Source organism: Adiantum capillus-veneris, chromosome 16 (assembly GCF_014529385.1).
Source record: "Adiantum capillus-veneris isolate H3 chromosome 16, ASM1452938v2, whole genome shotgun sequence".
NCBI lineage: Eukaryota > Viridiplantae > Streptophyta > Polypodiopsida > Polypodiales > Pteridaceae > Adiantum > Adiantum capillus-veneris.
Genome location: NC_140946.1, coordinates 134573356 through 134645444, shown reverse-complemented (window position 1 = coordinate 134645444; position 72089 = coordinate 134573356). Strand labels below are relative to the sequence as shown.

Sequence of the window (72089 nt, the reverse complement as noted above, 5' to 3'; positions counted from 1 at the left end):
GGAGAGATAAAGAAGTCTTCTTTGTTGACATAGCTATGGACATGAAGCCTCGACTTCCCAATCAAGGGAGTAACAGAGGCTTGATGTCCCTTGAAAGTGACATCAGCAGTTACAGCATCTTCCATCTCAAAAGCTTGAATACCCAACTTGGTGGCCAACTCCATTGATATGAAGTTGTGAGTAGAGCCAGGGTCAAACAAGATGAAGGCATCATGCTCCCTTACCTTTCCCCAAGCATAGGAGAGAGGTGATCCTTTGCAATGAACATCCTCTTTTGGAGCTTCGATAGTGAAAGCTTTAAGAGTCTCATTGCGAGCATTTCTCTTGGGACAAGAACAATAACCATGTCCTTGCTCCCCACACTTAAAACTGTTGGGGTAAAGCCCCATGTGGCCGGTTAGGCCAGGTGCCTGTCCACTATACTTATTCATTATGTACATAATAGAATAAGGGGGCTCACATATAGAGAGTGAGTTTCAGCCCCTGCAAACACAAGGTCTCCTCCTCTCCTCTCTTCTCCATCGTTGAACACACTCTCACACGCTCCCACTCGTGCACTTCAACTGGTATCAGAGCTCAGGGATTGGGAGCACCATTGGAGCTCAGCACGGAAGCAGGCAAAGAAACAGCAAAAACTGCAGCACGTTTTTGCAGATCTGTTTTGGCCTACCAAAACGTTTTCATTCAAGCCGACTCCCGCTATCCCCGATCGGTTTTTTGTCCTCTTCAACTTTGCAGAAGAACGTTTTCTCAAAATCTTCACCAATTTTGAGATACGTCACTCAGACTGTCTGCACGTGTAGGATACACAGGTGCAGATTTTTACAGATTTGTTTTGACCTGTATAAATAGCACATTTCGGGTCCATTCTTGCAAGGCCCAACCGTTTTCACGTGGTCTAAAACTTTGCAAAAGGAAGTTTCTGCAAATTCTGAGCGGTTTGGAAGATATGGGTTGACAGACTGCAAGGTATTCGAAAAGTTGAAGATTATGTATGCACATTGTGGTGATTTGCTACATTGAGAGAGCTCGGATTGAGCTTTTGTCATTCTCTTGTTTTGCGCATTGATGCTTTTCTCTCAGTGAAGAGAGTGTGGGTTGATATTTTCAATACATTTATGCGCACACATTGAGAACAGTTCGTGGATGTATGCATTCTTGTGGACTCTCAGGTTCAAGAGTGGTTTCATCACAGGTTATGTGCATTGACTTATGCGATTGAGCAGATTTTGGAAGTGTGGTGCATAGATTTGCAGAGAGTTTTGCAAGCATTTCTGGCATGATTGTGAGCTAAATTTTCAGCTCATTTGGATGCTCTTTGATACACATTTGGTACATGCTTGATGCTCGTTTATATTGCCATGTGGATGCACATGATGTGCGCTTTTTGGCGGATGGTATTCTTCGCCTTGCAATGGCATATGTGGGCTGATTTTCAGCTGTTTTGAGCATCAATTTGTGTCACATTTTGGTTGGTTTGCATCCAAGTTTATGCTAGTATATGCTTCGCTTGTAGAGTGCGGTTGATGCACTTTGTGTTTCGGATTACAGGATTGTTTTTCAAGTTTACGGAGTTGAGACTTTGGGGTAGCTCATGTATACTTGAGTGCTGATTTTGCGCATGATTTGCTCATGGTTTTGAGCATGTTTATGGCAAGTATGGTTATTATGGTTAGATAGCCAAATACTGCCAAAACTCTGTCGGACTTTTCTTGCGAGTTTATTTGTTTGTGCGCATGGTTTGCAATCGTGTTTTGATTGCATTTGGCACTCAGTGGTTGCTTTGCCATAGTGTTTTGGCATCGCATTGTGAGAGTGTTTGCTCACCGGATTATGTCATTTGACATACATGTGGTAATCTCTTCAGGAGAGAGATTGTTGATGATAGTTTCATCGATTACCACATAGTGCTCTTGGGATTAGAGTGGGTGTTTTGGCATCATTTGAGCGGTTTTGCTCACTTTGTTTTGTTACATTGATCGCCATATTTGCTGATACTTCTCTTAGACAGCTTATGTTGTATTTTGACAGTACTTGGTGTATGAGTTAGCCAAGCTTTGGCTATTGTCAGTTGATCGATTTGTGCTTGGTCTTGTCACAGGTTATCGCCATGGATTTGGCATGTACATCATTGTCAGGGTTTGTGCTTTTCCATACAAAGTTTGATGGTTCAAACTTTGAGCATTGGAAAGCAGGTATGCATGATGCATTGACTCAGTTGGGCCAAGTGTTGCCACTACAGGGCATGGATGCTAGGCTAGAGTCAATGACTGACAATGAGTGGGAGGACTTGGATGAGCTTGCACGTTCGACGATCATGTTACACCTTGGTGAGTCTGTCTATTGCATTGGGTTGGATGCATGTACAACTAGAGAGTTATGGCAAAGATTGTGCAATGCTTTTGGCACAAATGAGTCTAGAGAGATGTCTATAGTAAAAGGACAATCTTGCAAACATAGAGATGTTGTGTGTTGGCATTGTGGTCATACAGGGCATGTACGTAGGCGTTGTTTTCGGCAGATGAGACAGCGTAGGAGACAACACAGGAGGGATGCTATCACTTTGGATGATGTGGGAGCAGATGTAGCGTATGTGGCTACGCATGACGGAGATGTCGACTTTGCTTCCATGTTTACTCTTGACTTTCTTATGTCGGTTTTTGACGACACATTACCTTCGCATTGGATACTAGATGTGAGTGCTAGTTTTCACGTCACGCCGAGTCGTGAGTGGTTTAGCACATATGCTGGTGGTATGCTTGGACGTGTGTGTCTAGCTGATGGTTCAGTGCATGACATAGTTGGTGCAGGAGATGTCAGACTATCATTGCCAAGTGGTGCATCATATGTGTTGCGAGATGTACGCCCCGTGCCAGGTTTGACGCAGAGCTTGATCTCTGTGAGTCACTTACGAGACAGCGGATGCCAAGTAGTGTTGGATAAGCACAGTTTCAGATTGCATCGTGGACAGCTAGTCATAGCTAGAGGTGCTAGTGTTGGCAAGATTCATGAGATGCGAGTACGTCATGTGCAAGACGGCACAGTTTTCGTGAGTATGCAACCATGCAAAGAAATGAGGCATGTCTCCTTTGCGGATAGGTTGCATGATGCTCCACTTTGTGAGCATGTTGAGCCAGTTGTGCAGATAGTTGTGCAATAGGGCATGTCATTTGTGGATACGATGACGGATATGGATGGCTTGAGTGCTGAGGATTCAGTCGTGATTTAGTCATTCATGGATATGCTTAGGCCAGAGACTGATGTATGTGAGTTAGAGCTAGGCATTGCTCTTACCACACAGGGTTCAGGACAGACAGATGCTCTTGGTACGCATGTGACATGCGATGGAAACGAGGATGGATTCCAGGGATCGGAGTTCGGGTGTCAGGGTGATTTCCATGAGTGGAGTTCTGAGCTAGATTTGACTAAGATGGTTAGATTGGCAGATATTGCTAGGATTGCATCAGCATTCGGGAGTCTCATGTACGAGATACTCATCTCGAGACCCAAGATTGCATTTGCGGTAGATGCATTTGCAGTGGGAGCAGTTAGTTGTGCAATGACTGACGTTTGCCTTGAGCATAGGGGTACTTTGCAGCGTATGGTGAGATACCTGTAGGATGTGTGCGACTTTGGTGAGGAGTATGGTGTCGATCGCTCTATACTTCCTCTGCGATTAGAGCTAGATGCACACAGATTGAGTGGCCAGTGGGCGTTGTCTGAGTTCATACTTGTGATGGCCTTGTACAGGTTTTGTACGGTTTTCTTTTCTCTCTCACGGCCACATTGGCCTTTACGTGGGAGGTTGTTGGGGTAAAGCCCCATGTGGCCGGTTAGGCCAGGTGCCCGCCCACTATACTTATTCATTATGTACATAATAGAATAAGGGGGCTCACATGTAGAGAGTGAGTTTCAGCCCCTGCAAACACAAGGTCTCCTCCTCTCCTCTCTTCTCCATCGCTGCACACACTCTCACACGCTCGCACTCACGCACTTCAAAAACATTTGTGGTCCAGGCTCTTTAGTCTCCTTGGACCGATTTTTGTTGTTGTTGTTGTTGTTGGAATGGCTTTGGGAAAAATTTTGGGCATTGGTTTTCCCCTTGGCATCACTTTTTTCTTTATTTTCCATGGGCTTGACATTCCGTCTATCCCCTTGTTGGAAATTGATGCGCGAAGCAACTATGGTGTGGTGGATTACTTCGGTGATAGAACTAGGCCGTTGGGAGTTGACATACTCGGCCATTTCTTCGGGTAATCCTGCACAAAACTGTTGCTTTTTCTTGGAAAATTCTATCTTTTGGAAGATAGGAGCCTTGAGATGTAAGTCCCAAAACATGCCTATGTATTTGTGGATACTCATGAGAGAGAAGCTTCAAACCGCGCCATTCGGTGAGCACTTTGCCCTTTGCATCGCTTGCAAAGAATTGATTCATGATGGAAACTCATAGAGTTTTCCATGTTTTTGGAGCTTTGCCGTTGCCACAAAGGTAGACCACCATTGATGAGTTGATTTTTGGAAGTGCATAGCTACATGGTGTAGCTTGGAGGACTATGTGAAGCCCTCGTCTCCAAAGGCCACATCAAATTGTTGGATGCAGGCCATTATTTTTTCGGTAGCACCAAAGGTGCCATCATAGGTGAGAAAAGAGATACTCTTTCCTCCTTCTTTGAACTTCTTAAGCTTTTGGGACCTTCGCCATGCAAGGTAATATTTGCAATGTCCTCCCCTCTTGAATTCTCTAGGAGAATAGCCATAGCTTTTGTCGAAAGAGGAGGAAGATGAAGAAGAAGGAGAAGAGACTGACCTCTTTCTTGCCCTTTTCTTCCTTTGTTTCCTCTCTTTCCTTCCGGAGTGATGAGGAGAAGGACTATGGGTTAACCATTTCCTCTTAGGAGGAGTTGGCAATCATTTAGTCCGTCGTCTTCGTGGAGCCACATCTTCGGAGGAACTTAGGGATTCATTACTTTCATGTTCTTTGGATTCCTCCTCTCCTATGGGAGAGAGTCTTCTTTTGGGGGTCTCATCAAGAGGCTTCCTAAGGCTTCCTAAGCTCTCTCTCCTCTTGGAGAGGAAGGGTAATCCCAAAAGCACAAATTTGTTGAGTAAGTTTGAATTGCAAAGCAGGGTTGCTCATCGCTTGTTGCAACCTAGTAACAAGATAATTAACAAACATGGGGGCATCATCATTAGCACCTTCATGTGCAAAACCAAAGTTATTAATGTTCATTCTACTCTCTTGGTTATTGTCAGCCATGTTAACAAAATTTGTGTGTTTACTTAGTGTATTCTTTGGCAAGTCAAAACCTTAGTTGCTACTCCTCTTTCAAAGGCACTTAAGTATCTACACCCACGGCTCGAAGTGGGTAATTACAGAGAGTAGTGGAGTGGGTCTAACATAGCAGAGTTGCCAAGGGATAGCTCCTTTCGGACTTCTTATGGTTCAATAATGGTAAAGCCGTAGGCATCTAAAAAAACTCCATTAATAAGACCAAAGCTGTCGAAGTGTGCACCATATCCCACATAGTGGGCTCAACAAAACCCATAATAGATCCCAATCCCACTTACCCTGATATAATTAACAAAATCAACCATTAATAAGCTACTTAAAAACCTCTCTTCCTAAGCAAGAAAAGAGAAACCAAATGCTCTGATACCAATGTAATGGAAATGGCTTGTGAACTTTGAGAGTAGCAAAATTAGGGAATTAGATAAAGCACTTTTGTGAGCATGCGGGTGAACTTAATTGAAGATAGCAACATAAACATGGTACTTCGTTAACTTGGCATGAACAATACTTTTGCAAGAGAGAGAGTTTAGAGAACATGATAACAGTTGAGGACCGGATTCATACGGAGCCGGTCCCCCCTCCAACAGGCATTTTTATTATAGTTTCTCCCATCAAGAGAGACTTGGTACAATACAATCTTTGTGCTCCTTGTGACCTAGGTGATGCAATGAAGATGGAAAGCTTCGTGCATCACAAACATAATATAAACTTTGTAGAAAGCATAAACTATCCCAAGGCCTCAAACACCTTTGAAGGTGGAGAGAGCTAGCAAGGAATGAGGGTAGGGAAGAGGAAGAAGAAACATTCCATAGGAGAAAGGAATAGTCCCTCACTTATCATCGCTCTTCTTGCTAGCATACATAATAGCATAGTAATGAAGATGGAAAGCTTAAGCATTGAAGTATGGCTCCTGGTTGGATTTGCATTCCATAGCACAGAGTGTTGGTGTAGGCTCTCACTTGTCACAAGCTTGGAGAAGGAGGTGGAGTTCCTCTACTTTCACCAAGTGAGAATGTCTGAAAAAAATGAGTGTCTACGAGGTGTATACCCCCCCAGCAGACCCCTTGCTTGCTTTGGGCGAGTTCTCCTTTTTGCTCATTCCTCAAGCTCATTGGACCCCTCTCCTCCTAGCCAATCATATGCACCATGCATTTCAAGTACATGGGTAGTCTTTGGACAAGTGTCCTTCTTACCCCTTTGAGAGAGAGAGAGCCTGAAAATATCTAAATATTTTGTGAATGGAACTAGAAGCTCATTGGACCCCTCTTTAGCCCAACCAATAGCATTCAAGCACACCATGTGAACATAGGGAGAGTCTGACATGTGTCCATGTTCCCCTTGAGAAAAGGGGGGTGCCCTTTGGGTGAGTGGGAGGTTAAGTCAAAGATTTCCCTAACTTTGGGGCTTTTCCCCTCCTTTGTAGGGTCTCTTTTTTACTCAAGCACCTTACCCCCATGCATGGGAAGCTTCTCAAGCACCTTAGTCATTAAGCACAACAAGCACCTCAAGCACCTTAGTCATCAAGCATGACAAGCACCTCAAGCTTAGGTCGGATTCCCACCTCAAGCTCAACCCTAGCTTGCCTAAGGTCAAAGGACTTTTAACACTAACCATTGGAGGTCTTTAATGAAGCTAACCCTAAGGCCTTTTAAGCTCCATTATCTAACCTTGCTCTTTGATAGACCATCTCTCATTTGGACCCCTTTACCATTGGCCCCGTGTTGAGATAGATCCGTAAGCACATGTCTATATTCTAACCCTTGTTCCCGTTTATTATCCCATATTAAATGATCAGTTTAATACGAGAAAATTGTTTGGATTGGTTAGATATTAGATTTTATGACATGATTATACCTTAACAATTGTCTATTTTTGTAAAAATACACGCATGGAAAGAGAACAGTAAGAAGCATACAACATTGACGAATCAACCATAAGTAAACTATTATCAACATTTGATAAAAAATAACATAAAGAGTAGCACAATAAGAGTTTTTCTATTTCATCATTAGAAGAGATGTAATGGGAATGGCCTATGAACTTTGACAATAGCGGAATTAAGAGAATTACAGTGAGCATTTTTGTGAGATTACTTTGAGAACATAGAGGGTGAACTTAATTGATGGTAGCAACATGAACATAGTACTTAATTAACTTGGCATGAACAATACTAGAGGGAGTATTAGAGAACATGACAATAGTTGAGGATCGGATTTACTTGGAGCCGGTCCCCCCTCCAAAATGCATTTGTATTATAGATTCTCCTATCAAGAGAGACTTTGTTACAATACAATCTTTGTGTTCCTTGTGACCTTGGTGATGCTATGAAGATGGAAAGTTTCATGCATCACGAGCTTAACAGTAAACTTTGAAAAAAGCATTAACTATCCCAAGCCTCAGTCCCAAGGCCTCAAACACCTTCAAAGGTGGAGAGAGCTAGCGTGGAATGAGGGTAGGGAAGAAGAAGAAGAAACATTCCATAGGAGAAAGAAATAGTTCCTCACTTATCATCGCTCTTCTTGCTTAGCATAGCATAATAGCATAGTAATGAAGATGAAGAAGATGGCAAGCTTAAGCATTGAAGCATGGCTCTTGGTTGGATTTGCATTCCATAGACAAGAGTGTTGGTGTAGGCTCTCCACTTCTCAACAAGCTTGGAGAAGGAGATTGAGCTCTTGCATTTTGCACTCCACACAATGAGAGAATATGTGTGTGTGTGGGGGGGAGAGTATACCCCCCTCTCATGCTTGGTCCACACCTCTCTCTCTCTCTCGTATTATTTTATTATTTCATTTGTACATGTGTCCTCTTTTTTCTCTTTGAGAAAAAGAACTTAATTATTTATTTTTATATATTTAAATTATCACTGGACCCCTTTAAAACCTATCCAATAGCATTCAAGCACATCATTAGGGCCACATGTGGAGGATCATTTGAACATGTGTCTTTTATGCTTATTAAGTCATTTGATTTAATTGAATACCTCAAGGACTTAGTCAATGAAGCAAACATGTGTCTTTTATGCTTCTTAAGTCATTTGTTTTGAATTGAATACTTCAAGCCTTAGTCAATCAAGCATGGAAGTTCATGCCTCTTGAGAATTTATCTTTGAATTTAACATTTCAAAAACCTTAGTCATTTAAGCATAAAAATCACCTCAAGCTTTGGGCAAGGTTCCCACAATCACTTTAAGCGTCTTAGCACCTCATGTTTGGGTACGATTTCCACCTCGAGGTTAGCCCTAGATTGCGTAAGGTCAAATGACTTTTTAACACTAACTTTTGGAGGTCTTTAATGAAGCTAACCCTAAGGTCTTTTAAGCTCCATTAACACGCTGCTCTTTAATAGACTACTTCCGTTTGGACCCCTTTTGAGATGTAACCATCTCACCTCTTGGTCCTTTGCTGAGGTAAATCTAGAAGCACTTATTGCACATTGCTCTTTGGTAGACCGTTTTCTTTTGGACCCCTATTGAAATGCAACCATTTCTCCTTTCGGTCCCCTTTTGAGATAGGTCTAAAAGCACACATATATATACTAACTCTTGTTCCTCTTTTATCTTCCCATATTAAGTGATCAGTTTAATATGAGAAAATCATTTGGTAAAGTTAGTTTTATGACAAGAGAGCTTCATAAATAAGTGGTAAGGAAGACACGTCCTTTCCCCCCACCAACAACATGTGTACACCATTGGATTTGAACATTAGACTATTATGCTCATAGGTAAGACATAATGATGATCCTAACCCATGCAACCACTCCCAACTTAACACCAAATGTGCACTATCCATATTTATTACTTGAAAACCCAGGACTATGTTATACTCTTGAATCTCAAATGTACCCCTTGAACTTATGCATTACACATTCCATCATCATGGATATTTATCATAGCTACCTTGTAGCGGTGAGAACTAGGGGTCTAGGCAGATTGAGATGTTTCACTAACTTATACTTAATGAAATTGTGAGACACTCAATCATCTACCACGATTCTCACCTTGTGACCTTGGATAAACCTATACATTCTCACAAGTTCATGTGGTCCAAAAGTTTCTTGCCACGTAGAGGCCATAATACAACACTCATGAACGGTTTCGAAATGTTTTACTTCCACACTGGAATCGCGAGAAGAGGATTCCAGGGGAAGCAGTTGCACCATGTGCATGACTTTCTCTTACCCTTGGCATTACATTTCCCCTTGGGACATTGCTTTTTGCCATGCCCACTTCCCAAGCAATCAAATCATAATTTATCTTCTTTACTTTTTCAAATTTCTCACTTGATAGATTGCCTCTAGGTCCCTTGGGCATTTTGGACGCATCAGATAAGGCTACCATAAATTTTCTCTTATTATGACTATGAGATGCACGTGCCTTTGAAGTCTCAGACATGCACATGCATTGCAATGGTTTTTCATTTGGATCATTATGAATATAAGCCTGCACTATAGCTTCCTCAAACGTCTTGGGATCCTGGGTTTTAACATAACCCACAAATGAACCCACATACCTATTGGAAGGCGTCTAGACCCTACCTCTTTTTGAGTGAGAATTGGCAGCAAGTCCGGAGTGGAGTCTTGATAAGATATTCTAGGGGTTGGATTTTTAGGCATAACGCCTGAAAAAACCCGAGGTGGTTCACTTGTAGAGTCCTTGCCCTGCTGATGCATATATAATTTGCATATATTGTACTATACTATATTATATTTAATAGTTTCCATATATTGTACTATGCTAGTTGCCATGCGGGCACCGTCCATGAGAGTAGCCAATTGTGGTACAACAACAGGCCCAACAAGAGCAGGGTTCTCAAAGTCGAAAGCATGATGCATATCTATCTCTATACCCATGGTGTAATGCGGTGTTAAATGGATACCTTGGAAAACAACTGCCTTGCAAAGCTTTTCCGAAGCATCAACCAATAACCGGAGGGAAAATAGATGGCTTGCAGTCAAATTTTGACGATGCCAATATGAAGTCTTTGCTTTATGGTAATCGCATGTACCTTGCCGTCTTTAAAATTTCGACACCTTACCTTGCATAACACCAAATGCTTGAACTTGAAAGCTTTAATGAAATCCATTTCTGAACGATAGTGAACACCAAGCCTTGCTTTGATGTAAACACTTCATAAATTCTATGCATTCTTTGAAATTTCTACACTTCAACTACTCAAAATTTTTGCATTTTAAGTACTCGATGGAATCTCTTTGACCTCGAGGGAGTTGCTTTGCCATGCCCGACCCTTGCTGCGGTAACCACGACCCTTGTTGCACTACTCGTGCAGGGGAAGGACCCCTTGGCAAAGGCAAAGCCCCATAAAATTTAGGCTTTGACCTTGCTGATGTTAAAACCACCCCAAAGCAAAGTAACGATGGTGTGGTGCCGCCTTCGTAGAGGAGAACGAAGGTGATGGTGAGCAATAGGAAGCTCCTCTTGTGGCGCCACATAAACGCAGAACGCGCCTCAGGCCCGCATGCACCCCCAGAGAGAGAGAGAGAGAGAGAGAGAGAGAGAGAGAGAGAGAGAGAGAGAGAGAGAGAGAGAGAGAGAGAGAGAGAGAGAGAGAGAGAGAGAGAGAGAGAGAGAGAGAGAGAGAGAGAGAGAGAGAGAGATTTGCTGCAGGTTGGATTTGCATGCGTGTGTGTGTGTTGAGGATGCTACACTTCTTTTTCTCAACAGTGCATGCCTGCAAAAGACCTCCCAATTGTTAAGTGAAGCTATGATACCAATGAGAGACCTAAAGTCAAGGAACTATATGCTCCTCCCAACCATCCTTGTCTATTCTTATATAGACATGCCCATGCTAGTTCCCCATCGGGCTGTGCCCAACCCTTAGGCTCACAAACTTGCAGGCATTTCACTAGCGAGACTTGCCAAAATGTTGCAAAACAGAGATCCCAAAATAGGCCACAAATATAGGTCATCCAGTTCCCCCTCTACTAATTATGTCTTAAAACACAACCTGGCCCACTCTTTTAATGGCGTCTCAAAATGCAAGTCCTTTAGGCCCCCCCCATCGAGCGCATCTCAAAATGCTAGCTTGGTGCCTCCTCACGCCTCCCTTGCTCATAACGTTTCAAAAAACCTTAAAAAAATGCAATAGAGGTTGTTGATGGAGCTGTTCTTACCGATCTCCGAGCGTTTCAAAACTCCACCAAAAATGATGCCATCACTCTTCTATTCCTCTTCACCGTGCACAATTCTCCCATTGATCAAAGAGCCAAATGCTTTGATACCATGTCGAAGTCGACAATGGGAAATTGTAAAGTTAGAGAGAGAGAGAGAGAGAGAGAGAGAGAGAGAGAGAGAGAGAGAGAGAGAGAGAGAGAGAGAGAGAGAGAGAAACAGAGAGAGAGAGTGTTGAACCAACCAACTTGGCAAAGAATTAATGATTGTACAATGGAAGCAGAGGTGTCTCTTAGGGTGGGTTCACATCGAGGAGGCGGAAGAAACGCTCGAAAAAGTGACTTTCCGGGTGGAAGAGTTACAGAATACACACTTCCGCCACCCATTTGTTCACATAGAGGGTGGAAGAAAAAGTGACTCTATTTTCTTCTGTCGTCTGGTATGAATAGTGGGCGGCGACGGAACAAAGAGTGAGGAAGAAGTATTTACCAATTGCATCAATAAACCATAGCATAAAGTCTTATTAAATTGAGGCAAGTATATTTAAAAATTAAAAAGCAATTCATCTATAATTTTTTTATTTTTGAAAATATTTAATCTCACGACTAGAGGTGTTTTGAGAATTGTGAAAAATTTGAAGGGTATTTTGGGAATTTATGAGAAAATATTGAGGGTATTTTCAATTTTTTTGGAAATATTTAATCTCACAACTAGAGGTGTTTTGGGAAATTTTAAAAATTTAAGGCATTTTGGAAATTTATGAGAAAATATTGAGGGTATTTTGGGAGGGGTTATATGCTTTTTTTATTTTTTTCAACGTTAGGGACTAAGGCTTAGTGGTGAAATGCCAACGTGGAGGGTGGAAGTGGTATTGCGGGGGAGGGGGGGCGGCGGAAGCAGTGCATCGTTTTTCTTCCATGCGCTGGCAGCTTGCAGGCTTCTATTCCGTCGCGCACTATGAACGGGTCATCTGACGCGCGCTTCTGTGATTGGGCTGCCAGCAAGGTCCCATTTGCTGTCGCCGCCCACTGTGAACCCAACCTTAGTATATAACTTGGGGGCCTTATGTACCCCCCTTAACAAATATCCCTACCTAGATTATAATCTTGTCAAATATGTAAAATACATACCTAAAAGACACAATAAATACTAGGGCCACATGGGACATTTGTTTTGAGATGCATAAACTTTAATAGAAGAAAGGGCAAGAAATTGTTGATGCAAAGTAGACAAGAACTGGGATAAAGTGTGCACAATTGTTTCAAATTTAATTGAAAAATTAGGCCAAATAGGATTGTGCCTCAAAGATGCATATGCTTTAGAACCATTCGAAGCCATTTGAGTAGGCTTTCATCTTGCCTTGCCCTCTAAGAGGCAAAATTGGATGCGAGGTTCGGCCAGCAGTGGGAATCCCTCCTAGGACTGTGTCCCAGAGCATGTTTTAAGGTGCGTAATTATTATTATTACCAAGAGCAAAAGTAGACAAACTTCTTTATCCGACGTGGCAATCCGAAGAATGTGTAGATGAGTAGTGCCAAGCTATTTACGACACACGAGGCTTGCAATAAATGCCCGCGATCCTATAGGATGCTGCCAGGTGGAGAAAGAGCATCACACGTGGCACAATGACTTGCCTTTGAGAAAGTCAACAGATCGCATTTCTTTTATTTGGGACTTTTACAGCTTTCATGAAAAAGTTTTAACCGCATCAAAACAGAACAGAACAGCCTGCGAGAAATATGGGGTAGAGATTGAGGCGATGAGAGAGAATATGTAGTGCGATTTTTGGGAGGGGAGAGAGAGAGAGAGAGAGAGAGAGAGAGCAGGCCGCAGGGCCCAGAGGCGGGCCGACAGACCGGAGAGAGAGAGAGCGCCCCATTTCTGCTCTTTGCCATGACATAACAGTTTTTAGGTTAGGTAGGCGAAGTTCTGCACCCCGCTCCTTTTGGCCGTGGTGTATGTGGGCGCGCTTCTCTCTCACATTATGTGGGGCTCTTGTGTATGTGCCATTGTGCTGCATTGCGTATGTGTGTTTTGACCGTGGGTGCATGCACGCATGTGTGCGCAAGTGGATGTCTTTGAAAGCGCTCAGCTTGTCAAAACGTGGGCGTCGATGAGTGAGAGTGCGCGCGCGCCCCCCCGACGCCCCGTATGTCTCTGTATGCATGTATGTGCATATGGTCGCTTGGAGTAATGTCCATGCTTCATGCGCAGATGGGTGGCCTGGAATGTTTTTCTGTGTGCATGCGTGTGTGTAGGTAAATGTAGTAGTCTGTGACTCTGTGTGTGCATAGTGGCCGAAGCCCTTTTCCTGTGTGTATTGTGTTAATTCATCTCTCTCTGGTTTAGAAGCACTTTTTCTGAGCTTGCTCACACACAGACACACGCACACAATTCACATGAGAATGTTGATGATGATGATGATGGGCCCTGGGAGCCCCCACCCACTAGCAGCCCCCAAACTTGGAAGGCAATAATTGTACATTTATATGTAGTGATGTTTCTTTACAAGCGCCTCTTCATTGAGTCAGCACAAACACAATTTTCTGCTTGTTCAAAAAGCCATCATCTGCTATAGCAGAGACCATAGTGTAGATTTTGCAACTACTATAAAGGCCTCAAAGACCCAACCATTTATAAAGCTTGCGTACAGGGAAGTATCTTGGGTGGGTGCTGCCATTATCCGGCTCATTAATTGCAGAGGCATCAGATGTCCCATAAAAGCAGCAGCTTACCAGAGGGACCACTAATCCTAGCTCAGGTGAGAGAATCCCACCCTGATTCCTTGAATCCTCGTACATCTTTCTGTCTTCTTAACTACAGGACAGACTTGTTTCTTGAGCCATGGCTGCTTGTCACCCATGGTTAATCATCTCACACCATACATGCATGGTGGGCATGGCAGCCCGTAAGCTTGGAGGCAGGGCAGCTTAATGAGGCGAGTGCAGAGAGTGCCAAGATGCTGAGGAATGTGCGCGATCAGTTCGATGAGCTGGAGAGCAAGTCCGTTAGTAGTGATAACCAGGACGGTGCCTCTGCTGACGAGCAAGATGGACATCGCAGGGGTAAGAAGCGGTACCACCGTCATACACAGCGTCAAATTCATGAAATGGAGAGGTTAGTACTCTCTCTCTCTCTCTCTCTGTGTGTGTGTGTCTTGTTTGTTGATTGATGCATTGTTCTGCAGCATTTAGCCTGTTGGAGTGATCTCAGTCTTATCTAGCCTCTACTATTATTGATAGGGCTGGGCTGCATATTGAAGACATCTTATGCATTGCAAAACCTGTTTATACAAAATGATCATTGGTGCTGCATTGTGTAGATTTTTGCTCAAAGGTGAGTGATAGTATTTTCAGACGGGTGTAAGGCTTTGTATGCGCTTTATCCAGAATTTGAACTCATGGTTGCAGTTTTTCGGTTGGGCCTTTGAACTTCTATGTTGTGTCATCAGCTGAAATCAGTTTCAGCCCCTTATTTAATTTCGAGAACTGATGACGCAATATCTGGAATATGGATCAAAATTTGTGCATAATATCCTGGATCACGTTTTCACCTAATTCTGATGTGTAACTTGCTCTCAAGCCTTTATCATAACGTGTATTGTCTGGCCTTCTATGGTGAGAATTTGTGTTTAATTGCTGAGCCTCGAGGCCAAACTTATTTGTGCAAACACATGCAATTGTCATGCATGCTGACCTTCATGTTTGTTCTTTGGGGCTGCAGGTTGTTTAAGGAGTGCCCCCACCCAGATGAAAAGGCCAGACTTGAGCTCAGCAGAGAGCTTAATCTTGACCCGAGACAGGTTAAATTCTGGTTTCAGAACAAGCGCACACAGATGAAGGTCCGGTAAACTCCTGCTCCCTTCCTTTGTGTATTTTAATTAGGCATGGCTCTACATGGGGTGACATCCAACAATATATTCTATTTAGGAGTGGTTACAGTCTTTAGTCATTGGGTCTCATTAGATTATTTGAATCTAATATTATTACTGAAAATTTTCTACTTATTCGGACCTAGTTTTGTCCATCACGTGGGCATAGGTCTGCTGCTGTTTGCTCCTTTGAATGAAATGGAACCAAGCTAGCTCGGAAGCGAGTTCCATCACATTGTAAGATAGCTCATTCACAGTTGAGGGCTGTAACTTGCTCTAGTATATGTCAAACAAACATGGGAATAGATCACCAGATTTTTACTGCCGTTTGTTTCCTTGCCCTCACTGGTATGACGAGATTGGTTTCTTCTATCTGGGTCCAGCTTTTTGCACCTTACCAAGCTGTTTTATTCTTCAGGCTCAGCAAGAGCGACACGATAACTCTTATTTGAGGAATGAAAATGACAAACTGAAGGCAGAGAATGCAGCTTTGCGAGAGGCAGTGAGAAGTGTTGTCTGCTCCAAATGCGGGGGACCTGCTGCAAACATGCAGGAGACAACACAGGATGATCAGCAGATACGACTGGAGAATGCAAAACTGAAAGAGGAGGTCAGTGAAAGGGCATGTACATGCTCTGAAGTTAGGATTCTTTTTGTGTCATTGTTTGCACAGTTGAGCTATTTTAAGCTGGAATTATGGCCGTCTCATTCAGTTGTGGGTTTTGTAGAATGTGATAGAGAAATTTCAAAATCCTAGCCAGAGACCTAAAGGTTGATTTTCACAATCGTCCTTGAATGTGGGGCCCATCTTCAATACACAGAGCAATATCATATTCTCATTAGTTGCAGTCCTGCTCACGGTTCACCACGTCAAGTTGTTCACCTTTCCAAGAGTTAGTGTCCTTCCTGAGTCGTTGTACGCACTTTTGAACCGTCTCAAGTTGGCAATGAGGCCTGCAGTTTTACGTTGTCTATTACGTTGTTTGCATTAAGTTGACATAGGTTTGACTCATGGCGTTTGTTCGTTGCTTTAACCTTTGCTCATGGACTGCAGGTGAGCAGGTTAACGATTCTTGCTGCAAACAGGACCTGTGCACCTCCAGTTGCAGCAGGTGGAGTATCAGCTCCTGTGGCTGCACCTCCTCCAGCAGCTGCAGCTTCACCCCCAGTGTCTTCAACGGAGCTGGGGCTGAATAATATACAGGCCCCTATTGCATTGTCAGAGCTTGCGGCTGCAGGTCCATCTGTTGCAGAAATTGCAACAAGACCACTTTGCCTTACTGACTCTGAGAAGCGCATGGTGGTTGAATTAGCTGTGTCAGCCATGGAAGAGCTTGCCCAAGTTGCTCAAGCAGGGGAGCCATTATGGGTTCCAGCTCCATCCGTTACTACTTGTGAGATATTGGATGATCAAAAATACCTCCAGCGTTTTCCACGTGTCATTGGCCCAACTCCACTTGGTCTTAAAGTTGAAGCAACCAGGGAGACTGATCTCGTTTACATTGATGGCTCCTCTCTCGTAGAAACTTTAATGGATGTGGTATGTGAAATATTTTCTTTTGCCACTCTTGGGCATCTGAGTCTTTGGCTTGTGTATGGAAGAGTGCTGTATATTCTATTGATATAATTTGTCCCATGAATGGATGGATTTTGTTGATTAGGTTCGATGGGCAGATATGTTTCCTGCCATTATTTGTAAAGCTCAAACGGTGGAGGTACTATCGACAGGAGTTGCTGATCCCTACGATGGGGCTATGCAAGTGGTATGTGGTTCTGAACAGCAAGAGTACTTTAGTAAGGGTCTGCCCAGTTTTATTATCGAGGCTCCTTTAAGTTTTGAAAGTCTGTTCGACCAGTATTCGTACCTGGAAAGTCCAATTGCTTAGGGACACAAAAGGTTCAGGCTCGTACATGGTTTTCAGTCAAAGTTCTAGCAGTACTCCAAACTGACAATTGCAATGGACTAAGAATGTAGTAAGGGGAAATTACAATGACTAGGTATCTTGCCTATGTAATATGTATCACCAACACCCTTTGTAGGTGTTTTCGAATGAGTGTCAAGATGGCATAGTTGGTGAAGATTCTGCATAAATCATTACAGTGCAATAGTCTGGTAGCAATATTACTTCTCTATGATGGGGCCCCTTCATCAAACCACTGCCAATCAAAGCTTGTCAACCTTTTTTATGGAGTTCTATCTCTCACGGGTTGGATGGGAGTTCGTAAGACCGTGCTTAGGATTACCTTTGTATCACATTGAGACATTGAGAAGTTTTTAATGTAGACTCTCTATTGGCCAAAGCTACAATCTAGGTCAAGTATGACTTTCCTTTTGTTTGTTGATGGTTAGGTTGGATGCAGGTAGTTGGCATGCCTTTAATTGATTGTTTTGAACCAATATGATGCGCGTAGGACTATTGCTTCTTTATCATGGGTGGTCTTTTCATGGTCCCACTGGCAATCAAAGCCAGTCATCTGATTTCGTCTAGTTCTTTTGCTAATAAACGGTTCCTCTAACCTAGAACTATATGTACGTCACGCCAGATGTCCACCGTAGTGTAACAAATTTTGTCAAAACTCTTGTACAATCCATTTATGCAAGAGGGTTCCAAAACTAGAAAACCTAATATAATGGACTTGTCTGGATATGCAGGTTGTGACAAAATGATGACGTGGCATGTCCACCCGAAAACTGACAGAGTTCAAAGATTATAAGTCGTTCCAACTTATAGGGTACCTGTTTGATGGGGCCCTAGGGGACACGTACAGAGAATAAAAAAAGAGATCGCAAAGATGTTGACGTGGCAAGGGCTGTACAGACGCTTCCGAGATTTACGAAAATCGGTTGTAACAGGCTTGGACACTCCAAGCGAGAAATCAATAGCAACACACGAACAAAAACTTAAAAATCACTGAACTTTGAGAGAGAGAGAGAGAGAGAGAGAGAGAGAGAGAGAGAGAGAGAGAGAGAGAGAGAGAGAGAGAGAGAAGCTTCAAGTCCAAAAAGCATCTGGCCTAAAGGCTAGCGGTAGCATTCGTGATTTGCGAAAATCCGACAGCAATCAATGGTAAATCCGGAAGCGTCCGTACAGCCCTTGCCAAGTCAGCATCTTCCCGATCTCTTTTTTTATTATTATCTCTGTGTCCCCTAGGGCCCCATCGGACGGTACCCTATAAGTTGGAACAACTTATAATCTTTTAACTCTTATCAGTTTTCGGGTAGACATACCATGTCATCATTTTGGACACAGGTCCTGCGAACATGCTCACAAAATTGCCGGTACTAGGGTTCTAGACATCCCTATCTAGGGATAAGTAGAAAATTGGCTTTGAAAGTCGATGAAGCATGCCCACGTGGCACACAGAGCCATGTGCATGTGACATCCTCTCCTACTTAAGGTGAGGTACTGGTATCGAGCTACATGGCCTCCTTGTATGAGGCTAAGAAATTTGGATAGTTGATGAAAAATTCCTTGTCCACTCAAGAAACTTCATGTGTCCCTCGATCCTTGAACTTCAGGAAGTATTGCCTTCTTGCTTCTTTGTTTCGTGCTTGAATAGATGCAAAAGGATTTGTTTCGACTCCATAACTTTGGCTAGAGAGAGAGAGAGAGAGAGAGAGAGAGAGAGAGAGAGAGAGAGAGAGAGAGAGAGAGAGAGAGAGAGAGTATTGGAGATCAGAAGATGGGTTGGTCCCCCTCGTAAGAGTATCTTTATTACTGGGGAGAAGTCTTTATACAAGCACTTGAACCAAGTGTATTTGGCACGTGCGTTCTAGATCGAGCTCGATGGTACTTGGAAACCTCGGATTCCTATTCTCATGGTAAAACCCTACTCCTAGGAACCTCTGTTTCTTACTCAAAATCCTCGAGAATCAAGGTTCTCACCTTATAGACTCAGGACATGGTATCCCTTTTTACTTGTATTACAACTCTATTCCTAGAGTCTTGTTCGGTAGAAATCTTGGCATCAACTCTGTTATCTTGGACACAGTCACTTCTCAGGAATCTCTACTCCTTGATCCCAACTCGAGAGTCTACCACTCCCAAACTCAGATGCGAAACCCTTGGGCTGATTTGGCTTTGTTTTCACAAAACGCTCATCTCTTGCAGAGGCTCATGCCTTCCTCTGCTCCTACTTCCTCTTGCAGAGGAAGTGTACCTGCAAACAAACACTCATAGATCAAAACATGAAAAGCATCACCTGGGACTTTCATCTCAAGAGCTTCATCAAACTCTTCTTGAGAATAAAGCTTCTGCTTTCCTGCAATTGGCTTGGCCTCCATCTTCATTACTGACTTGATCAAAGTGTTGACAGCCTTCTACCATCTCTTGTAAACATAAGGGATCATATCACTCTTCAGATACTTCACATAGTTCGGATTCTTGGAGTATTCAACAAGGTGCCTTGCACAAGTGTCCACTTGAAGCTGCTGCTTGTATTCTTCTCTCTCAAGATCCCCTGTCGAAGGCTTGCCATGATCCTCTCCCGACTCATCAAAAGAAGGCTTGCCCTTGCTAGAATCTCCATTGGTTCTCTCTGTATCCCCACTAGGATTTGAGTGCTCTTCATCCTCCGATGAGACTGTAGTAGGTCAGAATCCAGACGTGTTCCTCTTTGTCGGATTCATTGTTGGAATCCATGTGGTGGTGCAAAAAAGGGAGAAGTATTGTTTGCGGTCTGATGCCACTATTACAGGCTTGTACACCCAAGCGAGAAATCTACACCACACGAATAAAAAACCGCAACAACCTGTAATTGGGGGGTGGGGAGGGGGCAGAGAGAGAGAGAGAGAGAGAGAGAGAGAGAGAGAGAGAGAGAGAGAGAGAGAGAGAGAGAGAGAGAGAGAGAGAGAGAGAGAGAGAGAAATGATATATTAACGTCTTCAAAAGGCCAAAATGACCTATGAGACCATCAGATACAAAGTGGTGAATCTAATACAATGTCTGAAGTACAAGTATAAAAAGTACTGAAAGTAAAAATGAAAACTGAAATGAAGTGTGAAATGTGAGATGTGAAAATGTAGAATAGGCCCTCAATGACAATCTGGGTGTCGTGCTAGAATGCCTCTGATCCTCTGCTGGAGTCTTCGTCGATGTAGTGTGCTCCTGTGCCTCGGTCGTGGTCGTCTCGATCTCCCGAGCTCAATCGCCCTGTCAATGAGGGTGCCTCTGGTATGAATGCGGGTACAACCGTGTGCTGGTGGTTGGTCTCTTGGCTCCCTCGATCCGAAGAAATCTGTGATCTGTCTCTGCGACTGTCGTACTCCATGTCTCCCCAACAGACTGTCTCTATGTCGGTGTAGCTCAAGTAGATATAAGCCAAGGCATCTCTGGTCGTGATACCTCATGACTCTATCTAGGGGTCCAAAACCCTCCCTGAATAAGCAATGGAAGCACCCTCGTATCTCATAATACACAGTGTAGTGGCATATGTAGTGTAGCTCTGTCTCTGGCTCTCTACCGCATAGTTGACATATCCTAGCCTCTGGTGGTATTCATCTGAATCTACCCGTCTCAATCTCCAGCTGGTGTGAGGATGTGCGAATCTGACCAATAGCACATCGCAGACCATGAGATAAATGAGTGTCCATCTAGTTAGGACGAGTCACAAACCCATCCCCTGAAAGTTGGAGAAGGTGCTCTTTGTAGAAAGCCATCTTCGTGCCCAACTCCTGTATCGGCTCTACCCATGTCCTCCTGGTGTCCAACTGTATAAGATCCTGACGAATGAGTAGTGATCTCCGTCCGTGTGACTGGCAGGGAGGGTGCATCCGGGGAATACTGAAAGGGAGGCAATCTATCCATGCTGAGACCATGCCTCTGAAACCATGAGGTCATCTGTGCATACCAACATGATGCATCTCCCTGCATCGCTAACTGTCTAGAGGACTCAAGAGCCAGTCTAGTATATCTGCCTCTATGTGTATCCCATAGACTGTGCATAAAGGACACTTATCTGGTAAGAGCCTCAATCTCTATAGGAGGGGCGGCTACCTCCGCTCGAATAATCGCATGTGGTACCGAGGCCTTGGCTCTAATCATCCGGGATATCATAAATACCAAGGGTCTCTCCATGTTCCTCCAAATGTCATGATTCACAGATGGTCCCGAAACTTGGACCCCATAAAGCATAGCTGAAGCAACCAAAGTATCAAAGAGCCATAGTTTTGTTCGTGGTTCTTGAAACTGAACCTGCGAACACATCCTCTCTAGCCCTCCTAATGCCGCATAGGCTCTGGATAGTCTAGTCTCTGCTGCTCTCCCTCAGGGTAAACCTCGGTTCCGTGAATACCACCCCCAGATATGTATATTCATCTGTGTACTCCACAGTGTCCTGGCCATATACGAGTGTAGGTGCCGATCTCTTGACCCACTGTGGTGTGGTGTTAAACACCATAACCTTGGTTTTACCAAGGTTCACAGACAGTCCACTATCCTCTGCAAAGTTGTGCAATGCATCCAAATGTCTTTGCATGCCCTCTGGCGACTCTGACATTAACACAATATCATCAGCATATAATAATAAAGGGATCCATGTCCCTGCCAGCTGAGCGCCTCTGTCACCCTCTCTATCAATGTAGTGAGAGACCTCATCTACATACATACCAAAAAGTGTAGGGGACAAAGGACACCCCTGTTTCACTCCAATAGTGGAACGAACAATGTCAGAAATCCCCTCAGGAGTGCGTACCTGGCCAGTCACTGAGCCGTATAAAGCCATGATCCCCCATATGATCTCTGTGGGTACTCCCAACTTTAGTAGCGTGTGCATTAATCTGGCCCTCGGCACTGTGTCAAATGCCTTGTGGAAGTCCACAAAGCAACAGTACATCCGTCTCCCATGTGCCCGACCCTCCTCAATAATGGCTCTGAGTGTAAGAATATGGTCCAAAGTGGAGAAACCCCTCCTGAATCTAGCCTGTCCTGCAGCTCGTATGCCCTCATTTTCTGCCCATTTACTCAGTTGCTGTTCAAGAATGGATGCATACAACCGTGCCAATGTGTGCCCTATCATAATAGTACGGTAGTTCCCTGGTACCGTGGGGTCCCCTGCCTTGAAAAGAGGTACAATAGTAGATAATCTCCAAGACTCGGGTAGTCCCTCACACATGACACGGTTAAACAACCGCGCAAGAACCTCTGATAGTAAATCTCTAGCATGTATCAAGTGCTCTGCCACCAAACCATCATGATCATATGCTCTCCTAGTCCTCATCCTGTCAATGGCGTTCTTCACCATCTCAATGGTAAAGAAGGTACTAGTGGCTGGACATGGCTCTAGAGGGTCTGGTAATGGTGGTTGCCCAGGTACTGTATATAATGATGCTGCATATTGACCCCAAATCTCGGGAGAGGTAATCACTGGAGGAGGTGAGTGCTCATGGAAGAGACGCAGGCCTCACCTGAATCTCGGCTCAAAAAGAGCTGATACAAATCACGTTCCATCTGGGCTAAAAAGGCCCGCTTCTTCCGTCGCACTAAACGCCAAAGGGCAATCCGAGACTGTCTATATGTAATGACTCCAAGTATAAGCTCGCTTTGAATCTGAACTCTCAACTCTCTGCACTCCTCATCATACCAACTATTCTGAGGCATGTTCCCAGAACGTCTTCTCTGATCTGGTTGAGTGTGTGGGTATGCCTCTGTTGCTGCCCCATGCAAGATCTCCGTCAATAAAGTGGTGATCTCCTCCACTGTATATACAAGCTCGGCTGCCCCCATCCGTCTGTAAATCTCTTCCACATAGACTGAATCCGTCTCTGGTGTAAAAGTATACCCCGTGTGTGCAATCCTACGTGGTGTTTGAGAGACACTATACTGGAAAGAGACTGAAAAAGTCAGGAGAGCATGGTCCACTGCTACTCCAACAGGCCTAGGGCCCACACTGAGATCTTGAATATGAGAGATGAAGCTCGAAGTCATGACATAGTCCACTGTACTGGCCCCATTTCTGTGTGGAAAGCATGTGAATCCCCCAGACGAAGGAAAAATCTCTAGACCATTAAGTATGGCTAGACCATGCGTAGTTGTCATCTCCACCATCTCCGATATATCCATCTCTCTAAGCATCTCCTCCGAGGTATCATAAAATACCGTTTGGGAGTTGGCCGTCCTGGCATTAAAGTCTCCCAAGAGAATGATATCTCTATCTCTAGAGAACTCCCATATGTCAGCATCAAGTATAGAGAAAGGGGATTGCCCTCTAGGTGAGGTATAGACTGATGTGCTAGGGGGAAAGTAACATATAGCAATGTATAAGAATCTGCGTGTCTCAGCTCTCAGTCTCACCCACATGTATCTCGCCTGGTCATCTCTCCGGACAATCTATAATAGCGGCTGCAACTCTTCCTTGAATAAGACTGCTACCCCTCCTGAACCTCGACTTCCATGGTGGGATCTAGCGTCTGGTTGACAAGCTGTCTCCCATAAATAGCCAGTCACACTTGGCATCAACTGTCCAGATTTTTGATGTGTCTCCGAATAAAAGACAATGTCTCTATTTCTGAAGCTATCTTCAAAGGCACCCACATCCAGCCTATATGATCCATTACAATTCCATGCCCCAATCCGGAGTGTGGTCCCATATGTCTCGCACCGTCATGTTGTGCGTTTTTCCAAAACCACTACTTTCCCTCCTCTGTAAAAGGCAATTTTTCCCTTCTCCCTTGCTGCCTTGATCTCTGGCATCAACTCTTGCATATGTGCTATTTGTGCTAAAGTAAGGTCATCCCCCATAAATATTCCAGTTTTCTTAAGTGCTTGTCTCTTCTTCAGGAATTCCTTCCTTGTTTCCAAAGTCGGGAAACGCATAATAAGTGCTTTCTCTTTGACGTTTCCCTTCTCATCCACTCCCTTCTTTCCTACTCTCCAAGCACCTGTGTGCATAGGTTCCGAGATGCCCATGCGTTGCAAGAGTTCCTTCACTTCGTCTTCTACATTTTCAGTGTCTTTGATACCAGTAATACGCACATGGAGGGCTCTAGTTCTCCTCTTCTGTTCCTCCTCAATGGTCATATTGATGATGGTAGAAGTCTGTGCGGCTTCTGGCATCCGGGCCTTTCCTTTCTTTGCACCTTCAATCCATTTTTCTACTTCGTCAACTTTATCCTGTGTTTTAGAAAGGCGCTCTGCCCATGAGGAAGCCTCTTTCGAGTTTAGTTCTTCCCCTTCGCGCAGAGTTTTCACCTGCTCCTTAATATCTTCGAGCTCCTTTAACATCGAGGGCTGATTTCCCCCTTCCATTTTGGGCATAATTTTGCACGCTGCAAGTTCCCCTTTAAGCTCTTCAATCACTGCATCTTTTTCCTTCATGCACTTTTCCACCTTGGTTTTCCAAGATTCAAAGCTTGCAATTGCCTCATCCAACTTTTTCTGCATAATACATTCCATTACATTCACTTCTGCCCGCATTAGAGCCTGCATCTCCGCTTTCACAGATAGATACATCTCATCATGCTTACCAAGCATCGCTTTATCGAATTCTTTCCTTATATCTGCATACATAGAATTCTTATAACTCTCTGCATTTGCGTACATCTCTTTCTTGATGTCATCTCTCATAAAGCTGAGCTCAGATTTAATCATCACTTGAACCCTCTCCATCATTAAATCATCTTGGATTCTGACTGTTTTCCCTGCCCGCAATGAGCTTGGCGAGAGTATGCTATCTCTGTTCCTCCGCTTGAATGTCGCTTTCATTTTTTGTGGCGTGGTGAAGCCACTTGCATCACCATCCTCGACTGGTTGGTCCATCCGAGAGAGAAGAACAAAGCGAGCACTGAGTCAAGGCCCTCACCAGCTGAGGTCTGGCCTCCGCCCTGGTTGGCCTTGCCCTCGTCACCAAGTCCTTGCCCTCGTCCTGGCTGACTTGACTGCTCTCGTCCTCGCCCTGGCACTGGTCTCGTCTGGTCGCCCTTGGCTCTTCTAGCCCTCTCCCTTGGTAGGCAGCTAGCTCTCGCCCTTGGCACAACTTGCCCTCGTCCTTCAGAGGTTAGGACCCTCGTCCTCGCCCTTGGCAAGCTGCTCGCCCTCTTGACACAGGACCAGCAGCTCGACCAGGTCCACCTGCTCGCCCTCGACCAGGTCCAGCAGCTCGCCTCGCCTTCGACCAGCAGCTCGCCCTCGTCCCTCGTCCTTCGTCCAGCAAGTTGGCAGCGCGAGAGGGTCCTTCGCCTCAGTCTCCTCCCCTCAAGCCTGCTCGTCCTCGTCAACTTGCTCGCCACATAATGCTCGCCCTCCTCAGGCTGCTCGCCCTCGTCAGACTGCTCGCCCCAGGCTGCTCGCCCTCGTCCAGCTACTCGCCTCAGGCTGCTCGCCCTCGCCTCAGGTTGCTCGCCCTCGCCCAGCAGGTGCAACTCGTCCAGCTGCTCGCCCTCAGGCTAGCGGCGAGAGAGAGAGAGAGAGAGAGAGAGAGAGAGAGAGAGAGAGAGAGAGAGAGAGAGAGAGAGAGAGAGAGAGAGAGAGAGAGGAGTCGACATGAAGCGGCGGAGTTCCGTTTCCGAATGCACTGGCCCCAAAGTCTGACGCCCTTTCGGCACTTCTTTCTTCGTTGATAATCACAGAGCACAACTACAAGGATGAGCTCTGCAATCTGCAATCGTGCATGATCCACAGTAGCTAAAATACGCGTATTTTATTTAGAATACACGACGTCCCGTATTGAAGCATAAATACGTCTCATATCGTTTTCTATTCTTACGTTTTTTTTGCTCAAAACGTATGTCTTTTTCTAATTGATCAATTGTGTTTTAGAACTTCATGGTGCTTGTTTATGTATGCTATGGCTAAATATTGAAGAGTCATTGAGGAGGTCCATGAACTGCTTCATTTGTTCTTATTAAAGTATCATATCTAAAAAGTTGACGTATTTTATTTTTGATTCTCAAAAATACGTCTAGTACGCGCATTGTACACCGCGTATTAAACGTCCCGTCCCGTACTGTAGCTGCTATGGCATGATCTGCCAGACTCACCACCTGGGCTTTCTTTTATAAGTACAAGGGGCCCCTAAACTTGGGGCCCCAAAAAGCAAATACCTAAAAACAGACGCCCCAAAAATCTGGCCACAAAGCATACTTAGTGTTGCTGTAGAGTTGCCACGTCAATAGCCTAGAAATCATAGTGCGATTTGGGGCACAATTTAAGGACAACCAGCCACGTGTCCCTTTCGGTGAAAATCTGCCACATCGTCATTTAGGACTTGCATGGATTATTTTAGGCCTTCCATTGTCCCGGTTGCTACATCATCACATTTGTGACACCTCCACACCACTACCCATGTGGCACTTGCTTTAGATTGTATAAATGGAATGTACACAATTGCAATACCTCAATGCAAGATTCTAGTGGACTCACTAGATGATGGTATTGTTGCTTACTCTTCGAAATGAAGCGCCTTTGGGGCTGATTTGACTTGCCAATGAGTTCCAGCTCGATGTGGGTTGCAGATGGCCACCGTTGTATATTGTGGGGCTGATTTGCATATTAGATGTGAGAGGAATCAACGGCTGAATGCTGGCTGCAAAAACACAGATCTGACATGTAATAACGCAGCAGATCACGCACTCAACGCAACACTCAAATGATGTGGTGATGATGGGGCAGGAGATGCTCGGTTCCAAGAGGCAATGGGGGCACAAAATGGAGGCTGAGATTGGCTGCCGAGATCACCAAGATGAGGGTGTATTATAGGCTGAAGTGCTAGGCCTGGGAGTGGGCTGCGACCTTGCAAAAATGCTCAAGATGGGTTACGCAACAAATGGCAATTGTGTACCCAAAATTATACGGGTTGTAACTCACCAACCGGTTGCAAGTGATGTGTTTGACAAAGGACTTGAACCACTGCATTCCCCTAGACCAAATGTACATGCTAGTGTTGTCGGACACCCACTAAAGTGTAGTAACATTTGTCAAACACGTATACAACCTTTTGTAGACAAATCGTGGCACAGAAGACATAGTAGTAGCATGTCCACGTGGCACATAGAGTCATGTGCTCATGACTTGTGTGCACCCCCAACAATTGTAATCGGAAATGTCACAAAATGGTGACGTGACATGACCACCCGTGGGCAGATGTGCTGATGTGGCAGAAATTGTACGGGCAACAATACGGATCTTTGCATATCGCAATGACATGTTGACATGGCTATTGTACGGATTTTTGCAAATTGCATTGATGCTTTTTGGGGGCAGATTTTTGACCAAATGCTTTTGGGACTACTTGCTTTTGAGTTCACTGCATTTAGGGCACTGCGTTTGTCATTCCTTGTAAGAATAAAAAGGACCCAAGGGGCCTCACTCTTCAGAGCATCTGGACGCAGAGTCTAAGAGCAGAGGATCCCTTAGGTGTTGTACTTTGCTCAAGCATTAATATAAAAATAAATATTGAAATGGACGCCAGATTTTGGGGCCAATATCTCTGGGTATGAAACCACGCTGGGCCATGTCGACTCAAATTTTAAAGTTGTGAAGTATTTTAATCGATTCTCTCGTGTGTCGTGCCAGATTCTCGGCTTGGGGTGCCCAAGCTTGTGACAATGGTATCAGAGTATGAGGCGTGTGCTTTTCTCAAAGCATACCGGCCCTACCAAAGAGGAGACATGATACTAGGGGCACTGTGGAAATTGTTATTAAAGAATTTCGCGTCCCGACCTTTGACTTATTAGTCACTCTCACCACCCTTACTTCATCGTGCTTCGGGGCGCTCCCGTCTTCATCGCTCTGTCTTACAGGGCATAAGCCATAAAGAAATCCCAAATTACACATGGGTTCTTGTGGAGAATCTGACAGAGATAACACCTCTCAGAGGAGATATTACAGTGCGGGGAGATACTCGCTCCAGAACAGATTTTGGAAAGGAAAGTGAAACGGATACTGATACCTTGTTGTCTGCGTGCAGATAACTAGTAGAAGCGATAAACATGCATATGGAAAGCATTTGGAAACATGGAACTGGACCCCGACTCCTTTACAACTAGGTGAACCATTTGCTTAAAATTTTACCTGTTTTGCAGGTAAAATAGAGAATAAGATGACGACGACTTGGGAGCGACGACAGTTCCGAAATGAACCCGATCACGATTCGAGATAAGAATCATGAACTTGAATGATGATGAATGATTCTAGTACATCAAGATTCCATATGAATGAGCTGGCTGGATATTGTGGTGAGCGCATCAAGAGCTCCTTCGGGATGAGATGGCTACACAGGGATATAGGTGCATCAAGACTTCAAGACAGATGTGATGACTAGATGATTGAAACACTGTGTTCAGTATCAACTAAGTGTGTGAATGAAAAGTTTTGAAATAGAGATTTTGAAAGATAAATTTGATTTATATATGAAAATAATGTTTTTTGGAAGAATTTGCTATTTGCGTGCAGATAACAGGATCGAGAATGAGATGATGATGAATTCGAATGAACGTGATAACGAATCATGAATTTTGAAATAGAGATTTTGAAAGATAAATTTGATTTATATATGAAATTAATGTTTTTTTTGAAGAACTTGCTATTTGTGTGCAGATAACAGGATCGAGAATGAGATGATGACAGCTTTCAAATGAACGCGATAGCGAATCATGAATTTTGAATCACGAATGATTCAATGGAACTGTCGTGAGCGCATCAAGAGTTCTTCCGGGATGAGATGGCCACATAGCTAGAATTGAATGATTGAACCACTCTGTTCAAGTATGAACTCAGTGTGTGATTGATGGATTGGGATCCCCGGAAATGATTACTCGTACATGACAGTGCTTGAGTGCAGATGGAATGATCAACCAAATGGCTGCAGCATTTCGGTTTCGAAAATCTATTGACATGATCGCAATATGGGATGAGACAATCCGACATCAATGAGATCTGGGATAGATCTAGATGCAATTGCTAAATATGAACGGAATCCATGGATGTGATCGCGATATGGGATTAATTAAATCAACATCAATGAGGTACGGTGCAGATCTAGGTGCGATTGCTAAATACGTCGTCAGGAATTACGGTCCTAGATTCTATGTGATGTGATCTGACTGTGATCTGAATGTGATTGTTGTCTTTGTACAAGTGTTGGATTTGGGTCGTCCAGTGCGTTGGTACTTAGAGTCAGTGTCTATTGAAAAGGTTTATGGCTTATGTTTGATTTTGCAGGCGTAATCGAGGGTGGTTACAATTCTTTCAAGGGGGGGGTATGTCACAAAATGGTGACGTGGCATGACCACCCACCAACATATGGTGCTGATGTGGTAGAAATTGTATGGACATGTGATGACGTGGCAAAAATTGTACATACAGCACTACGGATCTCCGCATATCGCGCTGACATGCTAACGTGGCTACTGTACCGATTTCCGCCAATTGCGTTGATGCTTTTTGGGGACAGATTCTTGACCAATTGCTTTTGGGACTACTTGCTTTTGAATTTACTTCTTTTGGCACCCCTTGTAAGAATAAAAAGAAAGAGTGGCCTTGGGTTTCAATTTAAAGGCGCGTTAGGGCTTCTCAAAAAGCAGTTAATGAAAAGCTTCAAACTCAAAAGCTCTAGGCCAAAAAGTTGTCAGCGGAAATGCGGAAATCCGTACGTTGCCACGTCAGAATAGTCAATGCGTTTTGTAGAGGTTTCGTACAGCTTGGCCATAGCAGTCATCGTGTTTTACGGTGTCCATACAGCTGGGCAATCCTCACACTTTTTATTTCTTGTGTTCCTTGGGCCCTCTCAATAGGTGCCCATAAGTTGGGACAACGTATGCCACGTCATAATTTGTGACATACCCCCTTCTTGAAAGAATTGTAATTGTCCTCCGTTACGCCTTCAATAACAAACATAAGCCATAAACTAGTTCAGTAGACACTGACTCTAAGTACCGACGCACTAGACGACACAAATCTAGCACTCGCACAAAGATGACAATCACTGTAACAGAAAGCCATTTTGCTTAAGATCGTGCCAATCTTCTTTTAACCGATGCAGGTACTGCGTTGGCATAAAGCGAGCCTTGAGATTGTCTTGGAAGTCGACCCAACTGAAAGAGAGAGGTACGCCATCTGCGATATGCTCAAGATGCTCAACCAATTGTGCCTCCTACCAAGCTTGATATCAATTAATGGCATCATCCGCTAGATACATGGCAACAATCAAAACCTTACTGTTGCTAGCTTTCGTGTTAGTCGCAAAGTAAGCATTAAATTGATGCAGCCAAGAATGAATTACAAAAGCATCCATCTTAGCATCATACTTATTGAACGTCAACTTCTCAGTGACTGGATTGTTGTAGTTGTCGTCTCTATCTGTGCTTACGTGATGACTCGCCGGCCTCCCTGAGTGGCTCGCTCTTCGGGGAGAGTACCTGTAGGGTCAACTCTTTCATGCATTGGTCGTGCTGCGCCTCTCCCTCTAGCTCCATAGTTGCTCGCTTTTCTTCGGCCGCTATGCGTTGAGCTTCGTGTGCTTGCTCACGCTATAGCTCTATAGCTGCCCTCTTTTCTTCGACCGCTATGCGTTGAAGTTCGCGTGCTTGCTCACGCTCAAGCTCCATAGCTGCCCTTCGTTCTTCATGTTCTCTGTCCATGGCAACGCGTTGAGCCTCATGTTGTAGCATCTTCTCCATCATAGACTTGACCAAAGTCTCCTTAGGGTTTGGTGTATTCCGTGGCGTAGATGGGGATTGGGGAGGATCGGGAAATCGTCCTCTTGGTGTAGGGACTTCTTCTCCAATTCCACTCTCATCACCTTCACGCAAAGTATCCATTCGGCATTTGGTGGTGACCATGCTCCGAGTACTTAGGTACTTGGGGTACGTGGTTTCTTGGGTACTTGGGGCTCTTGGTACTTGAAATTGCTTGCAATCTACGTTTAAGAAGGCTTTTCTCTTACCCAAGCTCAACTCCTTCCTACTGGTGCACCCCTTGGCAGCCTTGCGCGCACACCTACTTTTTCCCACCTCGCGTTGATTGGCTTGCCGCTAAGTGCAAGGTGCACTCTCAATGAGTGGAAAAGAGGAACGAGGGGAGGATGGACAAGCCCTTCTTTTTTGGGTTACCTGCCACTCTTCAAAAACATAAATTAGGGATCGACACGCCTCGGGTTCCGTGCGATCATAACAAGAAAAAAATTTATGTGGTTCTTTATGATTCTTTCCTTGAGTAACGATACTGGACACTGCCAAAGAGCTCACATACCAATGTAATGTGCAACGGAAGTGAATGATGGTGAATGCCCAGTTTGTGCCCAAGGTTCCTTTTACTGAAGGGGAGAGAGAGTCCCCTTTTACTTCATGAGAGTTGTGCAAAGACCAAAACAAGAGAGAATGAAAACTGTGAGAGAAAGTAGAGAGAGAGAAATGAAATGAAATGGAATGTTATATTAACGTCTTCAAAGGGCCAAAATGACCTATGAGACCAGAGCGTTACAATGTGGTGAATCTGATACAAAGTCAGAGTAACAAAATGAAATGACAAAACGATAAACTGATAAAATAAAAGTACTATGGGATCCTAAACTGGTAGGCGTGAACTAAGCAGCTAGCTGGGGGTAGCTAAATCACAAGTCACAGGAGATCCAACATCGGTTGTTGGCGGATCTCATCAATCTCCTCCATGGACAGCAGTCTGACCGAGCGTTGTGCATGTCGGGCCAAAGTTGTCCGAATCCTCTGATGTAGCCTCCGTCGATGCTCTGTAGTCCTCCGCAATCGTGGGCGTCTCGATCTCCCTAGCTCAGTCGCTCGATCAATTAGTGTACCTCTGGTGTGAGGCGACAAGATCTGCTGTGGTAGTAGCTTCTCTGGGTGTCCAGTATCTGCTCTAAAGAAGTCTGTGATGTGTCTCTGAGACTGGCTAGCCTCTCCTCTCATCAGGCTCTCTGTGTGTCTGTGCAGCTCGAGCAGAAACAAACCCAGGCATCTCCGATCCTCGTACCTCATGACTCTGGAGAGTGGTCCAAAGCCCTCTTTGAACAAGCAGTGGAAGCGGTCTCGTATCTCGTAGTAGACGGGGTAGTGGCATGTATAGTGTAACTTTGTCTCAGACTCCATGTCACACAAGGTGCATGTCCTGTCCTCTATCGGTACTCCGTTGTATCTCCCAGTCTCGATCCGCAGTTGGTGTGAAGATGTGCATATCTGGCCAATAGCACTCCGTATCCCATGAGACAAGTGGGTGTCCATGTATTTGGGCCTCGTCACAAAACCGTTCGTCGTAAGCTGAGAAGATGCTCTCTGTAGAAAGCCATCTTCGTGCCTAGCTCATGTGCTGGTTGTACCCATGTCCTCGTGGTGTCTAGCTGAATAAGGTCCTGGCGGATGAGCGTGGTGGTCTCGGACTGTGTAAGAGTCAGAGAGGGTGCATCCAGTGAGTACTGGAAGGGGGCAATCTGTCTATAGTGAATCCATGTGCCTGGAACCATGACGTCATCTCCCCATACCAAGGGTCTCCTTGCATGGCTAACTGTCGTGAGGACTCAAGTGCAAGGTGGGCGTATCTGTCTCTGGGAAGTTCCCACAAGCGGTGTAGGAAGGAAACAGATCTGGTGAGTGCCTCAACTCTAGTGGGGGGGCAGCTAGCTCTGCTCGGATAATGGCATGTCGAACTGAAGCCTTGGCTCTAATGAGTCGCGAGATCATGGAGACCAGAGGCTTCTCCATGTCCCCCCATCCATCAGTACGACGTGTTCTCCCGTGATGATCCAATGAAGGCCCCCATATCTCAGCTCCATAGAGCAATACAAAAGCCACCAAAGTGTCAAAGAGCCAGAGCTTCATTCGAGGCTCCTGAAACTGAACCTGTGAACACATCCTCTCCAGTCTCCCCAATGTCGACAAGGCTCTGGTCAATCTAGTCTCTGCTGCTCTCCTCAAAGAAAATGTTGGTCCACTAAAAACCACTCCAAGGTAAGTGTAAGCATTTGTATATTCCATTGTCTCCTGGCCATATGTGAATGCGGGCGTTGACCTTCTGATCCATTGTGGGGTGGTATTAAATACCATGACCTTGGTTTTACCAAGGTTGACAGACAAGCCACTCTCATGGGTAAACCTATGCAAAGCATCCAAGTGACGTTGCATCCCCTCCGGAGAGTCGGAGATCAACACAATATCATCAGCATATAACAATAGCAGAATCCATTTCCCTGCCAGCGGTGCACCTCTATCACCATCTCTCTCAATGTAGTCAGAAACCTCATCCACATACATACCAAATAGAGTAGGAGAGAGCAGGCATCCCTGCTTACCCTAGTAGTGGAGTGAACGAGTGTAGATAGACCCTCTTTGGTGCGTACATGCCCTACTACTGATCTGTACAGTGCCATGACCCCCAAATGAGCTTTGTGGGTACTCCCATCTCCTGTAATTTGCGCATCAATCTAGCTCTGGGTACTTTGTTAAATTTTTTGCGGAGTCCACAAAGCTACAATAGATCCGTCTCCCACGGGATCTGCCTTCCTCGATGATGGCCCTGAGTGTCAAAATATGGTCAGAGTAGAAAAACCTCTCCTGAACCCCGCCTGCCCAATAGCACGCATTCCCTCCCTCTTTGCCCATCTACTCAGTTGCTGCTCAAGAATGGATGCGTACAACCGTGCCAATGTGTGCCCAATCGTGATCGTGCGATAATTTCCAGGCTCCATAGGGTCTCCCGACTTGAAGATAGGTACGATCGTAGACATGCTCCAAGTATCAAGCAAGCCCTCACACTTGGCATGGTTAAACATAACTGCTAGAAGCTCTGCTAGTGATCTCTGGCATGCATGAAATGCTCAGCCACTAAGCCATCATGATCATAGGCTCTCCTAGTCCTCATCTTGTCAATGGCCTTCTTCACCATCTCAGCGGTGAAAAAAGCACATGTGTGTGGGCATGGATCGGGGGGGTCGGGAAGGGGCTGCTGTCCAGAAACTGTGTACAAAGATGATGCGTACTGACCCCATGTCTCTGTAGAGGTAATGGCAGGGGGGGAGATTGCTCATGAAAGAGCCTCCATGCCTCACGCGAGTCGTGACTCAAGAATAGCTGGTATAGATCCTGCTCTAGTCGAGCCAAAAATGCCCTCTTCTTCCGCCGCAATAGGCGTCAGAGAGAGAGAGAGAGAGAGAGAGAGAGAGAGAGAGAGAGAGAGAGAGAGAGAGAGAGGACCGACACCAGATGGGGTCCAAACCCCCTCCAAGGACCCCCCTCTCTATTGCTAGAGAGGTATTTTCTTTAGATTGCATAAAGTTTGGTACAATGGTTCTAGATGTTGTGATGATGCTTGCGGTATGGTGCGGGTACTACGAGGCTAAGGCTGAAAACTGAGGTACTGATGAGGCTATGGCTCAAATCTGGAAACGCTGAGATGCTTGGGCTGAATTCTGAAAACGCTGAGTTATGAAGGGCTGAAATCTGAATCTGCAACAAGGCTGCTGAAAACGCTGGTTTGCTGGTGCCACAACGCTGATTTGATGGTACTAAAACGCTGAGTGTGCTGATGGCAAAAACGCTGGTACTGCTGAGAGGAAACGCTGGAACTGCTGCTTGTGCTGCGGGTACTGCGGGAATGGGTCCCTCCTCTACTTCCTCTGCCCTTCTGTAGGGCCCAAAGGGCTGCCTTTATAGGTAATTTCAGCAGTGTCGAGCAGGTTAGAATTCAGCCCAGGATCTTCAGTTAATTTTCTAGTCACTTATAATTTAAGTGACCCATAAGAGGTGGTTCACACGTGGTCAAGTGGAGGTTCACATGCGGTAAATGGCAAATGCTTGGTGCTGGCTACTGATGTTAGGTGCTAATGGCTTGTGCAATCAGAGGGGTGGTTCACGCGTGGTCAAGTGGAGGTTCACATGCGGTAAATGGAAAATGCTTGGTGCTTGCTACTGATGCTAGGTGCTGAAGGCTTGTGCAATCAGAGGGTATGCAGCTACTCTAAGTACTTGGACATGCACGTCCTGCGTACAGGCTCACAAGGGTGCCAGAACACTTCCTAGGCTGACAGAAGTAGGAGTTACAACTTGCCCACATGCACGAGGGTTAGATGTGCATGTGACAATTGGTTTGTCATCGTTCCATATTTTTCCCATATGTTTTGGGTCGTGGGTTTTTAGGGGAGGTCAAGCAACTAGGTTGTGTCCCTATATAAGGAGGGGACGTACCTCCCTTGTAATGTTTTGTATTATTAGTTTTTTGCTTTTGCAGTGTGAGCCAGCATTTTGGGTCTCTCTCTCTCTAGAGTTTCTCTCTTGTAGCATTTTCTCTCTCTAGCGTTTTTCTTGTCTTTTTTTCTCTCTAGGGTTTTGCTAGATCGCCCTCGCTCTCTCTGTGCATTTGTTTTTTTGTAGGTCCTCCCATCGTAGGAGAAAATTGGATATATGATGATTATGTTATTTTCTGGTCTCATCAATCCTTCAAGCCTTTTGTAGATGTACATAAACATTTCATCTCTCTCTCTCTCTCTCTCTCTCTCGCAGGTGCAACTTTCCAGGTGTTTTGTATTAGCTTTCCACTATAATAAAACTCTCTCTCTCTCTCTCTCTCTCTCTCTCTCTCTCTCTCTCTCTCTCTCTCTCTCTCTCTCTCTCTCTCTCTCGCAGGTGCAACTGCAGGAGAACGCGCAGGCGCAGCAGAGGGGGAGCCTGGAGCAGCAGCAGGTGCAACTGCAGGGGAACGCGCAGGCATAGCAGCAGGGACCAGCGTGTAGGTGGCTGATGTCGTCGTCCTCCTAGCAGCGCACACTGGTGTAGAGTCACAGCAGGCAGCGCGCGCGGTTTGGGGAGGGAGCAGTAGAGCAGGACGTCCACGCAGGCAGCCCCATGGCGAGGAGCTGTTGCGGCCCCATCGCGAGGACTCTCTCTCTCTCTCTCTCTCTCTCTCTCTCTCTCTCTCTCTCAGTGAGGCAGTGAGGCAGCGGGCTCACGCAGGAGACGCGGTACTCCGTGATTCCCTACGCGTAGAATGTCCTCGGCACCTCTCCTTTACCTACGCGTAGAAGGTCCTCGGCAGCCCTCCTTTACCTACGCGTAGAAGGTCTTACATTTTCTACGTTAAAGTTTAAAGGTTTTCTAAGCCTTGAAATAAACTCTTAAAGTTCAAAGGCTTTTAAGCTTTAAAATAAACTATTAAAGTTTGCCTTATTCTCGGTCCCTTACCTTAGTACCCTATCCCACATTTGCGGGGCGGGTTCGATGGATCCACTTACCGAAGAGGAAGGGCCGAGTGTAGATAGCTACACCACCCCAAAAAAAACAACAGCCACATTTAAGCGGAGAAACAAAGATACTGTACTATCACCAAGATCATTACGAGTGGGGAAAACGTCCAAGGTACGTGATGAACTAATGATGGAGAAGGTCCAGATGATGCTCAAATCAGAGCTAAACTACATGAGAGATGACATCAGGAAGGAAATGCACGCGAGCGCGGAGAGCTACAGGAACTCCATGTATGGAGACATGATGAGAGAACTAAGGGGAGAGGCCCAGGGGATACAAAATGAGGAGATTCAGATCTTGAAAACAGAATTACGAAACCTAATCAAGGCCGAAGTAAATGTAACAGAATGCGTTATGCAAAAGAAACTCGATGAGGCAGTAGCAAGTTTCGAAGCATGGAGAACAAATATGGAAAGCACATGAGGGAAAAAGATGCATTAATCGAGGAGCTAAAAGGAGAACTTGCGGCCTGCAAATCTACAACTAAGGAGAAGGGAGACGACCAACCTTCGGTGCTCAAGGAGCTTGAGGACATGAAGGATCAAATGAAAGCTCTACGGGAAGGAGATGAACAGAAATCGAAAACGGCATCTTCATGGGCGGAACGTCTCTTTAAGACACAAGAAAAGGTTGATGAAGCAGAGAAATGGATTGAGGATGCGAAGAAAGGGAAGACCCAGATGCCCGAGACCACACCTACCTCCACCATTATTAATATGACAATTGAGGAAGTGCAGAAAAGGAAGACTTGGGCTATGCATGTGTGGGTAACAGGAGTCAAAGACAAAGAGAATGTAGATGAAGAAGTGAAGGAAATGCTACAACGCATGGGCATCACAGAGCCCACTCACACGAGTGCATGGAGAGTGGGCAAGAAAGGAATCGATGAGAAGGGAAACGTAATTGATAGGGCACTTATTCTCCGCTTCCCGAATATAGAAATAAGGAAAGAATTTCTAAAGAAGAGGCCGACTCTTAAGAAAACCGGTATTTTCCTGGGAGACGACCTTACATTGGCACAAGTGGCACACATGCAAGAGTTGATGCCAGAGATCAATGCTGCACGAGAAAAGGGGAAAATCGCCTTTTATAGAGGAGGGAAAGTAGTGATTTTGGAAAAGCGCTCAGCATGACGGTGCGAGACCTATGGGACGACGCTACAGATAGCGGCGTGGAATTGTAATGGATCATATAGGCTAGATGTAGGTGCCTTTGAAGATAGCTTTAGGGACAGAGACATGGTTTTTTACTCAGAGACACACCAGATACCGGGACAACGTATGCCACATGTGAAGGGTTATTTATGGGAAACAACTGGTCGACCAGACAAGAGATCTCTACAGGGTAGCCGGGGTTCAGGAGGAGTAGTAGTCTTATTTAAAGAGGAGCTGAAACCACTACTACAGATTATCAGGAAAGATGAGCAAGCAAGGTATATGTGGGTGAGAATGAGAGCCGAGACAGGTAGATTTCTATACATCGCTATATGCTACTTCCCTCCGAATACCTCAGTCTACTCCTCACCTAAAGGACAATCCCCTTTCTCCATATTGAATAATGACATATGGGAGTTCTCTAGAGATGGAGACATCGTTCTCTTAGGAGACTTTAATGCCAGAACGGCCAACTCTCAAGCAGTATTCTATGATACTTCTGAGGAAATGCTTGCAGAAGTGGATTTATCACAGAGGGGGCTTACTAGAAACTCACAGGATAAAGAACACACTGAATATGGGAGACATCTCATGGAGATGGCAGCTATACATGGTTTGGCCATACTTAATGGTCTAGAGAATTTCCTGTTATCGGGGGGATTCACATGCTTCCCGCACAGGCATGGGGCCAGTACAGTGGATTATGTCATGACTTCACCAAGCTTTATTTCTAGTATCAAGGAATTTAAGGTGGGACCCAGACCGGTTGGGATTGCAGTGGATCATGCTCTATTGACCTTATCAATCTCCTTCCAATACAATGCCTCTCAAGTACAAAGGAAGAAGACACATAGAAGATATATTTTCAGGCCAGAAACTGATTCAGTCTATGTGGAAAAGATCTATAATAGGATGTGGACAGCCGAGCCAGTATATACTGTAGAGGAGATTACTTCTCAATTAACAGAGATACTACATGGAGCAGCACAAGAGGCATACCCACATACTCAACCTGATCAGAAGAGAGGAGCTGGGAACATGCCTCAAAACAGCTGGTATGACGAGGAATGCAGAGAGACGAGAACCCAGGTCCAGAAAGAGCTTACACTTGGGATCATCACATATAAGCAGTCTCGGATTGCTCTTCGGCGTATAGTACGTCGCAAGAAAAGGGCATTTTTAGCCAAACTGGAGAAGGATTTATATCAGTTCTTCTTGAGTCAGGACTCACATGAGGCATGGCGCTTATTTCACGAGCACTCACCGCCTCCGACGATTACTTCTCCTGAGATATGGGGTCAATATGTAACATCATTATATATGGTATCTGGACAGCCTCCATTACCAGATCCACTAGAGCCATGCCTTGCTACTAGTACTTTCTTTACTACGAAAATGGTGGAAAAAGCCATTGATAAGATGAAGACAAGAAGAGCATATGATCATGATGGTTTAGTAGCAGAACATCTGATCCATGCCAGGGATCTACTTTCAGAAGTCCTTGCTCGTCTGTTTAATCGGGTCATGTGTGAAGGATTCCCCGAATCTTGGAAATTATCTACTATCGTACCTATTTTCAAGTCAGGGGATCCTATGATACCCGGGAACTATCGTACCATTATGGTAGGTCACACTTTGACCCGACTGTACGCATCCATTCTTGAACAAAAATTGAGTAGATGGGCAGAGAATCGGGGCATAAGGGCAACGGGACAAGCTGGATTCAGAAGGGGTTATTCCACTTTAGATCATATTCTTACGCTCAGAGCCATTATTGAAGAAGGAAGAGCAAATGGGAGAAGAATGTATTGTTGCTTTGTGGATTTTCGGAAAGCTTTTGATACAGTACCAAGGGCCAGATTGATGTGCAGGATGCAAGAGTTAGGGGTCCCCAAAGAGATTATTTGGGGGATCATGGCCTTATACAGATCAGTAACTGGTTATGTACGTACTCCAGAAGGGGATTCCGACATTGTTCACTCCACCGTTGGAGTAAAGCAAGGATGTCCACTGTCCCCAACTTTATTTGGTATGTACATAGATGAGGTATCAGATTACATTGATAGAGAAGGCGATAGAGGTGCTCAACTTGCAGGGTCATGGATCCCGTTGCTGTTGTATGCAGATGATATTGTATTGATAGCAGAATCACCAGATGGAATGCAAAGGCAGCTAGATGCTTTACATAAATTCGCGGAGGACAGTGGACTGTCGGTAAACTTGGGTAAAACCAAAGTTATGGTGTTTAACACCACACCGCAGTGGGTTAGGAGATCGGCACCTACATTTGCATATGGCCAGGATACAGTAGAGTACACAGATGCATACACATACCTTGGGGTGGTATTTGCAGGACCGAAGTTTACTCTTAAGAAAGCAGCGGATGCTAGATTATCCAGAGCCTCTACAGCCCTGGGAGGGTTGGAGAGGATGTGTTCACAAGTGCAGTTTTAGGAACCACGAACAAAACTTTGGCTCTTTGATACTGTGGTGGCTTCGGCTATGCTTTATGGGGTCCAGATTTGGGGACCATCTGTGGATCAAGATAATTGGAAGTCAATGGAGAGACCTTTGGTATCTATGATTTCCCGAATGATTAGAGCCAAGGCCTCAGTACCGCACGCGATTACCCGAGCGGAACTAGCGGCCCCTCCGATAGAAATTGAAGCTCTTACCAGATCAGTGTCCTTTATACATGGTTTGTGGGATACAAATAATGGCCGATATACTAGACTGGCCCTCGAATCCTCTCGACAATTGGCAATGAAAGGGTATCGATACATCATGCTGGTATGCGCAACTGTCCTCGTGGTTTCAGAGACATGGGTTCAGTATGGAAAGATTGCCCCCCTTCCAATACTCTCTTGAGGCTCCATCACTGGCAATTACACGAAAGGAGATTAATAAAATCATCCGACAGGATCTTATACAGTTGGATACTAAGAGGACATGGGTAGACCCTACACAAGAATTGGGCACGAAGATGGCCGACTACAAAGAAAACTATCTGAAGATGGATTTGTGATTCGCCCGAGTTACATGGATACCCACCTGTTTCATGGGGTGAGATGTGCTATTGGTCAGATTCGTACATCCTCACACAAGTTGGAAATTGAATTTGGTAGATTTAGGGGAATCCCACCTGAGAGCAGAATTTGCAAGTTATGCAGAATGGAGCTGGAGACAGAATTACACTATATATGCCACTGCACAGTATACTACGAGATACGTGGGCGTTTTCACTGCCTCTTTAAAGAAGGCTTTGGACCTCTAGATAGAATCATGCAATACCAAGATCAAAGATGCTTAGGCTTGTACCTACTGGAACTACATCGGCACAGGGATAATCTAATGAGAAGACAAAGAGCACTACAGCCTCAGAGGCAGATCACAGACTTCTTCGGATCGAGAGAAGCAGGAGTGGAAGGGGAAGCAAGAGGCCAGCAGCCAACACAAAGGAGTACCCACATTCATACCAAAGGCACCCTAATTGATAGAGCAATTGAGCTTAGGAAATCGAGACGACCACGACCAAGATGCAGAAGCACACTTCACCGGAGGAGACTACAACAAAGGATTAGAAGCATTCTAGCTAGACACCCAGAATGATCCTAAGAAGTTTATTTAATACTTTGTATTTAGTTTCACATTTAAATTTCACACTTTTCACACTTAGTACTTCAGTACTAAGGTACCTAGACATTGTAACAGATTCACCACTTTTGTATCAGTTTGGTCTCATAGGTCATTCTGGCCTTTTGAAGACGTTAATATAACATTTCATTTCATTTCATTTTCTCTCTCTCTCTCTCTCTCTCTCTCTCTCTCTCTCTCTCTCTCTCTCTCTCTCTCTCTCAAGCAAGGTATGCTTTTTTTATTTTTGTAACATCACAAGTAGGGGCAAGGCAGTCGTTTCATATTGGTTTTTGCTCTCCTTGATTTTTGGCCAGCTGCTTTGTGTGTGCTTTTAACTTCTCAATTGATGGTGTCAAGAGATTTTGTTCATGGAAATTCTACAAGGCGTGCATGGGCTCTCCCAGTCTATCGATCCCATCCAAAATTATGCATCCATGGTGATCAGAGGTGTGCGAATGGGTGAGTCAAAGGGGACTTTCCTAGTACCTCTTTGAAAGATCTTGCATGAATATGCCATTTCTCTTCTAGGTGGATTGGTCTTTTTTATGGCGCAGCATCTTTGGTTTGTTACTCTTGCTCCAAATACATTTTGTATATCTAAGCTTTGAGCTTAGGGAGGTAGGGCCTTTCCTCTTCCACAAAAGTCATTTGGGAAGTGCATATGCTGTCTATATGTAGAAATGCCGACGTTGCAATCTGTCCCCCCCCCCCCCCCCCCCCCCCAAAAAAAAAAAAATAAAAAAAATTCAACCCTCCACAATTGCCTAGAAACTTCTCTTGAAATCAAGAAACTTACCAAACGTTTCAAAACTTTTCTTGAACATTCCAAAGGCGAATGCTTGCTGCTATTGTCTAAGTGAATGGTCTTGCCCATATTTTCCTTTCTTTAAAGTTTTCAACGTCAGATTGAGTTTTTGAATCTCCTAGTCTTTTAATATTGATTTATGTGTACGTTGCTATGAGAGCAAGCTCTAATACATATCGATGGCTGTGACACTGAAAGATTGTGACGAAACTTCTATTGTGGCATTTCATGAACTAGTGAAACCATTTTGAAATGTTTAAAACTTGTTTCATTCGAATTTTTTTGGAACTTAATGGCTACAATTGCACCCTGGTTCCCCCCCCCCCCCCCCCAAAAAAAAAAAAAAAAAAAACTTGTCAGATTCCTTCTAAGTTCATCTAGGGGAGTACATGTCTATAGAAAAGCTAACCATTAGGAGCTGCAAGCCTGCATCGCAAACAATTTGCGTCCAGCACTTTACTAGCGGGCTATTGAGTCAAATTAGTACTTGCGAGTGTCAATCAATAGCTTATTTAAGCTTCATTTTGTCATTCTCAAGGATCTGTTTGTACTCAACTGAGAGGTGGCTATTATGGTTTGGCTTGTTTAACACGAGATGAAAGGAGACATGTGGGTTACTTAAAGGTGTGAAGTAGGCAGTGATGGAAAAGGCACACCAGGGCTTTTCCTTAAAGAGAGAGCAGACTCGTGTTGTGCGGCTTTAGTAAAAGATTGATTGAGTTTTTATTTTAAGATTTTCCTAGGAAACTTAATGGCTACAATTGCACCCTGGGTCCCCCCCCCAAAAAAAAAAAAAAAAAAAAAAAAAAACTTGTCAGATTCCTTCTAAGCTCATCTAGGGGAGTACAGGTCTATAGAAAAGCTAGCCATTAGGAGCTGCAAGCCTGCATCGCAAACAATTTGTGTCCAGCACTTTACTAGCGGGCTATTGAGTCAAATTTGTACTTGCGAGTGTCAATCAATAGCCTATTTAAGCTGCATTTTGTCATTCTCAAGGATCTGTTTGTACTCAACTGAGAGGTGGCTATTATGGTTTGGCTTGTTTAACACGAGATGACAGGAGACATGTGGGTTACTTAAGGGTGTGAAGTAATAATTCTAGGCAGCGATGGAAAAGGCACACCAGGGCTTTTCCTTAAAGAGAGAGCAGACTCCTGTTGTGCGGCTTTAGTAAAAGATTGATTGAGTTTTTATTTTAAGATTTTCCTAGGATAGACATTTTGGTTTCTAAGTCCGTAGCAGTTAAGAAAGACGGTGATCGTGAAAGTTTTTATCTTTACAGATCTACACTGAGCTGCAGCTTCCATCCCCCTTGGTAGCAACTAGAGAGATGTATTACTTGAGGTATGCAAAGAAGGTGGATCATTTGTGGGTGGTGGTGGATGTTGCTGTGGATGGTCTACGCGGGAATCCTCCACCTTCCCTCCTTAGGTGTAGAAAGCGACCATCTGGTTGTGTTATTGAGGATACCAACAATGGTTATTCAAAGGTAAGTTGTTTATCAAAATTCATTTTACTCGGCCAGGTTTATGTCCATTGTGATTCTATGTAAAAGTCGCATCTCATTGTGTTGTCAATGTACTTACTGCCTTGTGGTATGCATCCTTCCAATGCTTATAGTGATATGATTAGCCGTTGATCAACTTTTTTGCTTAGAGAACAAAAACTTGTTGAGCTTGGTTTCTAGCAAGCAAATATATCCCTGCAAAGTTGTTCTAGTCACAGTCTCATACGATGTGGCATTGCACGGAAATCGATAGGATGCCATTGGTTACATATGGATTTCTGCTTAGGAAACAAAAATTTGCCGTGGATTCTTGAGCTTGGTTTCTCGTAAGTAAATAGATACCTGCAGAATTGTTGTTTACTTGTTAATCTGATGGTCACACGGTCTCGCAAGTAAGATGTGGTGTTCCAGGGCAATATACAGGGCGTCATGATTTGGGTTGAGAAAGATTGTAAATATGGGTTTGTAATTCCCAAAAATGGGGCTGTCGTGCACGCAGAGTTATACAGGAACTTCTATGCCTGTACCTTGACTTGCATCTCTTCAGCTGGGTTTAGTTGACATTCTTGTGAAGCATTATGTGATTTTTGAAGCAGCGAATGCCATCATTTTAGTTAATTTGGCCCAAGATCTTAGAAAAGCTTACAATCCTTAGAAAAGCATACAATCAAGAGCTATGTATCTGCTGAGATCAATCTTTGAAGTCTTCTTTCTATGTTGTTCGTCAAAGTTAGAGAGAGAGAGAGAGAGAGAGAGAGAGAGAGAGAGAGAGAGAGAGAGAGAGAGAGAGAGAGAGAGAGAGAGAGAGAGAAAAATGAAATGAAATGAAATGTTATATTAACGTCTTCAAAAGGCCAAAATGACCTATGAGACCAATCAGTTACAAAATAGTGAATCTAATACCATGTCTGGGTACAAAAGAACTAGAAGTGGAACAAAATACTACTACTACTACTACAATCTAAAACTACGTGGGTGTAGCAGCTGATACAATAGGTACCCGGTAAACTGGATGTAACAGTGTGAGAAACAAAGATGGAAGAAATGGTGAGGATCCATCCTCATCTGCACTCTGGATGTCGAGAGAGTATGGCTCGAATCTTCTGTTGTAGTCTCCGTCGATGCTGTGTAGCTCCTCTCCTCAGTCGCGGTCGTCTGTATCTCTGTAGCTCCAATGCTCGGTCGATGAGAGTGCCAGTAGTGGTCGAATGAGTGTGGGACGAGCTCTGCAGTGGTGGCTGCTCCTCTGGCTGTCCCATATCTAGTGAAAAGAAATCTGTAATGTGTCTCTGGGACTGCCTCTCTCTAGCTCTCCCCAGTAAAGTGTCTCTATACCTGTGTAACTCAAGTAGATATAGTCCAAGACATCTCTGATCCTCATAACTCATGACCCTAGATAGAGGACCAAAACCCTCTCTGAATAAGCAGTGGAAACGCCCCCGTATCTCATAGAACACTGTGCAATGACATATGTAGTGCAACTCTGTCTCTGGCTCTCTCTGGCATAATCGGCATATCCTGCTGTCTGCTGGTATCCCTCTGAATCTACCGGTCTCAATCTCGAGCTGATGTGAGGATGTGCGTATCTGACCAATGGCACAACGCAAACCATGAGACATATGTGTGTCCATGTAGCTGGGTCGAATCACAAACCCATCTCCTGTGAGGTGGAGAAGATGCTCTCTATAGAAAGCCATCTTTGTGCTCAACTCCTGAGGCGGCTCTATCCATGTCCTCCTAGTGTCGAGCTGGATCAGGTCCTGACGAATGAGAGAGAGAGAGAGAGAGAGAGAGAGAGAGAGAGAGAGAGAGAGAGAGAGAGAGAGAAATGAAATGAAATGAAATGTTATATTAACGTCTTCAAAAGGCCAAAATGACCTATGAGACCAATCAGTTACAAAATAGTGAATCTAATACCATGTCTGGGTACAAAAGAACTAGAAAAGAACTAGAAGTGGAACAAAATACTACTACTACTACTACAATCTAAAACTACGTGGGTGTAGCAGCTGATACAATAGGTACCCGGTAAACTGGATGTAACAGTGTGTGAAACAAAGATGGAAGAAATGGTGAGGATCCATCCTCATCTGCACTCTGGATGTCGAGAGAGTATGGCTCGAATCTTCTGTTGTAGTCTCCGTCGATGCTGTGTAGCTCCTCTCCTAAGTCGCGGTCGTCTGTATCTCTGTAGCTCCAATGCTCGGTCGATGAGAGTGCCAGTAGTGGTCGAATGAGTGTGGGACGAGCTCTGCAGTGGTGGCTGCTCCTCTGGCTGTCCCATATCTAGTGAAAAGAAATCTGTAATGTGTCTCTGGGACTGCCTCTCTCTAGCTCTCCCCAGTAAAGTGTCTCTATACCTGTGTAACTCAAGTAGATATAGTCCAAGACATCTCTGATCCTCATAACTCATGACCCTAGATAGAGGACCAAAACCCTCTCTGAATAAGCAGTGGAAACGCCCTCGTATCTCATAGAACACTGTGCAATGACATATGTAGTGCAACTCTGTCTCTGGCTCTCTCTGGCATAATCGGCATATCCTGCTGTCTGCTGGTATCCCTCTGAATCTACCAGTCTCAATCTCGAGCTGATGTGAGGATGTGCGTATCTGACCAATGGCACAACGCAAACCATGAGACATATGTGTGTCCATGTAGCTAGGTCGAATCACAAACCCATCTCCTGTGAGGTGGAGAAGATGCTCTCTATAGAAAGCCATCTTCGTGCTCAACTCCTGAGGCGGCTCTATCCATGTCCTCCTGGTGTCGAGCTGGATCAGGTCCTGACGAATGAGTCTAGTGATCTCCACCCGTGTAAGAGACAGCGAGGGTGCCTGAAGAGAATACTGGAAAGGGGGCAACCTGTCCATGGGGAAGCCATGCGTCTGAAACCATGAAGTCATCTGTGCATACCAGCATGAAGTGTCCCCCTGTAGAGCTAACTGTCTGGAAGACTCAAGGGCCAGTCTAGCATATCTGTCTCTAGTAGTATCCCATAGGCTGTGCACAAAGGACACTGATCTGGTAAGCGCCTCAATCTCCATGGGGGGGGCAGCTAGCTCTGCTCGAATGATCGCGTGAGGTACGGAGGCCTTGGCTCTAATCAATCGAGAGAGAGAGAGAGAGAGAGAGAGAGAGAGAGAGAGAGAGAGAGAGAGAGAGTAGCAAACAAAATGTCCGGCAAGTCTGGTTTGTAACTAGGTTGAGTATTGAGTCGATGATTTTTTATTCGTTTCAGCTCTAGACCCATTCTGGATGGGTTCTATTCTTCTCATCATGATTGTTCTTGTGAAGGCTCATTGTAAATAGTCCTCACTAGCTTAGTGATGCAAGCAAGTGCTGTAATACTCTAGGTCAAAGTTGTCAGGGTTGAGGAATTTTTACTCACCGAATCTGAAACCTCTTTAATATTAGCCAATTCTTGAATCTGCTTTTTGCAAGACCTACATGGGCTTCCATTCTGAGCGGGGGATGGCTGTTCTCCAGAGGGCTTACCAACCAAGTCTTACCCTGGTCCCTTTCCTGTAAACAGCCGACTGAATTGGCTGTGGTTTTTATGATATGCACAAATAATCTGTTGTGACCTTGTTTGTGTTCATCTTCTTCGAGGTCATTTGCATCAACCTCTTGCACAAATAACTAATCTTCCTTGTGAGCCAGCTCCAGCTGTCACTATTAAGAGAGTAAGAAATCGCAGGTGCTGTCTAGGAAGGAGTCTGTGGGTAGAAAAGGAACTCGACTAAAATTGCACCAAAGGAGGCAGTAGGTGAGTCCTTCCTTGATTGTCAGCAGGATGACTAGCTAGCTCTCAAGGATGGCCACATCACTCCAAGGACCTCAATGCTCTGATAAAAGTTTAGACAGTAAGGGTTATTTGCTTTGAATCCATGCCTCTCAAAGACGTAACGGTTGTGCTGTGTCTGTTAATGTGTCAGAATTTTTTTTCTTATAAATAGTTATTTAATCAAAGTAGGAGTGACTGCTCAACTTTTGAGTGGAATCGTTGCAACATGATTCTCCTTTGGAATAACTGGCATGTTTGTAAATAATGTAAGTTACTGTAGAGGAGTGTTTGCGTCACTTGAGGAGTGTTGTGCTACCAAGCTTGAGGGATTTTGTTCAATCAGGATTTCTCTGTAAGCAATTTGTTCAAAGTTGGTACTATCTTTTCTTCAATACAGGTAACATGGGTGGAACATGTGGAGGTGGATGATAAGGGGGTGCACCCTTCATACCAAACACTTGTGAGTAGTGGCCTGGCGTTTGGTGCTCAGAGGTGGGTCGCCACTCTTCAAAGGCAATGCGAACGTGTTGCCACCCTTTTGATTCCCAATGGTGTTGCAAGTAAAAATCCATGTAAGGTTTTCATTTCACATTCGCATTTGAATACAATAGTTCAACATTGGGACATTTCAGATTGAGGGTCAGAATAATGGGGATTGTAAAGAACAAGCACAAGATCTAAACAAGACAGTATAGCGAACTCATCAAAGGTTTTAGATTTTAATCAAATTCCTTCTAAGCATACATGATCGAACATGAAATCATATAAGTAAGGATTGTTGTAAGTAATTCAGTGAAAAGCCTGTGCACTGTTTCAGTAATATATATGTACTAGTTTCTGAAATTTGGAGCTAAATTCAATAGCAGTGCTGCCAAATTCAGAGGGAAGGAAGAGCCTGCTCAAGTTGGCAGAGAGAATGAGCAATAATTTTTGTGCGGGTGTGAGCGCTTCATCAAATCACACCTGGATTACTCTATCAGGGACAGGTGGTGTGTCCGATGAGTGTCATGTGGTCATTCGAAAGAGTGTAGACGATCCTGGTCGTCCACCTGGCATTGTGCTCAGTGCTGCCACCTCTTTCTGGCTCCCTGTTCCTCCTTCACGGGTCTTTGAATTTCTCCGTGATGAGAGGTACCGCATAGAGGTAACCATTTTGTTTGCTACTCAATATAGTTTTTTGTTCATACGTCCTCCCTTTTCAATTGCAGTCATCAGGATTTTTGTCCGTCATCACTTCAAAATTCAGATGACTTTTATTCAAAGTAAAAAATAGAAGCCTTAACTATATGACTTAATCAAACGACTGTGAAGCAAATAAGATAGAAAATTAACTTGTCAATCTGCCTTTTGTGCTTAGGGGTATTCTGTAGTGATTAGAGGGGTATTTTGGTAATTTTCCCTTATTTTATTTTTGAAATATTCTGAAGAGTTTGTTAACTGTAAAATAGATCTTTAAGGTTAAATCCTTCTATTGCAATATTTTGTAGTGGGACATCCTTTCCAACATGGGCGTTGTGGAAGAGATAGTGCATGTACCTAAGGGACAGGATTCGGGCAACTGTGTCTCCTTATTGAAAGTAAATGTAAGTGTATCTCTTGGTTTGAACGAATCTAGAGCATTAAAGATTGCAGATTGTACTTTTTGTGGGCTTTTTCCTGTGAAATGTTATTCTGTTTGCAAATGGGGTGTAGTCCTCTGAATATGTTTGTGCTATTAAGCTCACTACTAGGGATGCAACAAGCAGGTTGCTACATTTTTTTAAAAGGAAAAAAACCCTCAAAACATCTAAAGATGCAAAAGTGAAGGGTGAGAAAGAGTTTCTAAGGAAAGCAAAGTTCAATTGTGTGGGAAATGAGAAGCCTAATTTTATTGGAAAGTTGAAAGACTTTGTGTCTATATATAAAGAGGTTTTCTAACGTGCATGCCATGTATGTGTTGTTTTACATCCTAATCTTCTTTTTTAACCTTTACTCATGAATTTGAATTTTGTTCTTTGGAGTCATTAGGTGGACATGTGTTAATGGTTGGTGTTAAGCTTAACCTCATTTTGGTTGATGGAATGTATGGGCATGCGTACACTACGTGTTAGTCTGTTTTGGCCGTTCCAAATCCTCATTTAGGTTTTCCTAGATTGCAGAGAAGTTGTAAAGTTGTCTCGAGAGCAAAGTCTTAAACCAAAACACTGTCATCAATTTGCAGGCCATAAATTCAAATCAGAGCAACATGTTAATCTTACAGGATTGCTGCACAGACAAGTCCTGCTCATTAGTTATCTACGCCCCGGTTGACGTTGGAGCCATGGGAGCGGTGCTTAATGGCAGTGATCCAGATGTTGTGTTGTTGCTTCCATCGGGCTTTGCAATTCTGCCAGATGGAAACCCCTTGGCCCCTTCACCACTTCTTAACAAGTTGAGTTCTAAGAACAATAACCACATCAGCACGTCAGACACTTGTAGTGGCTCCTTGCTTACTGTAGCATTTCAAATTTTGGTTGATCACGTACCCACGGCAAAGCTCTCTCTTGAATCAGTCGCCACTGTCAACAACCTTATCTCCTCGACTGTTGTTCGCATAAAGGGTGCTCTTTCTTGTGATAATTTATCATAGCATCAAGACTCACTTACTCTTAACCCCCATGTTTGCATACCTAAGTGTATCTTGCCTAAATGCAACAGCGTCCCAAGCTGGTCCTGTATCAAGTTTCTTGAGAATATCAAGCTTGAAAAATTGATTGCCCTGCAATGCACGCTTAACCACATTAGTTTCTTAAGCTAACATTCTTTGCCAAGTGGTAACCTACCTTGGCATTTACTAAATAGTGCCACCACTAACCTGAATTGTAGAGGACGACTCCTTTTGTGTGTAACAAATGACTAAAAGAATGAGTTCATTCTTAAGCCCTGACATCTATACATCTTTGTAATCAGATACATTGTGACTTTAAATTGAAAGAGCCAGAGGTGGATCATGTCTTTGTACACGGAGGACTTTGTCATCAGATGTGCAGTTTCCCTGTTTGCATGCAAAAAGAGAAAACTGTGTGGGCAAGGCACAACTGTCACTCTGGAAGCCTATTGAGGAGCTTGTGCATGCCACATGCAAAATGATGATAGTTTGAAAGATGTGTTGGCTTGGTGGCTTGCTTTCTCATACTGGTTCTCTCATACGTCATACATTTATGCTTTATCTGGATTAACTGAGTGTATTATTAGGATATGCATGATCTATCCTTCGGTTGACACTTGGCATCAGGGTTATCCCCAACAGTTTTGGTAGCTAGTTGAAAAGTGTGGGAGCTCGGCGCTCATTTTGATCAGAAGTTGGTAATGTTTGTTGTGGGGCCCTTGTTATAACTATGGTTCTTACCATGAAAGGCTTTTGAGTATTGGATATACCTAATGTAGGGAGTTTTTTTGTCTCTCCATATGGGCTAGGTTAGTTGTGAGAAGGTTCTTGGTATGTGAGGGACGTTGTCACGAGGATAACTGTGTATGGAGTGTGTGTTCCATTCCCCTACTTCTCCATAGCCTGGACAGAATATTATCAATGATAGTTCTGTTGTATAGGCAAAGAAAGACTAATATGAGTTGTCTATGAGATGGTAGGAGAAGAGCATGCTCCTCTTTAGCCTCTGAAGCTTGAGCAAAAAAGGTTAAACTAGCCATGAACATGCGCGCGTTTTTCGATGATTTCTCAAGAAACTTAATAAATGCAAACAGTTTTGGCTGAGAATATATTGCCTTTAGTTTGGATTCTGTTGAGATTCCATCTGCTGCTTTTAGTGGGTGTCTGTGGAAGTTGAAAGTAGCTCGTGTCCAACTGAAGTCCAGAGAATGATGGTCGGCTGCTGTGTTAGGGTAAACCAATGTACCCAAAAGTACAACAGCAAGAATGAAAGGGTGCAAGTTGACAAGGTTTGGAAGGGTGTGGTTGCAAGGTGTCTTGAAGATGCAACAAATCAAGACACCTTGCAACCACACCCCTCTAAACCTCGTCAACTTGCACCTTTTTGTTTTTGCTGTTGTAAATCAACGCGCAACAAATCAAATGTGCACCTATTTAATTGCTCAAAACTTGTCTACAACTGATAAGAATTTCTCTACAGCTCATAAAAGAGTTCAATGTTAGGCTTCTGTCTGTATCAAGGTGGTTCATCTCCAAGTGAATCATACCATCTTGGAAGATGGCGACTCTGAGCAGTTATCGGATATTAGTAGAGATGATTTGTGTTACACTGATGAGGTGTGTGTTGGGGTGTCTGTGGGTCAGTAACCAGTTCCACTACCATGAGGGGAATGAAGTTATGGTGGGCAGAAGTTAGTTTTCTTCAATCTCTTAGATTTAGGGTAAATGAGATATTTGTGAGAAGCTAGATCTGAAGCATGTGAGTTGCCCTTTTGGCCCCTGATGGTTGCAGGGCGGGGGTGGGGTGGGGTTTTGGGGGGTGGGGCGGGAGATGGTAGATTAACTAATAGATTATGATATGCTTAGAGAGTTTTAAGACAGGTAACTTTGAGGACTTCAAAGAGATTAGATACATAAGCAAGTGGTATAAAAGTGCATTAGTGGAGGATTAGGAACGAGTTAGTGGACCCGTGATGTCCTCAGCAAGCTCTCTCTTTAAGGTCTCTTGGAATAGTTTCCTACGATGTTAAAACAATCTTCTTCTTCTTCTTCTTCTATGTCTGCGTTGCTCTAGTAGAAACAATCCAAGACATCTTTGATCTTCGTATCTCATGACTCTAGAAAATGGTCCAAAACCCTCTCTAAACCAACAGTGGAAGCGGCCTCGTATCTCATAGTATACCAGGTAGTGACATGTGTAGTGCAACTTTGTCTCTGGCTCTAGGCGACATAAATGACATCTTAGCCTCTTTTCTTACCCCTCAAATTTGGCTAGTCAATCTCAAACAGATATGAGGATGTGCGTATTTGCCCAATAGCACATCGTATCTAATGAGATAAGTGTGCATCCATGTATGCAAGCCTAGTCACAAAACCGTCCTCCATGAGTTGGAGAAGATGCTCTCTATAGAAAGCTATCTTCGTGCCCAGCTCCTGTGGCGGCTGTATCCATGTGATCATGGTATCTAGCTGAATTAGATCCTGACGTTTAAGTTTGGTGATCTTTGAGAGCGGGAGGGTGGATCCAAGGAGTACTAGAAAGGAGGCAATCTATCCATGCTAAAACCATGTGACTGAAACCATGATGCCATTTGCCCATACCAACATGTTGTGTCACCCTACAATGCTAGATGTCGGGATGACTCCAAGGCTAGCTGAGCGTATCTGTCTCTGGGGAGGTTCATACAGTGTATAAAGGATACTCATCTAGTCAATGCCTCGACCACAAGGGGTGGGGCGGCTAGCTCGGCTCGGATAATCTCATGTAGCATTGAGGCCTTAGCCCGAATCATCCAAGAAATCAGAGACTAGAGGCCTCTCCATACATCTCCATCCATCCGTGCTGCCTGATATGCCATAGTGGTCTACTGAGGGTCCCTATATCTGAACTCCGTAAAGCATAGCCGAAGCCAATAGAGTGTCAAAAAGCCAGAGCTTTGTTCGTGGTTCCTTAAACTAAATCTGCAAACACATCCTCTCCAATCCTCCCAAGGCGGCATAAGCTCTCATTAGTCTAGTCTCTGCTGCTCTCCTCAATGAAAACATGTCTGCAAGTTGTCTCCCATCTATATCCGCTCACCTGTGGCATGGATTGCCCAGGAGCTTGATGTGTCTTGGAATAGAAAATGATGTCCCTCCCAGTGAAACTATCCTCAAAGGCACCTACATCAAGGCGTATAGATCCATTGCAGTTCCAGGTGGCCACCTTTAATTTAGTCCCATAGGTCACACACCATCATGTGGAGCGCTGCTCCATTATCATGACTCTCCCATCTCTATAAAAAGCAGTCTTCCCTTTTTTCCTTGCCGCTCTAATCTCTGGCATTACCTCCTTCATATGAGCAATCTGCGAGTGTGAGGTCGTCAGAGAGAGAGAGAGAGAGAGAGAGAGAGAGAGAGAGAGAGAGAGAGAGAGCATGTTGGGGACAAATAAACTCTTAAATTGGATTCTTGATATGTATATAGTATGGGGATCAATTTTGAGTATCTCTACAATCAGGGCTAAACTAGGGCATCACACATTTTACTCATATGGAATTTGATGCCCTAGATGACCTTCAATGACAACTTTGGATATCAATTTTGAGGATTGTAGATGGATAAGATAAATAAGCTACTGCTACAAAATTGAGTTAGTGGAGGATTAGGAACGAATTAGTGGAGGTGCGGAGAGAGAGAAATGTGAGGACGTACGAAGGCGTGCGAGCGTGGAGTGCAGGAGGGCGGTGTGTTGTGCAAGAGACAATAAGTTTGGTTTAGCTAGAGTGGATAATACCATTTACTCTTTATTGCTTTTATGTTATAAAGAATAAGAGAGTTACAATGATGGTTGACGCCCGACCAATATAAGGCATGCACCTTTACAATCTCCCACTTAAAGGCCATAGTGGCCTATGTTAGTACAAACCTGTACAAATGTGAAGCGTCATGAGGCTTCACCCTACGCCCATAATTTCGATGCAATGTGCGAACCGCTCTGTAGTTAAGCTCTTCGTAAGAGCATCTACAAGGTTGTCATCCGTGTGAACTTTGATTAACTCAATGCGTTTGCTAGCCAAAATATGCCGTTTCACATGATACCTGACCTCGATCTATTTTGATTTGGAATGAAACATAGGGTTCTTTGCTAATGCAATCTTACTTTGGCTATCACAATGTAACATTGAAATCTGGTGTAAACCAAGGTCTCCCGCTAGACTAGATAACCATACAACTTCCTTGCTAGCACTAGAAATTGCAACATACTTAGCCTCAACGGTGAAAGACAAAGTGCAATTTTGGAGACATGATCTCCAAGAAACTGTCTGTCTAGCAAACAAGAAATGTAGCCAGATATGGATCTCCTAGTGTCCACACAACTCGCATAATCCGAATCAATGTATCAAACTATGGATGCATCACTGTTCCCAAAGCGTAAGCACTTACTGACTGAACACTTGATGTATCTCAAGATATGCTTCATTGCTTCCCAATGCTTTCTGCTTGGATTTTTCATATACTTGTTGACCACTCTCACTGCAAATGCAATATTTGGCGACGTGCTAACCATAACGAACATGAGACTACCAATTACAGAAGAATATGACACCCTTTCCATCTCTTGCTTTTCAGCATCTGATTTGGGACAATCATTCTTGCTAAGTTTTACATATGCAGCCATTAGGGTACTCAATGCTTTGCAATCTCATCTTTGGACTTTCTCGCTATAAGCATATCATCCATGTATAAGATCAAAATGATGAGGGAACCATCGTTCAACTTCTTTGTGTACAAGCAGTGATCCTCTTGGTTTCTTACATAACCTTGGGATTGAATGTACTTGTGAAACTTGATGTATCACTGCCTTGAACCTTGCTTTAGACCACACAAAGCTTTCTTTAGTATACACACCAGTTTTGTCCTTGTGGGCATCTCAGGATTTATCTCAAAACCTTTTAGTTGCTTAATGTAGACATCTTCTTCAAGATCCCCGTGAAGAAACGTCGTCTTCACATCCATTTCGACCAATTCCATGTTCTCAGTGGCTACTAAATCAAGCTCAAGACGTAGCAGTGTAGTTATCTTGACTACTGGAGAAAAAATCTTGCCGTAATCTATGCCTTTCTTATGATTGAAGCCTTTAGCAAACAATATAACCTTATACTTAGGGTCGGGATCTTCTCTCGTGTACTTCTTCTTGTACATCCATTTGCAAGGGGTAACTCTGTCAATTCTCAAGTTAAGTTTGCTAAAATCAAGTTATACTCAGATTGCATAGCTTGCTCTAACTTCACGCTATCATCCATCTGAATAGCTTCTTTGTAATAAGTGGGCTCAACGCGGTCAGTGACTAATATATATTCCAATCGTGGCTCAAACCGCTCAGGGGTACGAGATGTATGCGTAGATCTCCTCATTACCTGACTGCTAGATTCCGCTCTCTCTGGTGCACTACTAGTCGTAGGAATATCACCAGTGGACTGAGTTAATTTTTCCAAATTTGTGGAGGTTACATCCTCAAATCTGAATGAGGTCGAGTCGATGGCGATGCTGAGAAACGCACACAGACTGTGTGTATGTGTGTGTGTGGAAATCGGAGATTCCAGAGCCGATGTCGAAGAAATTGTAGAGTCTCTCTCTCTCTCTCTCTCTCTCTCTCTCTCTCTCTCTCTCTTTGCCCGAGAGTGGTGTCGATGTCGAAAACTGAGAGCATGTAGACTTGATGTCAAAAAGCAGAGATGCCGACACACACACACACTAAATGACTGTCTCTCTCTCTACTCACAAACGTGGAGAAGAATCCTCTCTCTCTCTCTCTAGGAGATTGGGAGCCAATGTGTCCTGTAGAAGAAGATAATTCTTTCAAGCGCTTTTGCAAAACTGTTCCGCTATGTTACGGAAAAGCAGTGTTGATCGAATTAATACAACCTTGCCTTAGTCCACCAGCATTCACAATTATCAATGCTATCTCCAATCCTGTAGCGTGATCATGTCAGGCTGCCACAGTAGCTTCGCTTCCGTAGTGCTCCACAAAACTTCTTTTCTGCACACTATTGTACTGCTCCACATAGAACTGTGTAAATACCAAAAATTTATGTAAGGCCTTGAGCCTTAACTCAAGCCGTAGCTCGTGCACTTGTCGTCGGACTTGGGACAGCCATCGTGCTTTGATACCACTTGTGAGGACGTGCGGAGGTGTGTAAGCGCAGAGTGCAAGAGTGCATTGTGCTGTGCAGGAGACAATACGCTTGGTTTGGGGTGGAGTTAAGAGTGGATAATACCACGTACTCCTTGTTGCTTTTCTGTTATAAAGAATAAGGTTAGAGGTACAGTGATGGGTGGCACCTGACGCCCGGTCAATATATGGTCTGCACCCTTACAAGAAAGGAAGAAAAGAAAGAGATTTTTTAACGACATGTGAGGCCGATGTCGGCCTATGAGACAAATCAAGTATACATGTGTGTATCTCTTTCATCCATCAGAAAAGACAAAACAATCCACACCGGTAGAAAATAAATAGTGTATGATGGGATCTATGAGAGAGAGAGAGAGAGAGAGAGAGAGAGAGAGCGCATTTTGGGGACAAATAAACTCATGACAAATAAACTCAAAAATTGGATTTTTGATATGTATACAATCGGGAGATCAACTTGAAGTACCTCTATAATCTAAGAGTATATGAGTCTCAAGACTCTCATGTACCATACAAATACATGTATATGTATATTGATGTGCGCATATATATCTGTATATACTTTTACCTTGTGAAACCCTAGGACCAAAGTAGGGCATTACACATTAAGATCATAAGGAATTTGATGCCCTATTGAGTTTATGATGCCCACTTTAGATTCAAATTTGACACCAGTCCCCCCCCTCACCAAAAAAAAAACCCCGCTGACCTTCCTTTCCCCTTTAAAACAAACGCACATCATTTTTGTTTATGTAGTAAAAATGTATTCTACTATTGATGGTAACAGTAACATTATCCAAAGTATGAAGCTTAAAAGTAGTCAAAGTAATGATGTGCCTATCAATGGATGCAAAAAAAAAAAGATAAGGATTCAATGGAGTTTCATCACTCTATTGCATACCAAATATTGTGAAAAGATCTTTTCTAGATTGGAGGAAGTCACTAGGATTGGATGGGCAATAGGGCAAGGTGATGAAGTAGGAAACATGTATGTGGTGAGATTTGGAACTAAGGTTCTCTCTCACCAACAATGAAGTTATAAAGAAGTAAAGAGGGGAATTGTGGGGAATGATTACAACATTGAAGTGTGACAAGGAGTACTTGATAGGGGAAATAGCTTTTGGTACGACCCCATGTCTCTTATCAAACCTATTATATTCTTTTTTCTTTAACCTACTTCTTCGAATCATGCCACTGCAACCTTCATAGCGTCATGTCTTCCTTCTAATCGTTATATGCGCAAAGCAAGGTCTTTCTTGCTAATTCCAACCTCTCAAGGCAATGCATTTCATGTAGAAATCACATCCTCAATACGTATCACGGGGTTTTGCCTATACATCAATCTAGTATGCACTTAGCTAGTAATTAAGTTATGTCTTGTAGGATCATCCCATAAAGCATTAGAAATAATATTGACTACTCTTCAATTTTACCTTTGCAAGCCTTAGCCCAAATTATGATGATTGGAGGATTCCCATGTTTACATGTACCATTCCCTTCAAGATAGTAATCAGTAGTGAGAGCAAGTTTGATACATAACCTTGAAAAAAACGCCCTAGCTTCCCAACCATCCAATCAATTTGTAAATTGTCATGTCCTATTGTCAAAAATTTGTAATTTTTTATGGTGCCTAATGTTTAACTTTGCTACTACAAAAAGACTGTGTTCTTCTACTCATATAGTTTAGTGGTACTACAACAAGGGACAATTGGTGGCTAAATGAGCAACAATCGGATACATCAATGCCGACAGATGTAATGGCGAGCGATAGGCGCCTTGTTATTTTGGATGTCAATGGAGTTCTATTGAAGGATTATGTTGAAAAACTTAAATATTTTGTGGAATATCCCATTCCCAACGCAAACTAGGTTGTGAGGTGTGCAAGTCTTCCGATATACAAATATTGTGTGGTCAAACCTAATGCGGAGGACTCCATCATCATCTTGAGGAGGCAAGGCTAAGGATGCTCTTGTCATGTAGCCAAAGGAAGAATTTGATGGTCATAATGAATGCTTGCTTCACTCGGTTGATGAAGTTGAAAGAGCTCTTTTAGGTATTTATCCCTTAACTTTCAAACCGATTCTACTGATTTTGGTACTGTTTTGCACTTTGCTACTATTTTGTACACATTTTGGTACTATATGGTACTTTGGTATTATTTGGTGCTGTTTACACAATTTGGTACTGTTGTGTACAAAACTTGGTATTGTTTGGGTCTTTGGTTACCTGGTGCTATGGTAAGTTGGTACTATTTTGTTCTTTGGTAGTTTGGTACTGTCTTGTACCAAGTTTGGTACTATGGACAATCTGTTGAGCTTAATATCTTAGCATGAGTCAGCTACATCCATGATCATTTTATGTTGGTTTGCATTCTTTCTTTTTGCATCATCCAATCACAACAAATTTGCCAAGATCTACGTTCCAACATTCCTTGAGTAGCCTAGTTGGAGGTATATCTAGATGATATGGGGTTAAATAAGAATATTTATAATGATAATAAACATTTAGACATGCTTTTAAGTAGGTTGTTTAATTCATGTGGGAACTTGAAGTAGTAATTTATCAATGCCTTAAGAATGCCTTAAAATCCCAAGAATGATCCACCCTAAACATCAACCGAATGCCAAGAGAGGCCAAAATCATTATAAAAGGGTCCAAAATTGACAAATAATGTTAATATGGAGCAAAAGTTGGGGTTTCATGAGGTATGCACTACCATTTCTTGCTTTGTACCATCCATTTTTGGACTTTTTCCCTTGCCTTGATGTCTAGTTAAGGTGCTTAAAGACTCAATTTCAGGCATTTTTGAGAGCATTGGATGCAATGATGATGTGATAAGGACCTACTACTACTTGAAAACTGCAGCCAATTCTAATAGCTCTCTCTTTTGGAGATTCAAAGGTACCCATTTGATTTTGACCGAAAAAAATAAATCGGGGAGGCAAAAAGGTGTAAAATTAGGCTTGATATTCAAATGCACAAATGATGAGTCCATTCCTACAAAACCCATTATTCTTCTCTTGTTGAATTACATATAAAATTTTCACGTTATTTTTTATGATTCTATTATTGTTTCAGAACATCTTATCTTGTATGTTTTTGTTGAAATCTATTGAGAAGAGTTTGAAGAGAATCAAGATGGTATAGAGTATACTATCTCAGTGTACAAAATTGTGGATGTATAGGTTATAGTGAAAGAGAAGAAAAGGGCATACCATGTTTCAAACTTTAACTAAAAGATCTAGTACTATTCAAGAGAAATCATTTGGTCCAAAAAATGGACAATTCGTTAACCTTATGGAGAGACTTTCTGCAGCACTTTCACCATAACACCATATTAGAGAGTTTGAGACTTTAGAGACAATTTGGGAATCACCAATGTCTTGAAAATTTGGCTAAGTTTTGACCATGTGGCCAAATCTTAAGCTCTTATTGAAAGTGGGAATTGGGAAATTCCCAAATTCACTAATATGGTGTTCCATTGTTCTTAGATGTGTGTCAATCAAAATCAAGTTAGAATTGTTTAAGCAAAGGGGGGTTTGACTCTTGATTATCATTAAAAAGGTCTTCAAGTTGTATTAAAGATCCCTTTTTTTAGCATGTTTGTGTTAATAACGTGATGTAGGATAGGGTTAAATATGTTTAATGTATCATAGATTATTGCAAATATGTAGTTTAGGGTGCTTCGTTTAGGGTTAAATCGTTTTAATGTAAGATAGATTATTGCAGAGATCTAGTTTAAGCTAGTATAAAAAGAAAAGTAAGAAGTAAATTACCATTTTTTGCTCTTTCCCTTTGTGTCGATGAGCCTAACTGATACGCAAAAAGGCATTGCATGAAAGTATCTAGAAATAAAAAGTTGAATTTTTTCACTTTTTTTTGAAATTGGAACTCAAAATATGGGCCAAAATAGCTTCTATCTCAAGCATGGGCATTGCCTATTGAAGCTAGTTGGTTCTCCTAGCAAATCAACTCACCTCTTCCTACAATGCTTACTCACATGTCTATTTTTTGAACATTGACACTAGGTAGAGCCTTGAGAGCTTCTACCTCTTCTTGTTTCTGCACCTCACTAGAGAAATAGCCTCCTCTTCCACATGAGAAATTTTTACCCTCCACGAGTTTTCTAATCTTTGCTATGGTTGAGTTGATATCATCCACCTCTTCATTGAGGGCTCCTTGTCTTCCAAGCTATAGTGTAGGTTCTCCAATTGATTTTTGGATCCCTCCAAGTGTAGATTGCGGAACTTGGTGCCATATTTAAGATATAATGTAGTCGATAAGGATTTTACCTCTCCCTCCCCTCTCCCTCAACGTGCTCTGATACCATTTTAAAAAACCTAGACACGTACTCTAAAAGTACTTAAAAAATGTTGTGTTCATACAGACTGAAGGGTTGATCCCCAACCCAATACATAACAAGGCTCGCAAACCCAACATAATGTACCCAAAATGAGTGTGCTACCCAATCAACACCATTCTATATAGTGAGGTTCAATTTCAATGTCACTCAAGTATACAATGCCCTAAGTGTGAGATGTTGCCCCATCAACACCACCCATCATTACGATGTTAGAGTATCTACACAATGCACCTCTGAAGCACTAGTCCAAGCCCATCTTGACACTATTCACAACTTTGTACACTAGGCATCCTAACCAATAGTAGAAAGTCTTAGGCATAGTGCAATAGTGAGCTATTGAACACAATTATGGATGTTATAGCTTATTGCTATAAGTGAATCTCGTGGATCCCTTTAGTAGATAGATCCACCTCAACATGGGAGAAAAAATTTCTTCACACGTGAACAAGAAATAGTGGCCATAACTCCATCTGTAAATTCTCCAAAGTAGGAAGTCTTGGATGTGGTTGTAGTCTTGCATGTGGAGGCTGTTAACTTGACTCATGTGTATCTTTCTATACAAAGTAAATCTTTGAGATACCTTTGGTGAGGTTGTAGTACATTATCAGTAAATTATTTCATCTTTTAGACCTCTAAAAGCTAAATGTTAAATTGAGAGTTGTCCAAGAAGCTAGTGATTGTAGCTAGGCACTAGGGTCATACCCTTTTGAAGAATTGTGCTTAGATTATCCTCTCATGGATCTTAAACTACAAGATCTATATGGGGAATGGGATTTGAAGAACTTGGGGGAAGAAAAAGCAAAGACCTTAAAATCCCTTACATCATTTTTGGGAGAATACAAAGAAAATTTAAAGGGTGTAAAACCTCAAAGATATGTGTCATAAATTGGACTTGGGATGTTGGAATTTACACTCAAATCTATGTTGGGAACTTAAATTCAATCTTGTCAAGACCAATCCGATGGATGGTTACCTTGAGCAAGCTATTCAGGATTAGAATGCACTAGATGGAAGATCTTCGTAAAGGCCTAGAAAGAATGGAAATTAAGGGTCTTACATAAGAGATCATTAAAAAATCCAAAGACAAATCTCCAAGAAAACAGATCAAACCTATTCTCGTGAGAAAAGTGATAGACTACTATCATAGCCACAATAAAATTTTGGAAATTATATGGGAAAACATACCGTATATAAAACACAAATGAACTAGCCACTAGCAGATGGACACATAGAAGTTTCAATTGTGAGATCATATTGGAGAGACCATTTATGCAGCAATTGCAAATGATCTAAGACTAAGCCTATAATTACGTATGCTTCATGCAAGTTGGGTTGATCACAAAAATTAATTTGGCCGATCGTTCCTATCGGGATGCATCTAAAATCCCAAAGAAGACATTGCCTTTACGGTGAAATGCCAAGACACATCTATGTACATGTGGCGCATCAGACAAGGATAGCTTGCAAAGAGAAGATTGTGATGTGGTAGATGATGCCTATAGAACTAAACCCTTTCTAGAACATCTTTTTGAACCCTTTGAATGGACTCAAATATTCAAACTATGGATGTATGAGTCAATAAGTCAAGTCCCACACAATTAAGTCACAAAGAGGGCTAAGATATAATCCCAGTGCATAGATATTTATAGCAGAAGAAGATGAAATCAGCTTGATTATGAAATTGAGAGAAAGGAAGGGGTAGAAATTGAGGAGATATATATGTATTGAGGATGCAATATGAAGTCCTTATATGCGATTTGGATGAATGAAGAATTGAGAATGCATATTCTGGTGTTGCATATGAGTTACGGAGACTCTGATGGAAAAAAATGAATCACACTGTGAAAAGGCCTAGGTGAGGGCGTGCTTACAAGCTAGGGATATTGAGGAAAAGTTTTTTGACTTTCCAAACTAGAAAATGAAGTTAAAAAGATATTATAGGAGGAAACAAGAAGCAAGAAAAATACAATATTTCATGTGAGTTGACATGCAAGGCTATCTTAAAGACAAAATAACAAGCTATTATTTTTCATATATTACAAAGACCAAAACAAAAAAAAGGTGAGTACCAAGGGCTGACCCAAAATAGTCTAAGGATAAAACCACTAAAAGCGAATCGTAGTTGACTAAAACTAAGCAAGAGGTTAAATTTGGACACTAGAAACAAACACTCAAGGAAGTTTTGATGGTTGGGATGGAGTTAGAAGATGAGAAAAAGGGTGATTCTATGAATATTGCATCACATTACAAAAATTCCACCATTCGGGACCGCAAGATAATATTGCAACAACCTTGCCATGACCTATTATTTGTCACATGTTACAGAGACCAAAACAAAGAAAAGGTGAGTACCAAGGGATGACCCAAATAGTCTAAGGATAAAACCACTAATAAGGAATCATAATTGACTAAAACTAAGCAAAAGACTAAATTTGGACACTAGAAACAAACACTCAAGGAATTTTTTATGGCTGGGATGGAATTAGAAGATGAGAAGAAGGGTGATTCTATGAGTATTACATCACATTGCAAAAATTCCACCATTCAAAACCATAAGATAATATTGCAACAACCTTTGCATGAGCTACAAGAGCCTCGGAAAACCTATGATGGCCTAGAAGATGCAAGATAGATCACTCTTGGTAATTTGGGAAAGGTTGGAATGAGTTGGTCAGTTTTGATAGCTATTCCAAGTTGGAGACTTGAAGTTAAATATGAGATCAGATGAGAACCACATTCAGACTTCAGACATCACAAGAATCATATAAAGACTGAAATAGAAAAACAAAGATAGAAACTAAACGCATGAATAGGAACTAGTAGATTCAAATATTAAAGAGGAGTATTAATGGCACCAAGTGTTGATACCATAGAGCTCAATGATGCTAAGAGCAATAGTTCAATGGTTACAAGGACTCGTTCTAGTGTAGAGAATGATCGACCCTAAAAATGAAGTAGTGGGTCCTATTTATAGGTACCCAGATTGGATTTTGACTAATTGTGCACTGTACAATTACTGCGATAATTAGAACTGGTAACTGCCAAATCTGACTAAGTAACCCACACCTTTTTGAGGCTCATTCCCATCATCTACATTCTTCCTCCCCTTTCTTTGAATTGTGGCATATTCCAAATTTCTAGATACCCATTTAATGTTAGTTGAATCCACAAGGATGGTTTCATAATACTTGTTGGTGGAATCTTGGTTAATCCAATATGATTTAAGTACTCACAATCCACCCCAATTCTTTTACAACTGGTCTCTCGCTTCAACTCTTATGCTTCCTCTTATCTAGAGCCTTCTTCAACGTCATCTGTTGAACAGTCTGGAGTGGACCTGAAATATCCCAGGTTGACTCGTTCCTTGAGTACAACCCTTCTTCAACATTGTCTATAGAATAGCCTAGGTGGGAATTGAAATCTCCTAGGTTTACTCACTTTTTGAATACTGGAGCTAGCATTTTCCTTCTAGGTGAACCTATAGATTGCCTCTTGCTCTAGCTATTCCTTTCGGCCAGTTATCATCTCGACTTCATATGGCGTTGGAGCATTCCAAATCTTTGTATCAGCATCATAGAGAGTTTTCTTTCCTCTTGTGAGTTTGGATTCGTCTAACTTATAACAAATCGATGCAATGTGAGTCCAACTCGCTAGATCTGGTCGGTTATTCTTAATCTGAGCCTCAAATTGAATTGAGATTCAAAGGTTGTTTTGTTGGCAAGCTCCTTCTTTGAAATCTTTGATGCCTTGACAGACAATTAGAGTAGCTCATTGATGTACTTGATCAATATACTAATGAGGCTCCTCCAATGTGTCATCATGGCTCTGAAGTTGATTAACTCATCTTTCAGCCCTGGCACCATTGTCTTCTGTTCAATATCATTGATTCTTCCAAGAAACCCAAAGAGATTTACTTTGTTTATACCATTCCCTGATCGGGTCCATTATCCTGATGTACCTTTGTTGATCAAGTGGTTCGTTGTAGTTTGGATATAGAGCATGGTAAATCTAGGAAGTTCATCATCTTTCATTGGTAGGGCATACATGAGGACTAGAGAATGAGTTTTACAAAACACCGAGTGAACTTTTTTAGGCAAACAAAATACCGAGCTAGCCATACATCTAGTCAAGGAAAAGATTGATTAAAAAGGTGACTTGTCCACTTGTTTATAAAAGAAAGATTGTGTATATAACACAATTTTAATTTATGATCATACTACCATTGAAGAAATGTTGTGAGATCATGACATAAACCCAATCGTCAATCTTGCTTTGGGGAGAGTAGAGACTACTCGTACTAATTAATGTGCATGCGGAGACTACTCATGCATATTAACATTGAAGAGATTCCCTTGCATAATGACTTATAAGCCATCTCTCTTTAGAGACAATAAAGATTGCAATCAAGAATCCAATTTGCAATAAAACATATTTTTGAAAAATTATTTACTTCAATTTTTAGTGAATTATAAACTAACAATAAAAAATTACAACTTGGTCTCACTTTTATATTGTGTGAATACACTTTGTTCTAGCACTTAATGAAAGAAGCGTGGACATAACCTAAAACCTTGCAAGGTATTTTGTGTCAAATCATAGAGATTTTATTATTACAATATTGCATGAGAGAGATAAATATTGATAATTTCAATCTGTCACTATGTTTCAAGTGCCCATAGATCCTAGAAAAGACTGTGGCATTGAGATGTCTTGAAAAGCTTGAAAGTAAATATTCATATATTTTTTAATGGAAAAAGCTTCAAAAAAGTTTTGGACTAATCTAGATATTTATAATTGTTAGAATTTGACAATTTTGACCATAGCATTGCGTCTAGAGCGCCCAAAAACCCTAGAAACAACTGTCTATATGTCTCATTATGACACCGGAGATGGGCTTTCGCACCATAAAGGGTCCTGAAACTGCTCGAAAAAATATTGCACTGGCGTGAGACTCTTTTGGGTAGTTTCCAATGAAAGTTCAAGCTTTTGATCACATGGTTGCATCCGGAATGGCTTAAAACCCTAGAAACAACTATCCACATGCAATTGCCAGAAGACGAGAAAGCGAGGGACCTATCCTTAAGTCTCCTATTACTATAGTGGTATGGGGTTCTAGATAAAGAAAAATAAGAGCGTCACATTGGTATTTCTTACATAACACCCCTAGATCTGTCTTTATGCTCTTAGCTATCTCATTGAATGTTTTTTAGATAAGAACTTTTGATTTGTACACGGGGTTGCATATGGGTAGTTGTTTGTAAGGCTTTAGGCCGTTATGGACACAAACATGTAATCAAAATTGTGAAATTCCATCTAGAAACTTCTTCAAAAGGTCTCACGTTGGTATGAGACCCTTTCAAACAATTTCGGGACCTTTTTTGGTCTGAAACTCCGTCTGTGGGTGTCAGAATGAGATATATGGATAGTCGTTTCTAGGGTTTTTGGGCATTGTGAACCGTGTGGTCAAAATTGTCAAATTCTAAGAACTATAAAAATTTAGATTTGTTCAAAGTGTTTTGAAGCTTTTTACTTCATTTTGAGGTGAAAAATTCGTCTCTAAACTGATAATGAGACGTATAGATATTTACTTTTAAGATTTTGGGACATTTTAAATACAATGATATAGTCAAAATGATTAGATTTTGTATATGTCATGTATAGAAATATTCAATGAATTATCTTGTGTAAATATAAATATTTGGGAGGGGATTAGATCGTTTTTAAGTTGAACATCTCTTAATTGGGTGATATATGAGGCACACGGATGCTTTAGTTTAAGCAAAAATTCTTTGGTTTTTAGCTCAGACTTATGTTTTCTATACATGTTCTTTTAATAAAACTGTGTAACACTATCAAGACAATGTTGTCTATTGGTGTTTGTAATATCCTGTTATTTGTAAAAATCGAGAATAGATAGCTTCTAAAAGTGATTCATGTTTCATCTTTTGTGTGGTTTGTAGGAATCCTATGGTCAATATCAATTTTGTGATGGAACTACTTGTTAACAATTTTTGTAGCAATAACAGACTCTCATCTCTCCAAATGTTTTAACCATACCTTGTGTGATTGTGTTTATTTATTTTATGATAATAAAATATCAGAGTTTTAGTCATCTTTGCTCAAAATTCTACTTTGCTCGATTTTTTTTTCTCGAGCAATAGAAATGCCTCTAGAAAATTAGGTATTAACTCAATGAAATTCAACACTATCTAGTTCTCTTGCATCATAATTTTGTGCAAGATCAGACCCAAATGGAACAAACTCTTTGAGGCCATTTCTTGTTCTTGAAGGCTCATTCGGGTCATAAGCCCTCTGCTACTAGATGCATTGTTCTAAAGCACGTCTTCACTTTTTGGTCTAATATCTAGTGCCTTCATTTCCAATCTAATATCTTTCATACACTTGTATGAAGGATAATTTTTCAGCAACATTTTCAACTGCAACCCTAAACTCTAGACATTCATTGTCATTAATTGCTGAGCCTAAGAGTCTACCAACACATCATCTGTAGTCGACATATATTCTTGCACTCTATCCAACAATTAGATGGTGTTAAGGTGTGGAAATTTTGTAAGAGGGCCTTCTCCCCTCCTCCTCATGTAAGAAATTTTGTATCTAGAGGGCCTTCTCCTCTCTTATCTCAACTAAGGTGGTAGAATAATCTAGGTCTTCTTCTTATCCAAATCAATCATCACAGTTTTACCTTTATCTACTTTGATGAGAGCTGCGAGGCGCGGAGCGGAGCGTGCGAGTGTGCTTGTGCGGTGAGGAAGAGCACACACAGGAACACAAAGGTATGGGTGGGAAGACTCCAAAGTGAGTAGCCCCCTATACACTGTACCTATATCAATGTACAGAAAGTGGGCTCGTGTCCATGGCCTAGGCGCCAGGGCAAAGCATAGAGGCCTTTGCCCCAACAATCTCCCACTCAAAGACCAATGTGCCTCTAAGCAAGAGAACCTAGTGTAATGACTATGCAGAAGAAAAATAGGTGAGAGTCTCAACCTATGCCCATTGGCTTGCTCAGTCGATCTACATGCAGCTGTATTAGCTATAGTGATAGGTGAGTGTGTGTATCCACATTAGAGCCTGCATGCTAATCCTGCAGACAACTTTGTATGGTCTGCAAAGCCCCACAATGGATCATGCTAGTGTCAGCCACCGTACAACTGACAATCCCTGCTCCCACTATAGCTGCTTGTTCGGGCCTTGACACTAGTAGCTCGTATGTGAGATGCCCAAACGCTGACAAAATCTACACAAACTTGGATATACTAGCCTCCCTTGTGCTATCTGCATGTATTGCATCATCAAGACTACCCATCACATATGAATGTGTCATCGTGGACACTGGGATGGCTACATCCCTCTCACCCATGGGTGGAACCATGCGTCTTGGCATCAACTCATCAGCCTCTAGCGTGAGCATATCAAAGAACTCCATGTCTGTCATATCTGCCTGCGTCTCTAGGGAGCAACCCCGCTCTACCTTTGCTTAGATAGACTCCGATGACACCTGATGTGTCTCACTAGAGCATTGCCGCTCTACCTCTGTCTCCACAAAGTCTATTGGCATGCCGTGCACAACTAACTCCTCTGTCTCGTGAGCATGGTGAAGCTCACTTGCGAGGGAGACACATCTCGTCTCTTTCTCAATGCATGCCAGCAAAACCACTAAGACTACACCATCTTGTATCTGATCCACATGCATAGGGTAAACCATGCCATCCCTTGCACCTCTTGCAAGGACCATTGAACCCAAATGCATCGTAAAAGATCGCTCTCAAAGCTAAGTATGGCATCCACAATCTCTGAGCTGACCAGGTGAGATCAAGCTCACTATTATGTCCAGCACATGACGTACATGTTTAAGCACACATGATGCACCACTCGGTAATGACAGTCTCACCTCTCCTGCACCAACTATATCATGGTGTGCAATGACATGAAACGTAGCATCCAAATCTAGGAACCATTGTGAAGGAAGTTCACAATCCATAGAACATAGGAACATCGTGAGAAAAAGATGAAGCAAATGTGACATCCAGAAGACAACCATGTCTCTTGTGTTGTCTCATGCAAAAAAACAATGTCGCCTAACTTGCCCTAAATGAACACAATGCCAACACACCACCTGTCGGCGTGGACGTGAACGCCTTTGTCTCACACAAGTCATAGATTACTCAGATCTATCATACATGACATGTATTCTCTACCACAATGCCCTTGTAGTAGGCTCGTGCATAACAAGAGCATATTATAACTCTGCAAGGTGTAAACATATAGTAGATAATGTTGTCTCCTCTAGATCCTGCCACTAATCATCAGACATCCCACAAGGTCTACCTCCATCACCACTCAATTGTCCATGCAAACCTTGTTATGTCAATGCATGAAGCATACACTCTTGCCATGACGCAAAGTCTGAACCATCAAACCTGCTCATCCCTGAGAGGTCACAATTTGAATGATAACTTGTCTCTACCATGAGACCAAAGTAGTATACTAGGAGGCAAAACTACCAGAGATGCAAAATTGTGAGACAATCTCTGTCAATGCATAAACCTCATCAACCACAAAATCTCTCTACCGAAACACACTGCTACTAATACATGAGTGTGACAAATGTCAATAAGAGTGCAAACAGAAGACCATCTGTAAACATGAGCCAAAACCAAGATCAAGCACCTCTCTAGAACGTTCCACAAACCTAGCAAAAAATCCCACAAATCCTACTCTGCCAAAACACTGTCAATCGTGAACTAATTGCCAATCTCATACCGTGCAATATTGATGCATACATGCACTATCTCCCCTGTGCAGAGAACATCGCACATAAAACTCTGAGTGCTATTTGGTTGCAATGGCAACCTAGATCGCATCAATCAATGCCGGCTCAAGACCATGAGCAAATGTGCATCAAAAACCGCACTCAAAATACATGTATCAACCTCTACAAATCTATGAGATTAACGATCTCCCACCTGAGAAAAAAATTGATGCCAATACCACTCTCACAGCCAAGAGCAAACCATGTGCGGAATACTTGATGCACATGAAAAGAATCGGACAACAAAACAATTGCAAAATGGTACGCAAACCATAAGCCAATGTCTCAAGAAATTTGTGAGCTTTATCAAGCTTGCTTCCATCAAAATTTCAACAGCATAACAACATAAATGGCTCACACAACCAAAAGGCCAACCATAATGAACAACAATCCGGGAGTACCTCTCGACCGGAATCTCAATTGCAATCTACAACATTGCATGCTACCACAGATGCCATACATGTGCCAAAATTGGTATGGCAAAAACAAAGCTCTCTGAAAACTGCAGAGAAGAGGGAAAATTTGTAGCAAACAAGCTCTACGAACCTGTCTCTACCTATATCTGTAACCCGATGTGGCTATGGAAAAACTTAGAGAAAGTCGATCTCTGAACCACAAAAAACATACATAACTGCGTAATCATGTGTGTGCCAAAAAACCTGCTTGTCAATGCCAAAGTTGATGCGGATGCAATGCGGCGGATGCCGAAAGTAATGTTGAAACCAATGCCAAAAGCTGAAAATCGGTGAGTCTATGCCAATGAAATTTGATGTCAAAGCCGAGAGTACCTAATAAGTATCCATCAAAAAAATCCAAAATTGTGTGTGTGTGTGTGTGTGTGTGTGTGTGTGTGTGTAAAAAGGGACGTCAGGCTGATCTGAGTGTGTGTCAAAATCAACCCCTTACACTACGATGCTGATAGTGAGAGAGAGTCTGACTAAGGAAGATGATGATGCCAAGAGAAGCGGGCTCTTGCATGTGTCTCTACTTTAGAAATGGGGTTTGTGTGTGTGTGTGTGTGTGTGTGTGTGTGTGTGTGTGTGTGCGCGTACATACACTTTGGTGCTTGTTGAATCGCTCTGATGCGTAGACCCGAGAACACAATCTCTCTCTACTTCTCTGCTCTTCTTGCTCATTGTGTGTCTATAGCACTACTCCTTCTCTGTAGCGTTGCACAAAGCTCCAAGAAAACTAATGCTTTGCTTTAATTCCCATCACTGCTATCTATGCAAAAAATCAACGCTATCTTTGGTTTCCAAGCTCAACACACTTTGCAGCAAAACCATTGATTTTGATTTTCCCACTCTACAGAACGTCAAGCTCCCACAAAACTCAGTGAATAAATTTCTTTGCTAAAGCATTCAAACTTTAGCTCATTGGAAAACCTGTGCACAGGCCAAGAGTGAACCGGGGAGGCACTATAGCTTTGATACCACTTGTGAGGCGTAGTGCGCAACGTGTGAGTGCGTTGTGTGATGAGGAAGAGGACACGCATGAAAACAGAGATATGGGTGGGGAAACGCTAAAGTGAGTAGCCCCCTATACATTGTAATCGTATCAATGTACAGAAAGTAGGCGGGTGCCCATGGCTTGGGTGGCCAGGCAAAGCACAGAGGCCTTTGCCCCAACAAGATCTCTAGTTTGTTGTTGACCTATTGCTAACTAATTCGATGCCTTCTCCATTTATCCCCCTTGGTTTTGATCACTCGGATTTTGTCCTTGAAGCCAGATTGAGCAGTTTGTCCCTTTGGATTGCCTTGTGTAGTACCAGGTTGATTGCCACCAGTTGCAAACCATGGTGTTGGAGGAGATGGAGGAGGTTGGTCATTGTCCTCATCCCTTTTATAAGATATCCCCCCACCAGTACCTATGTCCTACTCTTGTTCATCATCATCCTTGTCTTCATCGTCGTCATGGGTGAGATCTTTCATAAGTTCTTGATTAGGCAATGTGGTTGCATACACTTTAGTTTTCTCTTCCAGGTATGTCTTAATGGTGCTGACAAGGTTTTGCAGGTCTTCACAATTCAAGCTCAAATTTCCATCTTGATCAAGCTCAAATATCTACCAGCTATACTTATCCAAAATAGACTGCTTCAAAACTATGTTCGTGTCCTTGAAATTGTTGTGCTGCTATCTTTTGATTCAACTATATCCTCCAGGCATTGCTATCTCTGGTCAACTTTCCATTTGTGTGCACTTAAAGTTGAGTTTGGTATTTTAGGATCTTGACTTTTTGTAGAAGTGCTTTAATAGCCTTTGTGCTCTCTTCCTGTCTACATTCCAAATTAATCAAAAGAACTTTGACACAAATATTTTCTTTTGTAGTTCTTTAAATTGAATGAGTTCTCATTCAAGCTCTGCCTCCAAACGAGTAGCATCATATTGATTGATGTAGGTTTGAGCTTCCATCATTTAACTTATTGAATCCACAATGGTGGTACACCCCATATGGATGGTGGTGACATGTCCATCAGTGACTATTTCTCTATATGTCCGATCAATCTCATAGGTGAGTACATGCACCTTGTATGAAACATGTAACTTTCCAAATGTATTTACAACTAGATTGCCCACCATGGGGTTCTTTTGCAAAGCCTGTAACCTATAAATTGACATTTCCATTATTGAAGAATTCAACACAATAATTTGTTTAGATTTGTGGCCTGATTAGACTTATTTGAAGCTTCCTTTGTGGTTTTGGGTGGGGTTTTGAGTAGCACAACTGCTTTGTCTATT

The 72089-nt window shown here is 42.9% G+C and overlaps 1 protein-coding gene across 3 annotated transcripts; it reads left to right on the top strand.

Moving 5' to 3' along the window:
* The first annotated feature begins 13188 nt into the window (after nt 1–13188).
* Nucleotides 13189–50339, top strand: LOC147439913 (homeobox-leucine zipper protein HDG2-like). Of its 3 annotated transcripts, XM_086485642.1 has the most exons (12): nt 13190–13337; nt 14074–14181; nt 14326–14537; nt 15144–15261; nt 15710–15901; nt 16346–16831; nt 16953–17054; nt 43350–43556; nt 47758–47932; nt 48224–48504; nt 48848–48943; nt 49561–50339. In XM_086485642.1, the coding sequence occupies exons 2-12, from the start codon at nt 14131–14133 to the stop codon at nt 49966–49968; spliced, it is 2328 nt and encodes a 775-aa protein (XP_086341768.1). In that variant the 5' UTR covers nt 13190–13337; nt 14074–14130; the 3' UTR covers nt 49969–50339. The 3 variants fall into 3 exon arrangements, with proteins under 3 accessions (XP_086341767.1, XP_086341768.1, XP_086341769.1); XM_086485641.1 differs by having other exon boundaries at nt 13189–14181; XM_086485643.1 differs by having other exon boundaries at nt 13190–14181; nt 48227–48504.
* The last annotated feature ends 21750 nt before the right edge of the window (nt 50340–72089 follow it).

Coding starts and splice junctions, on each gene's coding strand:
- LOC147439913 (XM_086485641.1), top strand. CDS start 14,131: ATGTCCCATAAAAGCAGCAGCTTACCAGAGGGACCACTAATCCTAGCT. Junction 14,182..14,325: donor GACCACTAATCCTAGCTCAG/GTGAGAGAATCC, acceptor TGGGCATGGCAG/CCCGTAAGCTTGGAGGCAGG. Junction 47,933..48,223: donor TGTTGCAAGTAAAAATCCAT/GTAAGGTTTTCA, acceptor TAAATTCAATAG/CAGTGCTGCCAAATTCAGAG.